Source organism: Dioscorea cayenensis, chromosome 6 (genome assembly GCF_009730915.1).
Source record: "Dioscorea cayenensis subsp. rotundata cultivar TDr96_F1 chromosome 6, TDr96_F1_v2_PseudoChromosome.rev07_lg8_w22 25.fasta, whole genome shotgun sequence".
Lineage (NCBI taxonomy): Eukaryota > Viridiplantae > Streptophyta > Magnoliopsida > Dioscoreales > Dioscoreaceae > Dioscorea > Dioscorea cayenensis.
In genome coordinates, this window is record NC_052476.1 from 2,483,658 (window position 1) to 2,547,648 (window position 63,991).

At 32.0% G+C, this 63,991-nt stretch overlaps 4 protein-coding genes across 6 annotated transcripts; 2 read left to right on the top strand and 2 right to left on the bottom strand.

The window, feature by feature from the left end:
- Window positions 1–7,128: 7,128 nt before the first annotated feature.
- LOC120263490 (transcription factor bHLH143-like) lies at window positions 7,129–9,394 on the bottom strand. 2 transcript variants are annotated; one of them, XM_039271411.1, is made up of 4 exons: window positions 9,358–9,394; window positions 8,596–9,179; window positions 8,375–8,513; window positions 7,129–8,287 (listed from the first exon to the last, which is right to left on the bottom strand). In XM_039271411.1, exon 4 carries the CDS (start codon window positions 8,270–8,272, stop codon window positions 7,589–7,591), a length of 684 nt encoding a protein of 227 aa, XP_039127345.1. In that variant the 5' UTR covers window positions 8,273–8,287; window positions 8,375–8,513; window positions 8,596–9,179; window positions 9,358–9,394; the 3' UTR covers window positions 7,129–7,588. The 2 variants fall into 2 exon arrangements, with proteins under 2 accessions (XP_039127345.1, XP_039127344.1); XM_039271410.1 differs by having other exon boundaries at window positions 8,596–9,379.
- Window positions 9,395–27,675: 18,281 nt separating this feature from the next.
- On the bottom strand, window positions 27,676–30,003 carry LOC120262958 (cyclin-D4-1-like). Its single transcript, XM_039270877.1, has 6 exons — window positions 29,533–30,003; window positions 29,126–29,212; window positions 28,929–29,027; window positions 28,612–28,813; window positions 28,395–28,516; window positions 27,676–28,323 (listed from the first exon to the last, which is right to left on the bottom strand). Exons 1-6 carry the CDS (start codon window positions 29,848–29,850, stop codon window positions 28,111–28,113), a joined length of 1,041 nt encoding a protein of 346 aa, XP_039126811.1. The 5' UTR covers window positions 29,851–30,003; the 3' UTR covers window positions 27,676–28,110.
- Window positions 30,004–44,885: 14,882 nt separating this feature from the next.
- Window positions 44,886–47,965, top strand: LOC120262978 (protein CURVATURE THYLAKOID 1D, chloroplastic). 2 transcript variants are annotated; one of them, XM_039270903.1, is made up of 6 exons: window positions 44,886–45,058; window positions 45,136–45,341; window positions 47,062–47,166; window positions 47,267–47,338; window positions 47,438–47,552; window positions 47,740–47,965. In XM_039270903.1, exons 1-5 carry the CDS (start codon window positions 44,926–44,928, stop codon window positions 47,507–47,509), a joined length of 588 nt encoding a protein of 195 aa, XP_039126837.1. In that variant the 5' UTR covers window positions 44,886–44,925; the 3' UTR covers window positions 47,510–47,552; window positions 47,740–47,965. The 2 variants fall into 2 exon arrangements, with proteins under 2 accessions (XP_039126837.1, XP_039126838.1); XM_039270904.1 differs by having other exon boundaries at window positions 45,157–45,341.
- Window positions 47,966–52,183: 4,218 nt separating this feature from the next.
- On the top strand, window positions 52,184–60,144 carry LOC120263390. Its single transcript, XM_039271272.1, has 20 exons — window positions 52,184–52,350; window positions 52,465–52,548; window positions 52,697–52,831; window positions 54,453–54,571; window positions 54,812–55,114; window positions 55,180–55,267; window positions 55,439–55,544; window positions 55,613–55,723; window positions 55,848–56,011; window positions 56,088–56,208; window positions 56,628–56,852; window positions 56,940–57,133; window positions 57,876–58,043; window positions 58,128–58,233; window positions 58,600–58,737; window positions 58,809–58,973; window positions 59,052–59,252; window positions 59,333–59,527; window positions 59,606–59,677; window positions 59,772–60,144. Exons 1-20 carry the CDS (start codon window positions 52,331–52,333, stop codon window positions 59,922–59,924), a joined length of 2,868 nt encoding a protein of 955 aa, XP_039127206.1. The 5' UTR covers window positions 52,184–52,330; the 3' UTR covers window positions 59,925–60,144.
- The last annotated feature ends 3,847 nt before the right edge of the window (window positions 60,145–63,991 follow it).

Here is a 63,991-nt window from a genome sequence, read left to right on the forward strand (position 1 = left end):
TCAGTAGTTAAAGATGACCAACAATCAGAAATCAAACAAATTCTTCCAGGTGATAATATCTAGCATACTTTTAATATTTTGTTTTTCCCTTTTAAACATCTTAAGATAATCAGCCTTACAAGTATTTATGGTAATAATATGCAAATCAGGCTTCAAATATGTCAAAATAGCTCTAATTCCTTCAAACTCCATAAATTGAAAAGGCAAATCATGCATAATAATTGCACCAGTCAACAAATCTCTAAATGTTCAGCATCATACTTATTACCAGACAATGACATAGATGTAGAGCCAATAAGTAAGTGACCTACATAACGGATATCTTTTTAAACATGAGTGAAGATGTGCGGCTTCATGTTTCTTGTCCCATATTTTGAGTCAGCGAGATAAGTTATTCCACAGTGTTTGTATTTGCACCTCCTCTTTTTATCTGATTGCTCTGGTAGGATATCAAAATGGTTCCACACTATTGAAGTAAACTTTCTTTTACGAGCCTGCTTCTCCAGGAGGAGGCATTTCCTCCAAGTCAATTAAATAATCATTCTTCTCAATATTTATATGGGAACCATCAGTTTCACCAACATATGGACTTGAAGATATATTTTCTACAAAATTAAAACAATTTAAAGACGAAATTTATAAGCTATTCAAGAATAATAACAATTAAAAATATAACAACAAGAATTATAAAATTGATCTAAAAAGAAAGGAGGAAAAAGAGACTTGATGTCAATGTTGAAGCTCTTAAGGAGATCCTGGTTGGTGAAGAGGAAGCAAAGGCAAGGGAGTTCATTCTTCACCACCTAGGGCATGAGCTTTTAGGTCTGCAGCACGTCACCGGTGGTCTATCAGTTCTGTTAAGGTTTGCCGCATAGGGCATGAGCTTGGTGAAGGAGTCTAGCTCTACGTAGTGGTCGACGCTGACAGCATCACCGTGAGGAGCGCTATCGCCACAAAGCTCGCCACTGGGATTGAAAGAAGAAAGCTTTATGAAGGGAGAGTTGAAATGGCGGTGGAGAAAAGTTAGGGTTTGGGGAAAAACATAGAAAGGATGCTGCTGGAGACTTCGAATGGAGTAGATTAATGGATTGATGGATTCTTGTGTGATTTGAATCAAGGGTAGAGATGATTTTGGAGAAGAATCATATGACTGAAAGTAAAATGAATAGTTTATATTTGAAAGTAAGTTAATAATATTTATTTATATTAATTTTTACATTAACTTAATGGATTGATGGATTCTCATGTGATTTGAATCAAGGGTAAAGATGATTTTGGAGAATAATCAAATGGCTAAAAGTAAAGTCAAAAGTTTATATTTGAAAGTAACTTAAGAATATTTATTTATATCAAATTATTTACAAAAATAAAATTAATGTAAACATTAATATAGTCTAGGGCTAGCAAAATCAAGGCTAGCAAACTCAATGAGTTATAATGATCATTGAGTGTATTTGTAATATTAAAAATTATTATTTAATAATTAGTAAAAATAATTTTTGTGATAAATTTCATACATAAACAAAACCATGTAATTTTATTGGTTGATATGATATTTTAATTATATAAATAATACATATATATATATAATACTATAACAATTGCATAGTCAATTATTTATATGTTTACTAAAAACAGGTTAAACGTGTCATAAACGGGTGACACTTTTATGACACGAATTCGTTTAATTTTGACGTGTCATAAACGTGTCGACCTGTTTATGACACGAACCTGTTTAACCCAAACCCAAACCCTCCTAAGGACATGTCGTGTCGTGCCGTGTCATGTAAACGTGTCGTGTCAAAAATTGCCACCCCTAATTGTGACACAATTAAAAACTCTAAAGGTAAAGTTTGATGAAGAGGTATTATACTTGCTACTTTAATTTGAGCACTTTACCTCCAAGTTGGGTTACTAGTGTTACTGTTGTGGCGAATACAATGAAGAACAAGTTCAAATTGAATGATGTTGTTTCTTCATTGAGTAGTGAGGAGACTAGTAGGGTTTTTTCACAAATGTTTAGTAACTCAAGTCAAGAACTAGTGGCCGGTGAAAGAGGAAGGTCTCAACAAAAGGATAATGGTTCTGCTAGTAAGGGCAAGTCACAAGGAAATGGAATATCAAAGTCATGGGGAAGGGTTATTACATGTTGGTATTGCAAGAAGCAAGGTCATGTGAGGAATAATTGTAATCTCTTGAAAAGCAAGCAAAAGGGGAAACAAGTTGATGGTGAAGCAAACATAGCATCTCAAAGTGATGATGGAGTCACATTAAGCATAGCTTGTATGGTATCTTCTTCCACGGATACTTGGGTGTTAAGACTCCGGTGCTTCATTTCATATATGTCAGGATCGATCATTTTTTCCACCCACAAAGAGGTTGATTGTGATAATGTTTACCTCAATAATGATCATGTTTGTAAAATTTTGGGCCTTGGTGATGTGATTATTATTCAAGTAAATGGGAAGAATAATGTGAGGCATGTTCCTGAGATAACAAAAACCTTATTTCGGCGGGGCAACTTGATGAGGCTGGTTATATAGTCACTTTTGGCAATGGATCGTTGGAAGAATTTCAATGGTTGTATGATAATATGCACTAAATTATATAGGCTTTATTTAACTCATGGTGCATGAAATATGAATTATTTTTAACCAAACTACTTCTAATCTTATTGTTGTTCCATTGTAGGAAAGAAAGAGAATGATTTGAAGGAAAAACATATAAAAAGCACAGAATTGGAGAAAATAAGAGCAAAGTTTCAACAAAGAAGGACCAAGCAAAATAAAAAATCTAACGCTTAGGCGCTAGCATGCAGCGCTTAGTTCTACAACATTAAGAGGTGCAAAACAGAAAGTGTAGCACCTAGGCGCTACAGTCTTTGAAGCCTAGGCGATACCCCAATTTCAAGCTATAAAAAAGGCTAGGGTTTGAGACAAAAGGAGGAGGAGAATTTCAGAGATTAAAAGGCCGAGAGAGAAGATTCGGCGCAAATTCATTATCGAGCTTTAGTTTTCAGTTTTCTTTGTTTATTTGATTATAAACCTTGTTAATATGTAAAGCTTTGCATATGTGCTAAATACTTTTTTCTAGGGCTACGATGTAGCCAGACTATGAAAACTTAGATTCATGTTTGTTAATTTAATTGATGCTTGTTTCAAGACTATGTTGGATATTTTAATCTATGCTTAATGCTTGTGATAGCTTGATCACCAATTGCATGATTAGTAATTTGATTTGTGATTGAAAGGTGATAATTGAATTAGGTCTTGGTTGAAATATTGTACAATCATCATAAGATAGAGATATTTATGAGATTGTACGCATCATTATAATTTTCCAGAGCTTAATGAGTTCCATAGGTTCATAGTTATCTCAGAGATGATGTTAGCTTATCTAATGGAATATCCTATTGATGCTTGAGAAAGATCAATATATAATTTATGGAAATTTGATGACAACATAAGTAACAAACATTGATTGAATGAACTAGATGATCTAGGTAGAATTAGTCTAGGTGAACTCGGAAACCCTAGATACTCTTGACATTGATTTCTTCTCATCTAACTATCTTTCTCTAATCTTTGAATTAGATTTTCTAATTAAATCTCTTCAATCTTATTAATCAAGTAGAATTAGGGTTAGTAATTTTAGTAATTAATAAACTCAATTCTCGTGGGACGACACTCTCTTATCATTATATTACTTGCTTACGATAGCGTATATTTGCGTTATAAAAATCACCCAACAAAGGTGCAAAAGGATGGGAGTTTGTATAGTTTTCTTGGCTAGCCTCAATGATGTATGTCAACAAGTGGGCATGATGATGTACATGTTTAGCATAGTCGACTTGGTCATCTTATTAACCATGGAATGAATGTATTGCACGATAAAAATCTTATTCCTTTATTTGAGAATTCATCTCTTGAATTATTTGTGCATTGCATCATGGGAAAGCAACATAGAGTAAATTTTAAGAGGCATGAATCTCATGGAAAGTTGAATGCATTGGCATTTGTTTAATCTAGTCTAAAGGATGTTTGGTCCTATTGTGAGAGTCAAGACAAAGAGAAAATTGTTTTTCTATTATGTCTCGTTGATCGATCTCGGGTGCTTTCGATTCAAACCGAGAAACAAGTGTTGTTTCTCGAGGTACTAGCATACCTGCTTGATTCCCAGAGGCGTTTATATGTACGTGATTGTAGAGGGGAGTCGCAATTCGCAATCCCTTTCAATTTCGGTGAAACAAGGGCACGTTTAGAATCAGAATCAAAAGAAAGGTAAAACTTTTAATTATCTATTTGTTTAGAATTTAATACTAGTTCTACCATGTGTTAGGGTTTTGTTATGTTTACTTGTTGTTAAAGTTTTTTTTTTTATCCGCTGCGTATCGGCATGTACTTTTCTCATGAACCGCATTTTCACTTGCACATCATTATCATATTTTTTTTTATTATATGCAAAATTAATGATATGCTAATTGCATGGATTAATGCAACTCCAATGGCTAAAAAATCCAAGCTTGAAGAAGCTATTCTGTTGATCAGATGAAGCCTCAGATTTACTAGTCCCCTTGCACTGAGTCGGAAAGCCCTCCCAATGCTAACATGGATCATGACAATCTTTGATGTGCAAGTCTAAGGGCTTGTCACTCTATCATCCTCTTTGTTTTGCTTTCATGCAATTTCCTTCTGTTAGTGCAACTACACTATAATTGGCATGATTTGACACCGAGTCAAGATGAAGTGGCAACCTTTCTGACGTGGCATAAATAACGACATGACAAGGCATGGTTACATGGCAAGGAGTCTTGGCTTGGAGAAAAATATCTTAAAAATCTTGGAGAAGCTATTTTTGGTAATGTGTTACAACTTCAAGACAAGATCATATCAAAACCATATTTACGTGATTTAATTAAATATTAAAAATGGATGGAGCTTAATTGAAGAAATATCTATTAATGGTATGAATGGAGGCTATTGATGGTATGATTGAAGGCTATTAAGAGTATGATTGAAGGCATGCCTATTGTTTGCATGATTGAGATGATTAATTGAAGATCTTTCTTTGGAATATTTGAAGACCAAAGTTGGATGAATTGAAGATCAAATTTGGAAAGTTTTATGAAGACGCACAAGAACATGCGCCCCTTGCGAGGTGACTGTGTGGCGAGGAACTGAGGAGGTAGGCTAGTGGCCGGTAGTCAGGATCGGGAGATCGGGCTGCACCGACTCGGACTAAACATGACCAGGAAGTTGATGGGTCTTGTGGTTGTTCGCAACATAACCAGAACTCAGTTAAGTCAGCAGTTAGGGCTATATTGCAATTCATGTTACAACAAGAGTTGCAACAGTTAATTTCGGAAGTTTTTTAAATTAGTAGCCGCGGAGATTGTAAAAGAGGTATGTGCTATATTTGGGATGTTACTCTGAGATTGTGTGTCTCTTATGAAAGAGAATGTGTGAGTACTAGACAATTTAGAGATGGTAGTGATATTTATTTTTGGGAGAGTGAGTGACAAGTGTTTGTACTCATCTATTTTCACCTCTTTTAGTGAATTGTTTATCTGCGGGCTTGGCCCTCCAGACGTAGGCGAGTGGACGCCGAAATGGGTTACCAATCTTGTGTGTCTTCTTGTTTAGTTTGTGTGAACTTTCTATGAGTGTTTGAGTGCCTTCTAAACCACAAACCACATCGGCGGACTAACACCTTCCTTTATTTCCATTGCTAACGGATGTTTTGCTTTTTTTTTTAATAATTTATTTATCACTCAAAACTAATTGAGTATTAATATATATATATATATTACAATTATAAAAATAATAATTTCATAAAAATAATTATAATTGTTTTCGTGTTATTTACACATTTATAATTTTACCCTTTAATGGTTTATTCGGAAGTAGTTGATTAAATGAGAATAGGCTTTAAAAAAAAAAAAACTTAAATTGATTTCTTAACTTTATGAAGTATTTTTATTCTATTTATTAATGATATGTTTTAGATAGACAATAGGAAACTGAATAAAGAAAATTGTTTTCTTGGGCTTTATTTTAATTTTGAACATAGATATTATAATTGGGGCTTACATTTACAGGCCTTTCAATGAATGGCATATATATATATATATATATATATATTAATTATTTTACTTGTGAACTCCAAGAAAGTACTTGGTTCCATTAATTATTCTTTTGGTTGATTATATTATTTAAGTTTTAAAAACTAATTTTGATTCCATAAATAATTAAGTTTTTTTTTAAAATTATCACCACTTTTCTCATATCTGTCTATTTTGATTCTAGATTTAGCAGTGTTTGCAAATAGCCTTCTCTGACACTAACAGCTCAAAGATTCCTTATGTTTATAAATAATGGACTAAATTACATTCTCTTGTATATATATATATATATATAAATTTTACTTATTCAGAGATACATAACATTGTAAACATAAAAAATATCCTTGGCAAACACAAAAGATACTACTTGACACATTATTAAATAACATGAGATGTTTTATTAAATTTTTAAAAGAAAAAAAAATACATGTTGCTGCAATACACACTGAGTTTTTTCTTTAATAAAATAAACCAACCGAAGTGTATTAGAATTAAAAAAAAAACAGATAAGAGAATACATCGAAAAAAAAAAGAGCAAAGAGGTTGGATACACACCAAAACTTTGACACTTGGAGGTCCTAACATTAAAAAACATAAAAAGAGTAAAATATAGTTTTCAAGAAATGATAATCTTTAGAAAGTAGAATAAGGTAAGATTGCTATTGATTGTTGTTACAGTATAATCTATTTAAATCTCTTCTTGTCTTGGATCACAAAGACCATAAAAAAAATAAATTATGAGCGTATTTTTATCATGAATGAAATAAATAAGAAAAAAAACAAACTAATTAATTATGAACCTCTTTAGATGTACAAGAAAAATACTTCAATTATAATTTTTTTCATAGACACTCAATTCATACATAGTACTTTTTTTATCTTTAAAAAACATGTTTTCCCCCCAAATATAACTTTACTGATTTCTTAAAAAAAAAAATCAAAACTTATTTTTTGAATAAATAAATTCAAACATGAACATTCAGAAAAATAAAATGTTCAAAAGAGGCTTTGCACACAGCAAATAGGTTCACCATACAAAAAAACACTGAAGCAACAACAACAAAGAGTACAAATCAACATCAAAACAGAACACAAACTCCACTGTTTCTCATCTCTCACCACATCAAACCAGACAAGTCCTATCACCACCACCCCAAACACTGGTCCCCCAACACTCTTACCACCCATTCCATTCCCACATAATAATAAAATATATATAATACTAACAACAATAATAATAATAATAATAATAACAACAACAACAACAACAACAACACTGACACATCATTTTAATCATACAACAACAGATAAGTCTCTCTGCTCAGACAGAGTCCCCACCAATCCTCAGTCTCTCAGTCCTGAAGAATAATCCACTCCTCTGCCTCCTCTCCTTGTCAAAAGATCCTCAGAGTACATCATCAGAGCTTAAATTGAAGCTTTAAATTCACTGTGTTCTTGTTTTGATCTTCATTGATGCATTATATCCACACCTTCAATCAATGGCTTCTTGAACCTTAACTTGAGAGACCTTAGATAATTTATAGCTTCATCAAGCACTGCTGCAGTGTCCTTCCCTTTCCCTCCAGGAATGATCCTTCTAAGCATGCTAACAGTCTCTTGAATTCTCTTTCTTTTCAGCTTCTTGTTAGCTTCTAATCCTTCTCTTGAGCTTGTTGAGCTTGCAGTGTCTAACAGTGATGTATCATAGAACTCCCTGTTGATGTCTAGCCTTCTCTTCTTTGTTGGTGTAGAAGAGCAGTCGAAATTTAAGTCCTCTGGAGAATGTCCAGTGCTCATCACTTCATCATCATCATCATCATCATGGTCTTCAATGTGGTTTGATTCAGAGTAGAGAAGTGCATCTATTTCTTCAGTGTTTTCATGCATCTCTTCACTCTCATGACCATTCTCCACATTGGTTACAACATTGGCATGAAAACTTGGGTGTTGTGTTCCTGCTACTGAACTATAAATCAAACTTGTTTGATCTCTAGAATGATCAAACACCATGAAATTCCTTTGTTCTCCACTTCCAAGCATAGCATTGGCATAAGAAGGGAACATTGGAGGCATTACAAGATTAAAACTTCCATTGTTCAAGCTAGTGTATTCCCACCATGAAGAATTCTTTGGATCAATGTTCCCTTCCATTGATCTAACAACAATCTGATCCACAAACATATAACTATCAACTCTCAATAACTTAATTTTAAAAAATAGACAACCAAAACCACTCAGAAATCAATCACATACCTGTGAACTAAAAACTAGAGCTTTGATTGCAAATGCTTCCTTTAATTTGAAGAAGAAGAAGAAGAAGAAGAAGATAGATAGATGATTGCTAACAAGTGAACTACGTGACAGGCTTAAGCAATTGACGAAAGTACTCAGCCTGAAACACAGGAAACAAAGAATGAATTTTTATATTATGAAAACAAAGAACAAAAACAGAGATTAAAAGATTCAATATATACCTGGCAATCTTGGAGAGGTTGGAAACAAGCTATGATCTTAACAATGATGGTGGCATTCCCAGCAATCCCATTCTCATGTTTCAGTGCTCTGAATCTCGTCTGGCTCGCTGCTTGGCACACCATTACTACTCTCCTTTCCCTCAGAAACCCAACCACTCCACCACAAATCCAAACAGATCAATTGAAAACCCCCAAAGGTGAAATCTTTTTTAACTTTAACTCAATGAAATTGGAGAACAGAAACAAGAAATTGAATGAAGAAAAGGTGAGATTTTGAGATCAAAGATGAGAGCTTTTTGATACCAAACTTCAGATAATTCTACGGATGAAGAGCCTGGAAGCCATGGAATCAAGAAAAGGATCAACAACAAGAGAAAGAGGAAGAGAAATCAGAAACTGAGAAATATGGAAAACAAGTTACAGGATAACCCTGCAGTACAAATTCAAGGGAATCACTTTCCGGAAAACATCAACAGATAAGCTCAACCAACGCATGCTGTTTTTCTTCTCTATTTCCCTTCTGTTTTCCTGATTGGAAGTCCACTTCCAAATCCCACTTCCCTTTTGAAAGTCAATCAGATCCTCTGCAACAACTAATTTCCTTAAAAAAAAAACCTTAAAATTGGAAGAAAATTAAGAAAATCAAGGAAAACCAGGAAAAGAAAACGGAAAAAAAAAGAAAAAAAAAGAGCTCTTCGATCTTCAATTCTGCAGGAAAACACAAGTTCAATAATTCGGAAGTGGAGATGGAAAAGCACTTACAGCGGAAGTAGAAATCCAGAATGAAGACATCTCTCGGCCACCAACCCACGCCCAGTTTATATCTACATTTGATGACGAAAATACCCTTGCAAGTTAAACAGATTTACAATGAATGCAGTAAATATCACACGTTATATACTTATATGCAGTGAAAACTGTTGTCCTGATGTGGAAAATTAAGAAAATTATGACTCTTCGTCAAATAAGTGGTTGACTGAGTCTGAAACTCTGCTTTGTTATCCCCAATATGCCCCTAATTACTGTAGTAATATGGAAAATGGCATTTATTAATGCTTGAGGTTTTTTTTTTCAATGCGATGAGATTAGAGGTGAACAAATTAACATAATAAATTAAAACAAATTAAAAAGAGTATATAAATATATATGGCTCTAAAGATTTACATTTAATATATTTAAAAAAATTATTTAATATATATATACATTTATTAGTTTGCAGATGACCTCTTAGTCTTTTGATATGAGGTTCTCTATGTAAAGTGCTCACGTTTTTGCTAGAGAAACGGATTTGAATTTTAACTCATATAAAATAAAAATACAAATTTGTTGTTGAGGTATTGACTTTATGTATGCGCATGTTCATTATATAGTTTTTCCATATTTTATTAATATATATTAAACATACCAATTGTAAAAAAAAAGCCAGAAATTGAGAGTGCTATTATAGAAAAAACTTTATCAGCAAACTTCTTTTGCATGCATACTAAATCTCTTGTTATTTAAGTGATCGAAGTCTCTATCAAATAAACAAATCTATTTTCGATAAAAAGTGGATGAAACCATACAATTTTTATTAGAAAAGGAAAAACAAAGAGAGACAACAACGCAAAAGCAGACAAACAAGTAAAAATGAAAATCGAAGCAAGGAACTCCAGATAGAAAAAAGAGAAAATAAAAATGGACAATGAGGAGATGATATCACGAAAGTATCAACAATCAGCTCCATTACTTCGAAAAGTGCCGATCCGCGTGGTAGCAGGGTGCTACAGATGTTTGCTCCACTTTCAGGCGCGAAAGTGGAATTCAGAAAATGTAGGGAGCGCTTAATGCTTCAAAAATATTGTTGCTCTTTAAAATATATTTTTATCAATAAACAAATCTATTGATAAAAATATATTTTAAAATATTATTATTTAGATCTCTAATTAGGGTAAAAATGGAAAACAAATTCTCTAAAAGAGGGTTTTAATTATATTTGTTAAAAAAAAAATCATTTTGTGTATAAATGCACTCCAATGGACTTCTCTCTAGATTGCTCTGATGTAAAATGCAAAAATAATAAAAATGAAAATACTATGCATGTAATTTTAGGGGATTTATAGGGGTATATATGTAAAAGTATAAATAAATTAAAATCGAAGAAAATAAAAATAAATAGAAATGGAAGAGAAGAAGGATGGGGAAGAAAGGTAATGAGTGAGGTTGATAAAAATGAGTGGGGAGAAAAGCTTGACTTGTGACCAGTGAATTAATGAGCACCCACCATCCTATCTGCTGCTTTCTTCAGATAAACTTGCTTCTTCTCACTGTCTTCTTCTGCTTCTTGTTTCGATGCTCTCTTTCCTTTTTTATTTTTATTTATTTATTTATTACTCTCTCTCTCTCTCTCTCTCTCTCTCTCTCTCATAGATTAAATAATAATTAATATAAAAAAATTGTTCATTTTAGCACTCTCTATGGAACCTATTTAGCTATCATATTGAATAGAGGAGTCAAAATGATTAAATTAAAGTTTAATTGTTGTACAAATCCTTATAATTGTGTATTTTTTTAGACTTTTTAATATTTTTAAGTATAATTAAGTACTCATATTTAGTCGAATTAGATTATTTTAGTCTACAATAATATTTTTAAGTATAATTAAGTCCTTACAATTTATATTTACTCAGTTGTATAAAATGATCTAATTGACTAAATATAAGGACTTAATTATATAAACATGTACAGTAATTAAACCTTAAATTTATATAGTAAAACGATTAAAATGAATAATATATTTTTTTAATCCACTTATTCTAAAGAGCCATGGACTTTAAATTAGTCTTGGGACAAGATACTGGAGTTCTTTGTTCTTAAAATGGCAAACCTCTTTCAATGGTTTTTTTTTAAAAAAATTTTTTAGTTGCATATAAGAGGATTTAAATTTGAAACTATTTGTTAGTACCAACTCTTTTACTACATAGTGGTAATAATTTTTTTTTTACTTTTAAATTTAACTTATTGTGTTTATATCTATTTAAAGATTCAATTTTTTTTTTTTACATATATATGTTTTTGGCAAACAGGGGACAAGCACCCACTTATTTAAAGATAATCAAGAGCATGCACAGATGTGGAATTAGTACATCCACCCCTCTGTGTCGTCACCCCACGGGATCGATCCCTCGTCAACTACCAAAAAACCTCACAGGGCACCCAAGTGCCAATTAACATTTAAAAATATATTTTAATAGGTTGTCTAAACATAGAGGTAATTATTTTTCGAAAGGTAAAAATAATATTAAATTTTATTAATATGACCCATTATCTAGAACTTCCATAATAGCCATTGGATTGTTATCCAACGGCTACAATCCATTTATAAACAATTTTAAACAGTGACAAAATAGTGTTATACAGTAATACACATTATTATAAAAATAACTTTACATAGTATCTATAAAAATAATAGCCATTGGATTACTATCTAACCGCTGTAAATAAGCATCTTTTATGAACGGTAATCTACGTAGGTAGATAGATGCCTTAAACCCTATATATATATATATATATATAGTCAAATTTTCAAAGATATACCGACAAAAAAAATGCACGTAAAGAAAAACCTAATTTTAATTAAACCATAAGGGCCGTTAGATGAAAGACAAGTAGCCATTAATTTGGCTTTATCCAAAAGCCATGCTCAAATGAACCATATTAATCTATTGCACCTCTCCTTAAACAAAGTACACATTGTGCAGAGTGAGCAAGATTTTGGGGATTTGATTCCCCCAAAAGGCAATGGAATACGCAAAAGAAAAAAAGACTATATATAAAAAAAAAAGATAAGAAAAAGGAAAGGACCATACCTATTTAAAGTTCAAAAAAAATATTTATCTAATATAAAGATAAAGATCATTTCCAAATGAAAAATTTTTAAAGATGAAGATAAGCATGGTTTATGATGCCCTAAACCTGCCCAAATCTTTCATTGTTCCGGAAAAGAAGATTTGTTCTCAATTTGTTTAAGTTCTTGTGATTTGTTAGCACTGTTGGATTAGCTTTGCTTTTAAGGGTAACCCTAACTTTGTTTAGGGTGGGGGGAACAAGGCATTTGTTTAGGGTTGAGACTTTAGGGTTCATGTTTTGAGGGTTTTATTAAATTTTAGTTTATTTTTTATTCTATCTCTTTATATTTTAATTTTTTTTGTTAAACTTTCAAATTAAGTTGATATTTTTATTTTTTATTTTAATATATATATATATATATATTGCTTGCATCCACTGTAAAAATGGTATTCGTTTATATATCTCTCTAACAAAAAAAAATCAATTAAAAAATTTAAAAAAAAACACTACCAGCATTATTTATCCTTTTTTATTCATTCATCTCGGAAACAGACAAAAAAATGTATAAAACTTGTAAGTTTGTTTTCATTCCTGAAGATATATAAATAAATAAAAATGCTTTTGTAAAAGCATAATAGAAAATATGATTTTTATGAACATATATATCAGGCTTTCACCAATCAATCATTTTTATTAGGGCATGCAAACAAGTTTTTTTCCTTTTTTTAATAAAATTAGAGTTAGGTAAAAAACGACTCAACTTGTGTTTGCTTGAATTTTCAATATATATATATATAAAATTGGTTTTGAGTAGTATATTTTCATAAATAAATGCAATGTTTAGAATACCAATGTTGATTATTCTTTTCTTTCAAAGAGAGACAAATATCACCGGCATGCCTTGACTTAAGGACCTTGTTTCATGCTGTATTATGTACAATGAAATTATTAAAATGCTCCTCTGACATTTTAACATATCAATGATAAAAATATTAATAGGTTAACTTCCAAGTAAGAATGAAAATAAACAAAAATAGATAAATTAGTAAAAGAAATTTAAAATTTAAATAAATAAATTTATTTATTAATATTAAAATTTTATTCATTATTTATAAAAATATTTATTTATATAATATTAATGAAATTAAAATTTACTTAACTTCAATTAAAAATTTTCTCATCTGGTGTTAGTCTAAAACTAAGAGGTAGATATTTTAGGTCATTTAAATAAGCGATTTCAAATTTGAATATTTATGTATAAAAAAAAGAAAACACATAGAGAGAAATCCACCCCTATAAAGCTCCTAATATTTTGCCACGGATTATTTTAAAGCTAGTGGTTCTTATAAAATTGATGGGTAAAATTCTATATAAATAAATATTTTTGAAAAACAAATTCAAGCAACCAAAGCCTAAATATAAATTAATAAAACACAAAATTTAAGGGTAGGACCTAAAAGTTTAGGACATACATCCAATAGATAAGTGACACCAAACCACACTAGTCCAATGGAATAAGGGCTAAAAGAATTAGGCACTTTGAGAAAGAATCAAAGAATGAATGAATTCATTGGTTAGGCTCTCCCAACACACTAACACTTGCTCCCATGCTTGGAAAGCCCTAAAAGACCACACACTACCAAAACATTGCATGACATGCCATCACTTTAGAAAACCCTAAAAGAAGCTTAGAAAGTAAACAAAGGTCATACACCCTTCACCCACTTTCAATGGCTTTTAAAGCTCATTGTCATCACCACCACCATTTGTAAAATATAAAATATAAAATATAAAATATAATAAATATAAATATAAACATAAACCCCACACTAAAGTGTCAACCCTTCTCTGTTATTTACTTTTTATATTTGTTTTAATTATTGATTAGGGGCTATTAGACTTTGTATTTATTTATATGTATATGGTCAACTAGTAAACCTCCATTGATTAGGGGCTTAATTATTGATTAGCAAGCTAACAACTTATTGCACAAGTTTGGAGCATCATGGATGAAAGATTCCTTGTCTTAATAGTTAATAGTGTGTTTGGTAGCCTAATCCAATTTTATTGTAGGTACATGAGAATAAGATTTTGAAAATTTTTTATTTTGAAAAAAAAAATTTACTAATCATCTCCTTACTTTCAGAAATAACTCGTAATTGTATTTTATATAGCTTTTTATAGAGTAGTTTCTTATACTTTAACTTGGATTACAATGTAATGGTACTTAATGCCCTATATTTTTAAATAAAAAAAAATCTATGATTTCATTATTATAACCAATTATATATTCTTCTAGTTTTAATTTAAGAAAAACACATAATATATTTGTTAAAACTAGTTATGTATCAAATATATTATAAAGTGAAAACACTAAATTTGCAAAGATGATTAGAAAACATCAAGCATCATCATCAAGGAAATTATGCATAGTAAATTTGAGAAATTTGAGCTATTAAATTAGCAATTACCTCAAATTAAAACCCAAACCATGTCATCACAATTCACAAACATAGCACATGCATGCTACTAATTAAATGAATAAAAAACTTTGGATTTCCCTCCCAAAATCCAATAAGATTATGCCTTTAATGTAATGCGTGCTTATAAAACTTTAATCTTTAAAATATCAATTAGGTCTTAATTAATCGTGCCGCATGACAAAATAAACTAATGAACATACAAAAAAAAATTAATTAAAAAAATGAAGGTGCTCATAAACCTTAATGATCATGCACACGTGCGAAGAGTTTCTTAATTAACATAGCATGCTTTTGCTTTGGTTGAGGGTTAAGTAGGCACGGAAACATGATCAATTAGGGTTAGAGGATTTATGGCAAACCATTGCCTCCAAAGTGAAGCACAAGAGTGAACTTTGGTGCCAATAATTGGTATTAGTTACCACAATCAGTACTAGAAGAGAGAGATCATTCTTGGGAAGGCTTAACTCTTAGTTGTAAAGCAACAAAAAGATGGTAATTTTAACAAGGGCTTATTTGTAAAAATGTCTCACAAATAAGAGGTAGCAAAGACAAAAAATGAAACCATTTGTATATTTTTCTTGAATTATAAGTGCACTTTCGATGAAGCACAATGTCATTTTGAAAAAGCAAAAATAAAGAAACTGAAAAAAAAACTGTAATAAACAAATAAAAATAAAATAAAAACATACAAATTTATGTAAAACCCAAAATAGAAAAAGAAAAAACTACTTGCAAAGACTCTACTATATTAAAAAAATTAAATATAATAGTCACATTTCAGTTTGCAAAAATCATAATAAAACCTAAAATATTTCTAAATAGATCTCTTAAGTAGATTACATGTTTGATTATCTTAGGTTCAATTTGATATGTTGCTTTACTTTATCACTCCTTAGTTGTAGTTTGATTACCCAAATTATCTCAATAGGTCAATATTGGGGGATTCCTCTGGTAACTCTAATCCCCAAAATTTTTTCATACCTTTAAAAATCACAAAATCATACTCAAAGCTTTTGAAATTTGTCAAACAGAAATTCGCTTTATAAACTCTATTAAAAACATATACCATTAATACTATGGACTTAAAAAACATTAGTGAAGACTCAACATTAATAAGTTATAATCTTAATATTTATTTTAATTGTAATGGATCAATGTTATGACTTATGGGGATGATCACAAGAGAGGATCCCGACCCATTATTTTCCTGTTTTCCAGTTTATTTGCCATGGATCTACAGCTCTGTGAGCTTGTTATTTTCATCTGGTGATTGTATGAAGTTTACTCTCTTGTTCTATTACTTAATTGAGAACTTGGGTATGGATTGTTGTTTGGTTGATAAATTAATTTGATTATTGAATTTCTGGAGAATTAGATTTACAATTCATCTATGAAGACAGTTTGAAGATGATAATCTTGTATTGAATTCACTGTTCTATTGATTTTCTCATTTTTGTTTAGTAATTCATTACATTTTGGTGTTTTCATTGATATATATATATATATATATATATATATATCTCCTTACTTCCATCATGGATGAAATGGATAGCAGTCTTGATGATCTCTCTAAAAAAGTAGATAGAATTCTTGCACGCCTAGTTCAAGAAGAGGAATGGATCACGAGGTTGAATCAAGATGAACAATACAACAAGATGGAACAAACAATAGAAGCCATTTACAAGTATTTTGAAGCCCAAAGCTTTGCAAACAATGTTCAAGTTATTCCATCACCAACCTCCAGCTTCCTATCAGATTCGTATAAGAAATCTACCTATAAATTGTATGAATTCAAGGTTGTTGAAGTTACTCTTGAGTTGTTTGATGAAATGCATGAGAGAGATCTGGGTTCCTGCAATGCTGAGACTAGGGTTCTACCACATGTAGAGTCAATGGCAAATCCTTCTTCTAGCAGCAATTCATTTGTCAATGGCTCTAATGATGTGGGAGATGGTGGAACTTCAAATGATGTGGAGTATTGTGAAACTTTTCAGATTCTTTCTATTGGTGATCAAGGAATTGATATGACAAAGGAGAACTTGATCAAGAATTTGGGAACTATCACCACTTTGGCTTTTGTGGAGAAGATACAGATAGGTGCAAGGACAGAACCAAGGGGGCCGAGAGGGGACTTCAACTCCCTGGCTCTGGCACCCGCAAGTTTATCATCAAGTAGTCATAAAAAAAAAAAATCCATGGTTGTTCAGTTAAATAAATCCATAATATCTTTTTGCATGGACATTGTATGGAGAAATACGGGTGTGATAGAGTGATTAGTGGGCTTTGATTGAAAGTCATGTGAATTTTACTGACCCATGTTGGAATCCTGCCACTTTCAATAGGCTAATATTTTTTAAAATTCAATTTTTTATTTTAAACAAATTATAGGAATTTTCAAATTTTAATAAAAATTTATAAATCTTAAAAAAAATGTTATTTTATTAAAGTAAATGAGCGATAGTTTTGTTGTTTATATCATGAGTGATTCATTCTATACTATTTTAAAAAAAATGGAAACTAGTGAGATGCACTGTCTTCTCTTAGTTACATACCTCACTTGACCAGAACCGACAATAGCAATAGTTCAAATTAAAATTTATGCTTTTTTTAAGTATATTTTTCATTTAAGATAATTGGTTTGTGTGGGTGATTTTTTTTTATGCTTTTTCTTCAACCCCTATTATCATGGCGTCCTGGTTCCGTCACTGGATAGGGGGTAACTTGAATATTACTGGGCAACTTGGTAAGAATCCATTGCATCATGGACAGATCTTTGCTAAGAGGGCGCTGAGCTGGTTGATCTCGCACTTGTATCAGGAAAAATATATGACGGTAGAGGTTTCAAGTTTATCAAAGAATGTTTTGATGAAGGTACTTTACATCTCATTGTATTATTTAGTGATGGAGATTTTCACTCTCACAGCTAGAACAATGGCAGTTTCTACTGAAAAGGTGCATGTGAGCTTGCTACCAATAGGATCCATATACATATTCTTACATATGATTTTGTTAAAACACTTGACAATGATCTTGCAAATCTGCGAGCGAAATGTGTTAATGCACAGATTGCTTCTAATGGGGGTCGAAGGCATGTCACCATAGATCATTATGAGACAAATTGTGGTGTTGTTAAATGCAATAGGGTTGCTCAAGTTCTTGGTAAGTACCATATAAGTTCAGAAATGCAGTTGAAGCTATGAAGAAGCTCAGGGATGGTGGTGGTCTTTCAGAGTTTGATTTGAAACTTCTATGCATAATTGCAAATTGTTTTGTTGTTGTTTTGAACCCAATTTGTGCACTATTTGATGGTATTATGGGGAAATAGTTGGTAAATGCATGTTCAAAAAAATTTCATCTTCTCTATCATTTTTTTTTATTTTGATTCTATTAAATCTTTTCATGTGGAATGCTTGGAGCCTAGTGATTTGGAGTCAATGAGCAATCAGTATGATGGACAAATCATAGTATTTGGACGCAACCTTCAAAAGAAATTGAATGAGACCAAAGCATTAATTTATTATGCATGCTAGTGCACTTGGATGTGAGATCTTAAAGATTTGGGCACAGATTGCAATTTGTTGTAGTTCAAAGGAAAGCTCATAATAATGGATGATGTTGTTATTGAGAAGTGTAATCTCAACCATCAGTTTCTCTTCTGTGACTGGAATATTAGGCATTATAAATCTACTTTTGCAACAGCTGCAGTATATGTTATCAATCCAAGCATGCATATAGATGCTCTTCAAAACCAGGGAAGTTCTGAGAAAAAAAGTTAGTGCTTCATGGATTGCTTTTGCATCTAAGTTCACAATATACAACTTTGATGTTCAAAAGTCAGTGAAGAATTGCGAGTTGGTTTTTTGTATTAGTTTTGGTCTATGGGTTGGCCATATCATAAGTTTTGTAACTGATTACCTTTTTAGGAACATATACAGTCTGGTGCGAGATGTTGTGGACTTGTGCAGAACTGGTGTTGCCACTATTATCACTTTTGAACTTGTTTTGGTATACAAGTTTGTTATTGTTCCAAGCTTAGCCGTTGTTGTTAGCATTTATGACAGCTTTAGTTTTAAGGCAATAATACATATAGACAAACAAAATAGTTAATCATTCAAATTATAACATCATACATAAAATGGCTAAAAAAAAAGAGCAAACCAACTACAAGCAAATGAATCAAAATAATAATAATAATAATAATAATAATAATAATAATAATTAAAAAAGGTATTCAAAAAAGAAACGATAAGGCAAAGTAAATTTAATTACATGTTAATAACTTTGATAACCTCTTCGACAACTCATTGAAAGAACTGAAACCATTGCTATTTGTGTTTTGTGCTCTAAATCTCGAACAACAAATTTTCCCTAAGTTATTTTTTTTTTTTTAATTAAATTTTGTCAATACTACTAATTTTTAAAAGCTGATTCTTCCAACATCTCCTATCTCTTAATTTTCCATATTTTGATCTCTTCAATTATTGCTTTGCCAAGAGTGGAAATAAAAAAATATATATATAAAAAACAAACAAACAAAAACAAAGCCACAAAATTTCACAATCTCACTTTGTTTATATGTCATGAAATTACAACCTTCCTAATATAATGAACTTTTCTCATTTATAAATATCTATGTCCACTTCCTATAAAATAATCCCTATATATTATCAATAAAAACATGGAGTCACATGGCTTACTTTTTCCTATGAAATAAGTTTTTCCAATGGCTATAATGATTTTTAAAAGGTTTTACGGAACATTTAATCCAAAAACAAATAAATATAAATACAATTAATTTTTTTTTTTTACATTAGTAATACTACATTTAATATAAGGAAAGACTTAAGTACAATTTTAATTATTTTTTTAAAAGATTTAAATTTGTTCCTTGAAGCTTTGTAAATATAGATTATGCAACTACTAAAAAAAAAATCCACTCGATCTATATTAGAGTTTTTATAATTTTAAAGGCTTAAGGCAATATTGTATAATGACATAAAATTAAAATTTTAATGGTATACCCTACACGAAAATTGGAAACTACTGACATAGCTTAATTTTGAAAGATCTTATAAACATTTATTATAAAAATAAATAAAAATTAAAAAAAATTTCAATTATCAATGTTATATTTTATATTTAAAAAATTAAATATAATAAAAAAAATTATTTAAATTTATTCCTTGAAACACTCTGCGAGCAGGGATATTATATATCTGTTTTAATATTATATATTGATACTAGGCAAATTCCCTCGCTCCGTGTATGTAATTTATACAATTTTAAATGTTTTGAGACAATATTGTATATAGACAAGTGATAGAAACATAACACAATGATTAAATAACTCCTTATAATGAAACTTGTTGGCATTGCTCAAACAAATAAATGCGGTTATTTTTTTTTCAATTATTAATACTATATTTGATATATAGATAATTACTTAAATATAATAAAAATTATTTAAATTTATTCCTTGAAACACGGTGTGGAGATTATACATCTACTATGGATAGATATAGATTATAAATCTAGCTAATTAAACAAATCTTGAATTTCTAAACTAAATTATTATCTACTCAATTCGTAAAATTCATATAAAAACATTGTTAATTACAAAAGGGTTTTTTGTTGGCCCAATCCACATGGATGCGGCCCAAAACGTTATTTCAATCAATTTTATCGTACGTTTTAATATTTAAAAGTTTAGATTTAATACTTATCATAAATTAGCTTGTAGTTTACTAATCTAAAAGCAATCTATGCATGTATGATATAAATATCCTCCTAAAATTTTAGTAAAAAATAAATTTATATTTTTGCCCTTTTACTTGGCTTTTCTCTCGTCTAGGTTTCACCGAATCCCTCCTTATTTCAATCGTTGCCTGAAGCTTGGATTGAAAGGCATGAGATAGGTAAAATAATAATAATAATAATAACAATAATAATAATAATAATAATAACAAATCTATTTAATATATATATATAACTATATCATAATGGATTATTTTGTCTAAGCATCGAACTAAACTTGTCCATGAGGCGATTCGGGCAAGGTTCAAGCCGGGCTAAGCCTATAATTAATGAAATTCAAGCTTGCCCAAGTCCGGCACGGCCCAATAATACAGACCTTAATTTTTGCTAAAACCTATCCGAGTTTTATCACCTTTAACCAAGGTCCGCTCAGGCCTGTCCAAAAAAGTTTTTTTCATTAAATAATAAATAAGTCATAAAAATGTTAACAATAATATTATAACCAATAATCAATAATGAGGTCAAGTAGACCATCTATTCACAGTTAATCAATCCAAAATAGTACTACATGCCTTAAATATATACACATACAATAAATAAATATTTGATTTTATTAATATCTGAATTATATATAATTAATAAATATATTATATACTTCGATCTTGGTCGGGCCGGGCCCGGGATTTAACAATAAATCCCAAACCCGGCTAGTTTTTTAAAACGGACTCTATATTTTGTCCAAGACCCAGTCATCAGGCCTCGTAGATTTGTTCAAGCCCTCCCAATTTTCGGGTGCGCCTTCAAGTTTGGGCAGGTAACCTGGTTTTTTGACATATCTACATCAAACACATGATAGGATATGAACTTATCAGTCTCGTATTCTTTACTATTTTTATCCAGTACTCATATTTTATCTGCATGTCAAAATATCAAAAGGTCCCTCTATTTTGCGTTTTCGGCCCTTTTAGTTCCTCTAATATAAAATCTGTCTTTTTGGTCCTCGTATTTTTCCATTTTTATCTTTTTGGTCCCTCTAATTGACGGATCTGTCATTTTGGTCCTTCTAGTTGATGAATTAGAGGGATCAAAAAGGATGAAAATGTGTAAATACGAGGACCAAAATGGCGGATTTTATAGCTAAAGGACGAAAATGTGCAAATACAAGGACCAAAAGGGCGGATTTTATATTAAAGAGATTAAAAGGGCGGAAAACGAAAAATAAAGGGACCATTTTGATATTTATGCCTTTATCTTATTTTGTTCATCAAACGGAACCTTATAATACTATACTATATTTTGAATAAATTAAACTATTTCAAGCTTGGTAGAACCATCTTCTTATAATAAATTATGCTTGATTTTTGTGTATTTTATATGTCTTCTTAAAAGTTTCTTTTAAAATTTTATGAAAGCTCTAAAATTAAAGCAAAGGCTCCCCTAGCCACTCTCATTGTAATGAAGTTGTTTGATAAAAGAAAACAACATTTTTGGGGTGGAACTAGTTTACTGCATGGAATTATTTATTTGAATTCTTTGATAATAAGTAATTAAATAATTTTTTATGTTTTTATTTAGAAAAATTAAAAAAAAACTTGTGATGTCATAAATTTGCCAAAAAAAAAATCTGCTTTTATTTTTGTGTTTTATTCAGTTAACAAAAAAAACCTGTTAACAATGTTAATCCCTAGTAATGTCGTAAGGGCATTTTCACCAATTCACTTAAAACCATATTAAACATAAAAATTCTACTTGATATAAAAAAAAGGAGAAATTGATGTTCACCCCTCGTCATTTTCAAAACTTCCCAAAAACCCCTCCAACTTTTGCACACCCTGGACAGCCCTCCGTTATATTTTACATTCCCTTTAACCCCCCGCCGGTAAGTTGAAGTGGGTCCATGATATGAAATTCTTTTTTTGCCCTTGCAAAAGGAGAGAAAAATGGCGCACAATCATATCATGTCCGAACTTTATGCATAGTTTTCCAATTTTGTTTGCCTCCTGCTTGCTTTTTCTCAAACGAAGTTTAGAAGGCTCATATCTTGTTCTTCTTGTTCTTCTTTTTCTTCTTCTCATTTGGTGTACTCAATTTTAGCTCTTCCGATTAAATTATGGAGAGTTTTTGTGCTATTGCTAGATACAACGGGGAGGGTCAAGTGCTAATGTTCACGACGCTGACTTCTTGGGAATCAGTGTTAGCTGAAATATGTGCGCGATGGGGTCTCGATATTGCCCGTGTCAGGGTGAAGTTTATCACACCCTATGGACATAAAACGGTTTGTCTCATGCATCACGTGCACTCCATCTTCAAATGTACTGTTGTTGATCTTGTTGTTGAGACAGATGATGTGGCATCATAGCCTACTGAAAACGAGTTCTGCTCGTTGTAAGTTTCTTCTCGTTTATGTTTATATAGTTGTAGAAGCTAATTATTGTTTAATTATCCCTGTCTATGTTTAAATTTATCAAGTTTCCATTTAAACAATATTATCTCCGTTTAACTTATTAACTTATTGTTTAACTTCTCACGTCGAATACAGTGTCGTCGACAAGGAGACTGATGATGTGGCATCGTATCATATTGGAAATAACGGTTTTTTCCATGTCGCCTTCGGTGTCATCGACAATGAGACCGATGCCTGTGACGAGAAGGCAACCTTGGCGTCCTAGACGAAAGAGGATCGAGTCGTAAGCGTCCGAGGACCAAAGTTGCATTGTAGCCATTGCCACACTTCTGGTCACAATCGCAGATCATGCAATGAATCTGTTGCCGAGTAGGTATTGTGTATATACTTCTTAGTATTGTTTAAATATTAAACTTTATATTTAAATACATCTGTTACCGTTTAAATATTGGCTTCTCTGTTTAAATTTGTTTTTTTATCGTTTAAACTATATTTTTATCCGCTTAAAATATACAACGCGATGGTACCAGCGGTTCCCAAGCGTAATTAATGCACGCTCGGTTACCCAAGCGTTTCCACTCCCGTCGCACATAAAAATCGGAAGCCGAAGCGGCAGCAGGCTGTTGGATTTCGCAGTATAAATGGGAAGGAAGAACCATTTCGTTGAACATACTCTATTGGCGCAACCACTCCTCTTCCTCTTCCTCTTCTTCTTGTGTGATGGTCATCCTGTCGAGTCGAACATTTGGTGTTCACGACATTCGCTCCATTCAAACCACATTTTTTAGATCATAGACTTTTTACAAGAAAAGAACTTGATCTATAAAAAAAATGTGGTCTGACTGGAGCGAGTGTTGTGGACACCCTATTCAAAGGTGTACTTTGACAATTCCGAGGTCTGTGATGGTTGCGTCGTGCGTTAAACGGAGAGTTTGAAGATTAAACAGAGAATTTTTGAATTGTCTTACATTCTATTTTTATCAGAGATTTGTATTTTAAGTAAAGGTCATTGTAATTACGCTGATATTTAATAATAAAATGAATGTTGTATTGTATTGTATTAAATATATTTTTATCAGAGATTTGTATTTTAAGTACATTTTATTGTAATTACGTTGATACTTCATAAGAAAATGTTAAACTGAGAAAATGAAATTTAAACAGAGCAAAATAAAGTTAAAGGGAATGAATGTTATCAGATATTTGTATTTTAAGTAAGTTGATATTGAATAAGAAAATGAATGTTGTATTGTATTGTCTTAAGTGAACATTCTATTTTTATTAGAGATTTGTATTTTAGGTACATTACATTGTAATTAAGTTGATATAATACAATAAGAAAATGTTAAACTGAGAAAATGAAATTTAAACAGAGAAAAATCAAGTTAAAGGGAGAAACTGATGCTTAAACCGTATTTTAAACAGAAACTTTGTTCTTTTAAATAGAGACTTTGTTATTTTAAATAGAGAGTTTCAATACCTTAGACTGGGAGCTGATGAAATGCCGAATGCTTCAGCGGGAAATATAAGTTGTTAAACGATAAACTCTCAATTCTTAAACATTGATATCATTTGTTAAACAGAGACCTATATTATTAAACAGAGATACAAATAGTTAAACGGAGACAACAAAACTTAAACGGTAAGAGCTCATTATTTAAACGGAGACCTCATTTTTACAAATGCAACCATATCAACTGAAAGGGTAAGCGTAGATTATAAACATTACACAAATCACAACAATAAAAAAACCATTTCGATCGTGTACACAGACGAAAATGTAAAACAAAACAAAAACCATAGCCGAGAGATCTCCCTGCAGACTAACAAAATCCCAGCCGATAAATCCCCATGCAGGCTTCAATGTCTTCCAAGAAAAACAAAATCACAAAATCACAGAATAGTTAACAAAAAACCATAATCAATACCTTAAATTGCAAAGTGATGAAATGCTTGCGCGAGACTTCTCTTTCGAGACGCCGGTGGAAAGGGAAGAGCTTGAGATGTGAGTTGAGAGAAGACAAATGGTTGGAGACGCAAGTTGAGAGAAGACAAATGGCTGGAGACGCGAGTTGAGAGAAGACAAGCAGCTGTAGCCCTAAGAAAAACCCACCCACTTCCTCTCACACCGCCGAAATGGGTGCAGCCACGGCTTCCCGTGCAAGGGCATTTTCGTCCATAAAATTTAAAAAACACTCCGTTTAATGCCGTTATGTACTTTGGGGGTTTGAAAATCATGGAGCGTAAAAGGAAGGGGTTTTTGGGGATTGCAAAACTATGGAGGTTTTTTTGGCAATATGGCAAAGTTTGGGGGTTTTTTTGGCAATTCTATCAAAAAAAAAAAAACCAATTATCTTCTAAATCATGGGGTTTAATTGAATTGATGAAATTGTGTTGTTACTATGTAAGTAAAGATTAACAGAGTGGCAACTCTTTGAAACCATGAGTTTTTTTTTTAATTCCCTAATATTTATGGCAAATTGAATCAAACAGTTGGTTTCGATTCGGAAGAACAAATTTTTAGGAAAACAATTTATAAGACTTTGCATGCATTAGTTAGACTAATAAGCCCACAATGTTCAATTTTAACTCTCATGACACTCAAATGATCAATCTTAAGTATTCCTTTGGTCAGGGTAATATATACAATAGTTATCAAAAAGTTCATGTATGTAGCATAAACAAGTAAAACAACTCCGAAGTTTCAAAGACAGTTAATTCGGGTAAATCTGCCGATGAATTGGATGAACTTATAAATTTGCTAGTGTAAACTTCAAAATTAATCTGATTCTAACATACATAATTATAAGTAGAATGACTACGAAAGATATTGCTTGTTAAAAGACTTAATTTCATTTCAAACACTTAAAACTCAACTAGATTGAACACTGCATTATTATCATATGATATACATCGCAGCAACGACATGAAACAAATTCAAACTATGCCAAAAAGTCCAACAAATAATCATTTCGACAATCAGTCAAGTATTTCTGTTAGTGTTCATTCACATGATTCTGATCAACAAATAATCGATGATACAGTTTTTCATAATCTATAAAATTTTCTATGTTGATACAATATTTCAGAAATAATCTGCATTTAAATCAATGAAGAATCAGGAAAACAATGGATAAGCAAATAATGATTTAATAAAGAATTTGTTAGTTTCTGTCGTACATATTCGAACCAGAAGAGTTACAGTTTGTTTTCTATCACAAGAAGGCAATAATTCAAGATCTGGCATATTGATGAATGATGCACTGGATGCAGCAGCAAAACTCTTGTCTTATGTTCAGTACTATTCCTCTGTCCTTTCACAGTATGCATAAAGCATTTCAGTGCATTGTTTGTAAGTTTTTTTCCTGACAGTCATAACATGTCATTCATAGAGATTCAAGCAATTTAATCAGTTCTCTCTGATCTTATCTGCATTTCAATACAATTCAACCTCATCAATTGCTAGATCTACATTGACTAAACTATGACATGTAAAGTTTCAACAGATCCAATAGAATGGGGATCAAATGGGGGCAGTGTATTGGATAATATTGTTTTTACCATCTAGTCATAGTTCGTCAACAGACAGCAATGGGAGCCATGAGAATTTATCCTAGTGGTCCATAGATTGAAAAAGAAAAGAACATGGTGGAAAATATAGGTTGTTCTGTCTGCATGCTCATGAATGGTGGATCTCTTTTTGGCACCTGACAGTGAAGCAAGGCCTTGTTTTGAGTGCAGTTATTTCCAAGCATTCAGTTCCCGCGCAAACAGAAAAAACTAAATCAAGCTCAGTATGATAAAGTGTTTATCATGTGTATGCAGTTTTGATTCAGAAGTCTTGAATCAAAACAATGTTTGTTCATTGATGTGCATGGATGGGCATAAATATTACTAAATGCTGGGAGTTTCTGACAAACTGTTTTTAAAGGATGGCTTTATTTATGATTCCTCAATTTAATGGACAGATCTGATGCATAGATTCCAAAATGTGACTGTACTATTGGATTTTTAATAGAGATTAATGAAGGATTATAACAACAACTAGTTCTTTTTTTCTGCAGTTCATAAATGGAATGAGTAATGAATTAAAGGATGACAAGTGTTCCATTTCTAAGGTCCCTCTCATGCCTGCCAGATCACATGAAAGTTCAACGTTTTTGGAGAACAGATAAAAAAGAAGTTGGTCAAACAAACACTGCAAATCAATTCAAAAAGATAACACTGAGAAACAAAATCAATGTATTATTAGACACTCATTCAAATGTTTAGCTGCAAATGCACAGCAGTAAAAGTGGTCCCTTGTGTTTCATGTGATAAACTTTTGGTGGAGTGGATCTCAGTGAGTACTTGGTCCTTCTACTGCTGTTTATCTAGCTAGCATTAAGAATTCACATGCATAGACACAACAAAGTCCAATGGACACACAGTACCTTGGCAATTTCTTTAAAGAGATTAGATCTTAAGGAAGTGCAGTACATTTGAGCAATTGATGTTTTTCTTATGATAAACATAGTTGCTAAACAAAGGAAAAGCAGAAACAAGTGCAGAAGAATAATTCCCTTGCTCAATTGTTTATCAAAATCAACAGATTAAACTAAACACTGAAACTTCCAACTAACACTTGTATATAAGCTTCCTTCATAGTCCAAGGAGACAAGTAGTCAAACAATTGGTTGCACAGATACAAGGACTACAGAAAAAGAAGTGATTAATATATAATGTTTCTTTTTTTTTTTGTGTTAAGGTGGTCACCTTTCCGATCCCTAGAGGGATGGTTTCCTCTTTGTTTTCTTGGCAAAATTTTTGTTTTGTAGAACATGAACTCAAACAATTAACAACAACGATGACAACATGAAGAAAAATAGTGAAATACTCAACTCAATCAGCTTCTCACTGCTTGCTCATGTCTTTTTTGTCGACCATTGCTCCAAGCATGAGCTGCTCATTCATTCATTCATTCATTCATTCATGCATTCATTCATTCACCACCTTTAGTTATTCGCCTTTTTTTTTTGGTGTCTAGTTTCTTTGATTCATCATCTTTCATGAGATAGAGCACAGTTTTCGCCTCTTTGAATTGTTAGATTCATGCCGTGTAGTCGTTAGCTCATCACTTTTATAACTTAGGCACGCAGCATCGAGCACTCCAATCGGGCTCTGTGGTACAGAGGAAACCAAAGGGCTTGCATTATCAAAAAAACTATTAATCATCACTGCATTATCTTGAATCACTGCATAACATCTAATCACCCTCTCCTGCAAACAAACACCGAATCAATATATAATAACAAACACGAAGGCGTTGTCAATTTCCTGCGGTAATTCACCTTTTGTACATGGATGCAACCAGCTAAAGCTTTGTCGATCTCCAAAATTTGGGTTTCTCCCAACACCGAAAATGCAACAGCAGCAGCAATCTCAGAAGGTCTAAATGCTAAGAACTCAATCCCTGCATTCAATTCAATACAACCACACACTCAGCAATGCAACTTGATAAGTCAGTACTTTCCGCGAGACTTCAACAAGATGTATAAATAAATATACCTCTAATCATGCTCAATATTAACTCGATAGACTGAGAAACTGAAGACTTTCTCGGAGGACTACCACCATTGAATTTATGAAGGAAGTAATCAATGTAAGAGAAAGGAGTCACAGCTTGCATCCTCCATTTGAGAGTGCTCAGCACCAGAAGCTCCATTCTCTGTATAGTTCTAGCCTCAAAGACATACTTAGATTCCCCGGCCTGATGAAATCCACAACAACTTGAAAATTAAGTAAAAATTATATATATATATATATATATATATATATATATATATATATATATTGTATAGAAAAACAAATGATTTTCACTTCACCTGCAAATCAAGTGATAAAGGAACCTCAGTTTCTTCCATTTTGGCAGCCAAAGATAAGCAAGCAACTGATAGCAACTGAGTCATCCATGCCTTCCCTTGCTAAAAGATTCAGAAATTACATAAATGTAAGAATTGAAAGAAAATAAAACAGAGAAAAAAAAAATCACTATATATTATTGAATGAACAGGATTCTTACAGGGAGCTCATAGGCAGAGAGAAAGCGATCCAAATAATTTACAGATAAATAAGCACTCAATGGACCAAAACTATAGTGAGCATGAACCTGCCAATATAACACACAGTCACCATAAATTACAAAGGATAAGAGTAAAAGTAGAAAACAAAAGAATTAAGAGGCAAAGTTAATGTCACAAAAAAGTAAAACAAGCCTATATCATGACAAACAACAAAAGCAATGTGGGATCAAGTGTTGAAACCCTAATTACAGTCAAAACAGAACAGTAAAAACACACACACACACACACACAAACACACACTAAATCCCTAACAAAATTAACATATTAATTAACAACCAAAGGAATCATCAGGCATTTGGAATAAAAAAAAATCTCATTTTGCTGAAAAAATCTCATGAAAACTGACCTTGCTAATCCAATCAATAGCATTTCTCCTAATCTCCAAGTCCAAGTCCCCATTGAGCAACCTCTCAGCATAATCCCCTCTAGGCAAATGGTCCAACTCCTTCTCCACCAACACCTCCAAGCACTCATCTGATTGAATGGGCAAAACCTTGAAGAAATCCCCATAAAAATCACATCTTTCCTCCAAAAGCTCACTCCTTTCCACCTCCCCCTCCACACCAACCTCAACATCCACTTCCTCATCCTCAAAACCCAAGACACTGTTGTTATCCTCAGCACAGAGGAGGATAGATGCTGCAGAATCATAACTGAACCCCATTGCCAACTTCCTCTTCTCTCTTGACCTTTTCTTGTTCTTCTCCAACACTTGATGCTTCTCCTCTTCTTCTCCTCCTCAAAGGCAGTGGCTTTCCATCATATCAGAGCTCAATGAAGAGAGAGAGAGAGAGAGAGAGAGAGAGAGAGAGAGAAGGTGGGGCCTTATTGAAGCAGAGCAGAGAGGAGAGAGAGAGAGAGAGAGAGAGAGGAAGAGGAGGATAAAAAACATGCATGATGGTGTGATTATTGAAGAAGGATTTTGATTAATGAGATTTGAAATAGTACAAAGATTAATGATTTATATATATATATATTATATTATATTTAAAAAAAGGAATTTCAGAGAGCTTTATAAATGATTTTTTTTATTAATTTGCTATTTTTGGTTGTAAATAATTTTTTATTGGTGATCATTATTATCATTTGGGATTTTTTTAATGTATAATTACAGCAATTATGTAGGTTTGCTTTATGTATACCTTTCACATGGGTGTATGTGTATAAAACAAATACCATAATGAATTTGTGCTATAATAGAATGTTATTGGTGTTTTTTTTTTAATTAATGTAAATGAAAAGGAAGAAATTATTAGTTTGATTAATGTGTTCTTGGCCTAGTGATACCGTATCTCTTAGCGTAAAATGTTTGTTATAAATCTGAGGTCGAATCTCAAAACTCATATAAAGTGAAAGTATGTATCTTTGTTAAACTTCCTCCATGCCTGATTTCTGTCATTTTAGAAAAAAAATATTAATTAAAATTAAGACGCATAGAGTAATAAATAATGTCATATTTAAGCTCATTTGTAATATTATTAATAGCACTTTTTAATAGTTATTGTTGTACTATTTCCAGATAAATCACCTTATTTTGAATTTAATTATTATCCAAGGAAGAAAAAACTCAAGTTGCCTATTACTTCCATTTTGATTTTATATGTTATAATATTGTTATTTTATATCAACTTATATTTGATTGATATATATCATAAAGTTTTAAAAAAAAAAAATAAAATTTTAAATTACAACTAGTGAAAAATGACTGTTTTTGTTATATACACAAGCAAAGATGTAGTTTACACATTATATAGATTGAATTTTATTAATATAAAACTAATAAAATATGCATTCATGATCTTGTTTCATTAGTCATAGATCATTAACAACTATGATATATTTATTTGATGTGAAATATTTGTATCATTTATGAACAAACAGAACCAATATTAAGGTTAATATCACACACAACAATCTACTAAAGATTAGCATGATGGTAATGGAATATTCATGTGACTGTTATGGTTAATAAACTCAGTCTAGATTTACACATAATATTAAATAAAACAATAAAACTTAATAAAAGTGGTTAATGATCATGATCACATAATAGGAAATATTCTCCCCATTATTTCTCTAAAGCAAAAAAACTTAACTTTATGTATAATTTTCAACATATATTTGAAATAAAGTAGTAGGTAGTGCAAAGAGATATGAGAATCTGAGAGTGATCAATGAAAGGAGAAGGTTAAGATACTTTGTGTGTGTATGTGGGATGGTTGAAGGCAAAAGAGATGAACTCTTTCTCTTCGTTTGATATGTCCTTAAGAGAAAATGCTCCTTTACTTCTTTTAACTCTATATTTGTGCCTTTCCTTCGTCTTTATAGTGACCCGGATTCCTATTAAGGGCCCAAATGCTCAACCCTTTTAAGCATTTTGAGGCACATGCCCACTTATTCCTATGAACTCTTATCTTCTCTTTAAGATAAGATAACATATATATATGAGTGCTCTTTATGTACATATATATATGTATATGTATATATATATATATGTATACAAGGACAAATACATATTGGGGCAGTGGAGGAGTAGTAGAGACAATTGCCTCACTGAAATTTGAATGGTCCATAGAGATATACTTTGTCTATATATATATCTGTGTGTGGCAGCACGGCTAGCTACCTCATTAAAATTTGAAAAGTCCACAAAGATATGCTGTGTACATAGTTAAAAAAAATTTAAGTAATTTAGCCTCATTAAAATTGAAAAATAAAATATAATTAAAAAGTTTTTTAATTTATCCCAAGTAAACAAAATTCGAGATTTGTCCATGTATATATATATGAGTGTGTGAGAACACGTTTTATAGGGAAGGATTTCAAATCCAGGGACATCCTAGCATTCTAAAAAAAAGAATATCCCACAATGGCCATCTAACTAGTATTTTCAATTCATGTACAATACTTAATAATATCTAACAATATTTAATAATACCTACTTATGATGAAATATAATAACTAACAGTAATTTTGTACACCATTTTTACAAATAACTAACAGTCATTACACCTCCCTAATTTTTTAAAAATTAACATATTTAGAAACCTTATTCTATATATATATATATATATATATATATATCATATATATCTCTATGTATCATATCTTTAAGTATTGTTAATCAGTTATACACTTTTAGTGGGATTAAAAGGAGAGGACAAAAGAGTATTGGTAGGGTATTCAAGTAGTACAATAAAGATACATGCATCTCTTTTATGAAAAAGGTCCATACATGCGCTCAAGTTGTACACTAACATGTGCATGTTCTCTCTTTTATGTGTATTAGTTTTGATAAATATGAATAAATCATTAGTTAATTTATAATAAATTACATAATATCAATAAATGTACAAAGGAAATATATGGAAGATATCACAATAGATTTCGATGCTCTTACTGTACTAGACTTGCATTTATAAGTAGATTGGACTACAATTATAAACATGGATGTTTATGAATAATATTATCAAATTTAGAACAATGTGATTAAAAATAGGTTTTGTTAATATATCAAGATATTTAAGAGAAATAAAAAATCAATAATCACTGTAAATCAAATTTAATGATATCTCAATTCATATCAATAATAAAATCAAAATACAAAAAATTCACAACAATGATTTTTTTAGATCATCAAATTCAATTTTCTGCATAATATAAAATATTGCCCTTCTCTTTTTTTGTTATAAATAATATTACAATAACTTAAGCAATTAAATATATGATCCGACAAGTAGATGTGATTAAAGATTAATTAAAATAAAAAATAAATAAAACACCATACCCTTTTAAGCACGGATGATATCGTAAATAAGACTTCACATAGAGATCACCAATACTTTATGATAATTATTTTTTTAATGAAATATGAAGAAGCATGTGCACCACCCTTCAATGCCAAGCTCCCCACCTTCAAATGAATCCACAACATCCGCCATTGCTTTTGCCTTTATATGGATGTCTCCATAATCTTTGCTGACCACCCTCACCAACTCTATTCTTCTTTAATTTCCTCACTTGTATGAATAAATCTATTATTTTACCATTAAGTTCAATTATTTCATATTAAAACTATATTTAAATCTTGGTTTACTTTTAACATCAATCTATTAGGGTTATTTTTAGATATTAAATTTTATATAAGTTTGAAATCAAACATATTAAGTTTGTCTTCTTTTTTAAAACGAGCTCCTATATAGATACTAATTATGAATTCAAAGTAATGGAACAAATGATTCTATCTAGTTTTTGTACTCATAAAAACAAGTTATCAAAACCAATACAAAAAAAAACCTTGTTAATTTTTGAAGTTTATTGTGTCATTTGTTTTCACCATTATGATTTATAGAAAGAAGTTGATAGATGCATAGTTTGCCATTATTAAATTGAATTGCATCTATTTAATTTCTATGTATCTTAACATACTAGTAAAAATTAAAAAATTATACACTTCAAAATTGATTTATAGATCTGAAAGAATCCTCATGTCATTAAAAAAATTGACTAAAGTCTTGTTAGTCCATGTTTATAATTTTTTTCATTGAAGCATCATCGTTCTTATCATAGATAATAAACTCACACATGCACTATTTAAATAAATATTTATTTAAGATAATTCTAACTAGTTTAGTTCTCAACAATCAAAATAAACCATTAAAAAAAATTGACAAGACCCATTTTAGTCAATGTTTATAAACTACTTAAAAAAATTTATTTTATAAAATACACTGGATTTGACCAGGTATGTTTCCACAAATTTGCATACTCGGTGAGCTCTCTTAGGGCGTCTAGCTCTACTAATGAGGAGCACGCTCAACAGTCACATATTCTCACCTTTCTTAAAACCAAGAATTCAAACTTGTGTCTCACTCGAACAAAGAGGACCCAAGTATTGATGTATCAAGAGACCTTTAGCGATTTATATGAATATCATTTGCCTTAATCGAATATACAAAATGTAATAAAAAAAAATTATAATTCAAATTCATGTCAAGATTATAAAAAAAAAAAATAGATCCATCTCTAGAATGACCCTTTTTACTAACCATAAAACGTAATAAAAAAATAATAATTCAAATTCATGTCAAGATTATAAAAACAAATTTAGATCCAACTATAGAATGACCTAGTTTACTAACCCTAGATGTCATAGAGATTTGAAAAAAAAAAAAAGTTAGTACAATATTAGAATAAATAAAAATGATTTCAATAAGATTTTAAGTTTGCCAGTGAGTGCTTAGGAGTGTGTACCATAGGGACAAAGACTCAGAGAAGCCTTTTCTAAGTCTTAGAACTAACTATTTGGAGCCTTGCAAAATTTAGCACTCTCTCTTGGAATTGTTTGTACATTTCTTAGATTTAAGAGATTCTCTTTGTTTAATCTTTGCTAATTATATTTAACTCACTCTTCATTAGTCCTTTCATTCAATGAGTGGCGAGTACTATTTTTAATTAGTTACTAGACATTGAGTGATTTATTTTATTTGGAAGCACATTTTTAATATAAATTATTGGTGTTTTGTTTTATCATCCTCGTGTTATCATTGACTAATTTATTTTATTTGTAAGCGCGTTATTTGTTTTATTTTTATTGTAAATAAAATTTAGCTAGAAATTGATTTATGAAATTACTAAAATAATTGATGTACTTCTATGAAAGCATAATTTTTTTTATTGCATCATTGATTGCTAAACTTGAGATCCATTGAGTTTTATATTTTTATATAAAAAAGATAACATAGTGATTTATAAAAAAAAAAATGCTCTAATATTGTGAAAAGTAAATATAATTGGCAAAAGAAGAAAGGGTTACTTACCCTTAAAAAAATTAAGAAATAACAAAAAAATAATTAAAAAAAGACTTAAATGTATATTTGGTCGATATATTTTCTTCTAATGTTTATTTCAATTTTTATTTTTCAAATTATAAAATATTTTATATTTCTTTTCACTTTAAAAATGTTCTATGTCCATATTACTTAACAAGCAAATATATTATTAGTTTATTTTTTTCTCGATTTATGTGAAAATTTATGATAAAGGTAAGTGATAATATGCTTATTAAATTTTTTTTATATATAAATATGGACAAACAACAACATTCAGTCAATCATTACTGTGAGAGAAAGCTGAACTCTCAATCTCTCTAATGAGAGAGAAATGATTAATATGTCAAAATAATTAGATTTTGTCACTAAATCATATATATATACACACTCACACATATTATTAAAATATATTATTACATATTAAATGATAAAAAAAACATGTGCATACATATCTTTAAAAATTTCTCATACTCATTAAATTAATTATATATACATACATCCTTTAAAATTTAAACTAGTTTTATTTATTATACGCAAGTAAAAAAAATATATATTACTAGAGGTAGTTTAGGAATTAAAATAAATTTTTATTTTTATTACTATCAAGCATCAACTTTTATATTTATAATATATTTTAATGGTCTATATAAAGTAGATAAGTGCATATATATATATATATATTAATAAATTAAATTTTAATGAATATATATATATGGTATTTAATTTTAACGAGGAGTATTACTAATTTTTGAGTCTTTGTGGAGTCGTGGACATTCTAGAGTGTGTGTGTGTGTGTCTATATATAAAATCAAGTGGCCTTTGTTTCAAAGGTTCTCTTTGGTCAAATGCACGCAAACAATGAATATTTTTTGTGGCGCATTAAAGAAACAAGCCTCCGTGCTCAAACATGCACGGTACTCTTATTCTTTCTCATACACACACACACACACACACACACATATTGATATATATAAAGTCTCATTCACACACACACACATATATTTTGATATATATATAAGTCTCATTCACACACACACACACACACATATTTTGATATGTATAAGTCTTATTCACGCACACACACACATATATTTTGATATATATAAGTTTCTCTGGGTAAAAAATTAAACTCAATTATATATATATATATATATAGGGTTTAAGTTATCTATATAGATCCACATGTTATTATTTACTAGATATATTTATTTACAGTCGTTAGATGATAATCCAATGACTATTATTTATATAGATATATACTGTAAGATTTACTGTTTATGATCGTTGTGCATCATTGTATAATAGTGTTTAGTACTCTGTTTAGCACTATTTATAAATGGATTTTAACCGTTGGATGATGATCCAACGGCTATTGTAGGAGTCCCTACATGATGGATCCTCATATGTATATATTATTTTTATATTTATATTAGGGTAAACAACCTAAGTGGTCTTTTATTTTTTTGTGTGCTTTTATTTTGATCACCTAGGTTTAGGAAGTTATGATTTTGTCCCCTGTTATTAATTTTTGTTACAATTTAGCACTTGAACATTCGACATTAATAGCGATCACATGTGGTATATTGAGATGTTAGTTCTAAAAAATGATGTGTCATGTAGTATGTCACATGTGATTGCCGTTACCAATATATGCTCATATGACTAAATTGTAACATAAAGTAAAGGCATAAGACTAAATTTTGGTTCCTTTGTTTTTCGGGCTGGGGGTTGGGGGCCTGTTTGGATGGCACTAAATTCCATAGGAATTGTGTTCATTCCTATGGAATTCAGTATTACATAGGATATTGTAGGATTGGGTGTTTGGCAACTCTTTTTATAGGGTAAAATTACTATGGAAACATAGGATTCCATAGTAATTTTTTAAAGTGGTAGGAACCAAAATATTTTGGTTCCTTTGTTTTTCAGGGCTGGGGGTTGGGGGGCTGCGATCGTGTGTTTGTGCCATCGGAGAAAGGAAGGGGTAGAGCGCTTGAGGGCTGGCCGCCACGCTTTCCGGTCACCACGCCCGCTCTTAGTGCTCCAATCTCTCACGCTCCATAAGCGCTCCCGGAACGCTTCCCATCTTGTCGTTCCTCTCAAGAAATCTCCGGATCTGGCCTCTCTGCTCGGCATTCTTTTATTAAAGTATGCCTCCCTTTGCTTACTCAGTCCAATTTAATGTAAGAATTATTTGTTTAATGCGTTGATGCTTTTTCGGAGTTGTAGTTTGTGTTTTTAGGGTTTGTATAAACCGATAACAGTGAGCGTGTTCTCTTGTTTTTGTTGGAACACTTTCTAGATAATTGAACAAGAGAGATGTTTTCAATTTCGAGTGCCATTTAAAAATCCACTCAAAAGTTCTAATCTTTTTGTTAATCATTGAAATCGAGACACGCTAGCTTTTAATCTTTTGTGCTTGTTTGGTTGTTTCTCATCTAGTGTCATTAATTGTGATCTATCTCAAAAAAATTGTAATCTTTGTGCTTTGTATGAGTGAAATCAAACACAAACTCTTCATCTTTTGTTCTTGTTGTGTTTTTTTGTTTCTCTATTTGTTGACATGGTTCCCATCTTGTTTCATGGCTATCGAACTTCAAAGATATCCTCTTGTATTACTCGAATTCAAAACACAAACTCATGATCTTTTTGCTTCTTTTTGTTTCATGAATAAAAAAAGTTTTTTTGCTGAAATAGTAATATATATACATATATGAAAGTTTGTTCTTAACTTGAACATGATATATATATATATATAATTATCTCTCATTTTAACTCAAATGTTTACTTAATTTATATATATATATATATATATGGAAGCAATGAAGAGAAGTGATTATGTGAGATCCTTCTGATGTGTTAACACAATTGCAACTCACAAGGAATTAAAACTAATTATCAAACAGCTGGCACAATAAAAATTGAAAATAATCACTCTAAAAGATTTTTATCTTTTAGTTTATGGGATATTTCTTAATGTATCCAAAGTTGTTTGCACGATAATGTCATTGAAACATGAATAAGTGAGATATCACAGAATGTTTGTATTTGTTCTGATAATAGTTAAAACTACAATGTTTTCTTTCAAAAACAGTACTCTAAACACATGCACCAAATGATACTCATTTATGGTATGGTCTTCATTGTTGTTCACAACATCCTCCTCTGCTCCTTCATTCAAACTCCCTGTATTACTGCATGTAAAGAGCCAGTTTGATACTTCAGTCTCATGTATACAATTCTAGAGACATTGAGATTTATTAGTGCAAGTAGTTGGTTAAAAATTGTTTGTTTTCTCAGATTTTCTGGTAAACTGTTGGATTGCAAAATTGCGGGCCAAGCTGCATCTTCAACTCCAGAACTATCTGTTGAAGCAGCAAAAGTTTGTTATTCTTAAATTTATTAATGATTCCAATTTATAAGAACCTGTATTTTGCAATATCAAACAGTATTTTGCAGTCTGCTAGTTTGCCAAGAATTATACATCAATTATATACATATGTTAGTAGAATGCTAGTCTTTTCTCTATTGATTGGGTTGACTAAATCAGGGCACAAGTTTTTAGTTGTTGATATGTTATGTCTTTGTCATAAATAATGACTCATCAACAACATCAAAGATAAATATACATACATATATTACGGAAAGGCTAGTTAGGTTTCTGAAATGTATGATTTGGTGAGTATTTAATGCTTATTGTGTAACTCACCAAGAGTGACCACAGTTTATTAATTATTATTTCTTTCAATATAAGATGAATCAAAACATATAATTTATTGGATAAGCTTGGCCTGACCATTACATGTAGTATTTATAAATATATATGAGACCTAAATAACTCCATGTGTCTAAACTAACTAACAAATTCAAAAAGCAACAACAACAAACGTGACAAAAAGAATAGCACAAAGTTATTGAAAAAGAAATGAAATTTTGCTTACCTTTTGGTAATTTAATTAATTAATGCGTTCAACATGATTTCTCAGTATGCAAGACACATGCGGCAACTACTATATCAGTTTGGGAATCTATTGGATGAAAGGTTGCAACTTTAAGTATAGGAAATCTCATCTTCAAGACACCAATAATGCGTTCAACATGATTTCTCAATGAAGCATGTCGCAAATTAAATAGTTCTTTGTAATTACTTTGTCTACATCCTGCCCGTCCTTGCTCCTGTAAGTGATAACGCACACCTCGGTATGGAGCAATAAAATTTGGAGTATTTGCATATCCTGCATCCACTAGGTAATATTTATTTGGGGGGACATGGAAGCCTTGGTCGATTGAATACTGAAGTACTCTAGCATCAGAAGCAGAACCTTCCCAACCAGCCCGAACATATACAAAACGTAGGTTAAAATCGCATGCGACCATGACATTCTGGGATAATGTTTGTTTCCTATTTCTGTAAGGATCTTGCAAGGCCAAAGAAATAGTGATTGGAACATGTGTTCCATCAATAGCACCAATACAATCCTAAAATAAAAAACCCATAAGATTTGTTAAGAGAATATATAAAAAAAGCAAATACTAAATAAAAAGTATGTATAAAGATTTCTAACCTTGAAATATGGAGAAAAATGTCTATTATTCTGGATAACTGGTGATGTAGTTGTTGGTGGCAATTCTATATATGTAGTTGCAAGAGTAGTAATAGCTTCAAGCACTTTTTTAAAATAACGGCTAACCGTTTCTGCTGAATGTTGAAAACGTTCTTGCACGTCACGATTACTAGCGTTGTGCGCAAGAGTGTACATGAACATTCCTAGTTGTTCCACGATTGTAACCCTTTTTGAGCTTCGAAGAAGAAATCTTTCTCTTAAACAATTAGCAAGTGCTTGAAATATACGAGGCTCCATACGAAATTCACGCTTACAACGTGTGTCATGACCTTGAAGAATTTCTTGAACATATGCATCGCCCGTTAATATTGATGTATGACAAGGCCTAGTTTCTGAACTTACAGGAAATAAACTTGGTAAAATGGTGAACATGAATTCGTCATCATCTTCATTAAGCTTTCTCCATTGATCCAGATCCATATTGAAACAAAAGAGTTTGAGATGTAAAAATTTAAGATGAAGAGAGATAAGTTTACAAATGGCATAAGAGTGTTGGCTTTAAATAGAGAGATTGGTAACGGCTAGTTTTTAAAAAACTCCAACGGCTAGTTTTTTTTAAAACTCTAACGGCTAGTTTCATTTTCAAAATTAAAAATTCCTATAGAAAAATTCATGCGCACATCCAAACACTGATTCTGTAGGAATTTTTCCTGTAGTAAATTACGTAGGAATCATTTCTGAATCCTATGGAATAAAATTCCTACAGAAAAATTTACTATGCATCCAAACAGGCCCTAAAAATTGTAACTTTTTAAATATGTGTGACCAAAATAGAAATAAATGAAAAGATATGGGACCATTTAAATTGTTTATCCTTTTACTTATTTTCATGCAAACTACCTCTTGATTTAATAGCACTTTGTCCCCCTGCATAGAATGTTCGCGCCTTTACCAAATAAGTGAATTGGAACCTCAATTCATATATAATGAGGGTATATATGCGTTAAAATATTAACACCGCACATGTGCATATTCCTGAATTAGCTTGTCCACCGATAGAGGTGGGCACGGGCCCGACCACGGGAGTCCGGGTTCACCTACCCATCGACCGGACCCTTGGCATGGGCGTAGAACCCAGCCGGGCCGGGTTGGCCCGGCTGACCCGGGGGTCCAGAGCCCACGAAGCCGGGCCGCGAACCCCGCCTCGGCTTCAAGTTGGCCCGGTTGGCCCACCTCAAAAAGAAATTTTAAAAAATTCAAAAAAATACAGAAAATTCATAAAAAAAATTCGAAAAAAATACAAAAAATTTGCGAAAATTCAGAAAAATTTCTTTAAAAAAAAAATGAATCAATTAAGACCCCAAACATGAAGACCACAAGTTTCCAAAAAATAAGAGATGTCCCACGTATTACACTAAATTTGAAAATAATTGGCTTGGACTTAATTCGTTTACATGCCAAATCAAGTTGCCTACGTATCCTCCTGGGTGTGAGAGGAATCAAAGCCCACGTAATTCTGTTACACAGTGTAATCGATCACCCACTTACTTAATCAGTACCATCTAGGTCTTGGTCGGACTCAATGACTGTTGAGCCAGGTGTGCTCATGATGTTAACCATTATTCAAAGATATTCTTTTTTTACTTATATATTTTTTTATAAATTAATATACATAATTTAAAAACAATTGTTTGTAATTTTATTTTTTATTTTATAAATTGAAACAAAATAATCTAATATATATGTGACAAATAGGAGTACCCCTATTTAAGAGAATTTAAGAGTGTGCATGTGTAGGGACTTAGTGCTTATGAGCCAAAAGACAATTGACAAAATAATTATTTTTAAAGAAAAATATTTATAAAAATTTATTGTTTGATACTTTGATATTTTACAGATTGATTTGTATAGTTTTTTAATTTATTATATGGTCTCTTACTTTTTTATAAATTAAATATATATGTAAAATATTTTGATCAATATCCTACATCAATCTATATATAATTTTCTAATAAATGTCAAAAATAAATTGTAGCTCAAGTAGTTTGTTTTTGTTGTCCAAGTTTAAGGTCATGGGTTCAAATCTCATGACCAACCTGCATTTACTACAAAATAATAATAACAATAAACCCATGTTGCACTTAGTTAAAAAATAATAATTAACAATAATATTTAAAAAAACCCAACCCGGTTAGGCCCGGCCCGCCGGGTCCAACCCAGTTCCGACCGCGCGGATCACGGGTTGGGAAAATCCCAACCCGTAACCGGCCCGTACACGGGGCGGTTCAGTGATGATTCCGGGCCGGGGCGGCTTTCCGGACAGCCCGCGCCTATGTCTATCCACCGATAGCTCTATTCATACGTAAATGTGGTTATCCGTTTGATCTTCTCGTTTATTCTTTCAAGCAAGTCATTGTAAAAACTAAATAATTTCAATTTTATTTTATAAAGAAAACCCAAATCAGACTCAGTCAGTTCAATTTAGTTTTTCTAATTAATGCAGTTCATTTAAATAAACCAATAAATTGAACATTCAACACTTAAATTGGGAGAAATTCGAACTTTGGATCTTTGACTTGGGAGAGAAATGACATGCCAACACTCTTACCATAATTATAGTCACAATTAACATTTATGTCTACCAATCACATCTATATTTATATTTCAACATTCATTATACAGTCATATATATATAAAAGAATTATTTAAAATTAATTTAAATTATATATAGACTAACATCAGTGATTCTTGATCATTCTTATGAATACCCAACCTATTGAGAAAGAACAAGATAGATTCGAATTATACAAAAGAAAGAAAAAAAAACCATTTTATGCTTGTTTTAGCTAGAGTTAATATAGATTATTATCAATCATTGTTTTTGTGAATACTCTACCTATCAAGGAAAAACAACATAAATTGAAATTACTTTTGTGGTCTAAGTGTTAATATATTAGTCTATCATGATAATTATCAGATTAGATATCTAATGTCCTATTTATTAAAATTACTATAACCCGAAGCATGCATTGCTTGTTCCCTCCATAGATTACTATAAATATATATAATATATTATTTATTTTCTTTACAGTTGTATAATGTCCTTAGAGCAAGGGAGGTGCACAAACCAAGGCCAACTTTGAACAGTGTAACTTTGGTTGGATGTCACCATGCAGCCATGCAGCTTGCCACCTTTAGCTTGGGCGCCCCTTGTTTTCACTATTCCTCTCAGAATCAAAGCTACCCTAGTTTCTTGTCCCTACTTTAGAGAAACATGTAGGAAATTTCTCCCTCCTCACTGCCACTGGATTCCTTTCATTTTATTTACCATCATCTTGTTATATTCATGCATATATGCATGATAACTCAGATCTAGTCTATTCTTGCTTTTGTTTTTTTAGGCTGACCACTGTTTTGTATTATTTTGTTCTTATTTATTTATTTATTTCATCATGATGATTGCAGTTGACTCTTCTTACAACTTAAAGATTTGTTTATTGTTTTTTAACTGATTTGTTTTATTTTTACAACCAGTACTGGCCTAAGCAGTGATTTTTTTTTTTGGCACTTTAATAGATTATTTATATCTTGTGTATTTAAATTTAAATTTAATTAGCGGGAGTTGATTCAAATATTTGATTAGGAAACACACGTTGGGGAAAGTATAACGTTTTTATAAGGTTTTTAGTATCTCGCTCTGAGAACAAATGGACTGAAAATCCAAAACAGAATAAATTTAAACTAAATTAGTAATCCAAAATTAAATTATTTTATTTAATTTTATAATAAATCTGTGAATAAAATAGGTCGTAAACTAATTTATTTGATTAAATGAACCCACTTTAAGTAGTCATATTTTCTAAACATTACATGGGCTAATCCATGGTTCTATGGGCAAGCAATGGGCTTTAATCGGGCTCGGTCCACTTTGGGTGTCATAAAAACACCTAAATTTTAAAATTCAAGAAATATAAATAAAAATATATTTTCTAAACATTGCACGGGCTAATCCATGGTTTATGGTGCAGTGCTGGGCTTTAATGGGCCTCGGGCCTCTATGGGAGCCCATAAATTTTTTTTTAATATATACAAATAAACAACAAACACCTCTATTTTTAAAGAAATTCAAAGATATGCACAGAATATAGAGTTAATATCTCAACACACTTATATTCTCGTCTTCTGTAAACTTTGGGGGTTATATATAATGTTTTCAATTTCTTTGGTCATTAAACCAACGCACGTGAAGGACGGCGTGGACGAATCACAGAATCTTGAAGACCAATCTTATCAAGTGAGAGCCGAATTTGACGAATCACTGTTCAAGGAGATGCAATAAAGACGACTAATGTGGAACTGCCATCTTGAAGAAATTTAAAAGAAAGGAGAATGAACATAAGGCTGAAGGGGTATCATACCGTAAGCTAGAGAGGTATAAAAGGCGGGAAAGAAGAAGGGGACATTGAGATCTGAGAGTGCGTGGGCTAGCTCTAGAGTGAGGCAAAAATGATGCACATAACGTGGGATCTACAATCCCAAAAGACCGCTCTAATAGGGTGGAATTGCCCATGTATGTATGCAAATGGATTCTCCTTCAATTAGACGATGTGAGAGTAAACTGGGCTTGCAACATTAGATCTTGGATGAGTATTTCTCAAAACAAACACTCTACCCAAGAGACACCCTAAATTTTAAAATTGAAGAAATATAAATATAAATAAAAAAAATTCAATCAGATTTTTTAAACACCGCATGGCTAATCCAGGGTTCTATGGGCATGTAATGGGCTGTAATTAAACCATAAGAACCCATGAAAATACCTAAATTTAAAATTTGAAGAAATATATTATATATATATATATATTTAATTAATGGGCCTCAGGCCTCTACCTAGCTCATAAAACACTTATTTATTTATTTTTGACAAATAAACAATAAGCACCTTATTTAAGGAAATTCAAAGACGTACACAAATATAGAATTAATATCTTAATACACTTATATTCTCACTTTGTGTGAATTTTTAAGGTTAGATCTCAAGTTTTTCGCAAAACAAACAGTCTACCCAAAAGACACAGTACAAATAGACCAAGATGCTGGTGTCTAAAAACATCTAAATTTTAAAATTCAAGATATATAAATATACATATAAATATAAATAAAAAAATCCAATCAGATTTTCTAAACTGCATGGCTAATCCAGGTTTTATGGGCCTGTAAATGGGCTTTAATGGCACCATAAGAGCCCATAAAAATACCTAAATTTAAAATTTGAAAAAATATATATATATATCTCCACACTGTGTGGTGTGTACTTGATGGTCTTCAGCTTCGAAAAGGGGAAAAATGGCGCTCCATTGCTCTCTCTCCTCGCTTCCATCCCTTCTCCATGGCGGCAAGCTCTTCACCCCCAATCCCTCTCTTCTCCTCCCTCTCCCTCACCATCGGGCCTCCTTCTCGCCGAATGCTTGCCATTCAGGTAAGAGTGGATCTTCCTCTCTCTCTCTCCCTCTCTCTCTCCATGCGTCGAAACCCTAGTTTGATGTCTGTGTTTAGTATTCTCTTCGTTGATGTTAGTTCGTCGTGATTTTCAATGGATGAGAACTATGGCGTATGAGGAGACATCGTCGGTTTCTGTGGTTTCTGAGACGGTGGATGCTCAACGGGATGAGGTGGAACCGAAGAGTGTGGGGGAAGTTCTTGAGAGTAGCGAGGTTGAAGAGAGTGAGGCTGTGGCTTTCCTGGATAAGCTTAATCTCAAGGTATTTGGTTTTTTTATGCTATTTATGAGCTCTGGATTGTTTTGCTAATATGTCTAGGGTTTATGGTTTGTTGAATTTTTGTCTTCCTGTTGTTTCAATTTTGGGTTTTTTATACGGTTTTGAGCGCCAAATGCTGCTGTCCTTCTGTGATTAACAATTAGGAATGATATTGTATCAGTTTTTGTCTTCAGTGTTTGTCTCAAAGTGTAATACTTGTTTTGCAATTGCAGTACTTATGTTGGTCCTTGCTAAATGCTCCACATTAAGTCCTTTTACATGATTTTAGGTATGTTGCTTCATCAGAGAGCTCTAGTTGATGGAGATGACTAGAACATTTTGTCTCTTCTTAGTAATTCAAATTGAAATCATCCATCTTGTTGTTCTAAAAGAAATTGGCTTTCAGTGGAAGCTTAGTTTTCAAAAGTCCTTTATCAGATCAAAGCAACATTTCCTATTTATGAGTTTCAAGGATGAGTGTAAATTGGGATGGAGCCGTATTCTTGGTTGACAGCCTCAGGGGAATTGCTTAACGCATTTAGTGTTACCCTTGGATTAGGTTTAATTCATAAATTACATAAAAGTCTTGCGTACCGGTGCTTGTATGATTTGAATTCCCTCTATTTTTAGATGCTCAGTTCAACATGCTTCAGTTTCCCAAGTGCACTAGATATTGCATTGATTTACCTTTTATAGGTGAAGACATAAGCAGGCATCAGCTGTGTTAAAAATCCGAATGCTGAAGCAGAAGTGTACATGATTGATGCATATGTATTGATTTACCTTTTTTGGTGAAGACATAATCAGGTATCAGCCGTGTTTAAAAATACAAACACATGGCTGAAGCAGACCAGTGAACATGATTGATACATAAGAGTTCTATTATTAAGCTTCCTTATTTTAAAACCTTGAAGGAGATCCTAGCATGTGATATAATGATGCGACCAATCACGTGAATTGGTTGCTGGATGCAATGTGCAGATTACAGTAATCATACCAATTCAATTATCATAGGCATCTTCTCTTTTACTTCTCATTTCAATTCTGAGGGTCATGCAAGTGGCCTGAACATAGAAGATAAATTCCAATGACAACAATAATAACAATAATAAGCCATTAGTCCCAACTATTTTGGATTGGTTACCTGAATCATTCTCTTCCACGTTGCTCTATCAAGGGCCAAAGTATTAGAACATGCAAGATTAACTCTAGTAAAGCATAATTGTTTCCTTGTAAATGATATGCAAAGTTATTCAAGGATTACTGTAGCGCACTAGCTGGTAAACCTATTCTCTTTTGGGACATTGTTTGTGAGAGAAGAAAAATTGATGGTAAGTGATCCTTTTCTAAGGTCAATTCTTATCCATTATGTATATGCCTGATTGCTTGAAACCAGTGAGAGCTCTATTATTCTGAAAGTGTTGCACATCTTCTCACTTGGATAATTGATGTGGTAGATGGTCGTCATTTTCCATGACTGGTCGGTTCCATCTCTTGAGGAACAACAGTGAGCCTTGTAGAGATGGTATGTAAGTGCAAGCATATTTTACAGCATGCCAGCCATGTTCTTCTGCGTGGTGTCCTTTTAATTTATTTGCTTTTACACCTGTCCTGTAACATTTATGTGCAATGTATTGTTGGTTGTAATTCTAGTATTCCCTTGATGATGCTTATAATGCACCTTAGTCCATCGCTAATTTGCTTTTTTGCATATTTGATTTAGTTGGACACTGAAGACACATACAGCATTGTCATTTATGGAGTTGGTGCTATAGCTGCTTTGTGGATATCATCAGGAATTGTTAGGGCCCTGGATGCTGTGCCTTTGGTTTGTTCTTTTAATATTATTGAGCTCCATGAAGCTTTTTAGGACAAATTATCCTTATTGTTTTTTCTGAATATCTGATTGCTGTAAATTTCTGAACCAGTTCCCAAAAATCATGGAAATTGTTGGACTTGGCTTCACAATCTGGTTTAGCTATCGGTATCTGATATTCAAGGTTTGATAGACCTAGTGTGCTCAATAGTTGATCTTGTTCATCCTTTTATGGTTTGTATACTTTTTTTTTTTAAATCATATATGCTTGTTGCATTTGCAGAAAAACAGAGATGAGTTGTTTGCAAAAATTGATGATCTCAAGGGACAGATTGTAGGGTCTGATGATGATTGACGTAAGAGATATCTAGAATTATCCCGCAATTATCTTTAATGAGGTCAGTGTGGGTGTTCTGCATTCAAGTTTAGTGAGCTGAGTTCCTTGATTAACCATGTTGCAATCAGTCTTTATGTTGGATAACATTTCCAACCTTCAAAAAACTATTGATCATGTAGCGAAGGGTTTGTTTATGGTAGTTGTTTTCAGAGCAAATATCTGAGCCCATCCTCTTTCCTGGTTTGCAGAATACATCTATGCAAATTCAACCAATGCTGGAATTCTGTTATACAAACTCAGTTTGAGAGCTGGCGGTACATTTGAGCAATCTGCACATGAAAGGTATAGCTTTGGAAAGTCTCCAGTTTGCTGTAAAAGGTTGCGTCTATGCTCTTATGAATCATATGATTGTATGCTGTTATGCTGTCACTTGATTAATCCTTTACCAGAGAATGGGACTTATTCATTACTTCATTGTCCTGATGCTATCTTTGATAAATTGACGAAATAGATGCTAGAATTAATAAAATTCCTATGTGATCCTAGAAAATAGCAAAATCACTAATTAGCCCCTCTTTTAATTTTATTTAACATTGTACAACCAGTTTTAAATTTTTAGATATTTTACCTTGGATTAAAATGATGTTTTCATTATTCTTTTATTTATATAAACATTTTCTTTTTTTAATGCATATTATTGCACCAGAGATGAATACTCAGGTGCATGTTAGTGCAATTGTATAATAACGAATATATCCACCTCTTGCATTACTAAGCATGCATGTGATTGGAATACAAACAAGAGCCATCTGCCTCTTCACTTGCTTTCTCTTTTTCACCTTTATCTTCACAGAAATAGTAGTATCATAGCACATGACATAACTTATAGTGACTTAATAAACAGCATTAACCTAACTAATGACTTCAAAAGAAGTGTTGTCTAGTGTGAAAATAGAGGACTTTGCTTTGGACTTCATATGCATATCACATGGTTAGGGTTTGAGAAGCCTTCTAGACAAGTAAAGCTTTATGATGGTGCATGAGCAAAACAACTACAAATATATGAATTATTAGTCAAACTGTTGTACAAATTGCCAACAAGACTCAGTGGAATCCCAGGCCTTTGTCATGAGGCTGGCATTGTGTCTCCCTTTTAAAATTATGATCCCCCTTCATCAATTCTATACTCACACATGACACATTTATAAATATTTTATAGAATGAATATCTTTGGTGTTATTTCACAATTCAGAAATTTTGTGCTTCTGGCATGTTAAAAACATTTATAAAAAAAATATAAATGGATTGTTTATTTTCATATGGACATTTGTTTTATTTTTTGCTAGGTCAAGTTCATGTGTTTCACTACTAGTATTGTTAGTTTTGTGTTAGTTTTTGTATCCGCTTTAGTTTAATGTAACCTTTTTTTTTTTTGTTTTTTTAATGAAGTAATGGTTGATCTAACTTTTATAAAAAAAAAAAGATTGTTTATATTCATGTGGACAACCAAATGAATCTTGTTAATATTATCATTTTATAACCATTTTATTATATAATATTGTTCATTTACACCTTAATTTATATTATATTTATTTCAAATTTGTGAAAATTATTAAGATTGCAAAATTTCCGTATCCTTATGGGTTGTTTCATCACATGAACTCATTCATGTCAAACTATCATATTTATTTATATCCTTTATTTTTAAGTTTTATATGCAGCATTAATTTCACTAGTTTTGTACTTTTGTTTGCACGGAAAGGCCTTTAAAACATTTTAATTAAAAGATTTAATTATCTTGAATGTTTTCATACTATGCAAACCTATAGTAAAATAATATAGTTCATATGTTATTTTAAAAAAATCTTTATGGGTCAATGATTTTAGACAATTGCTATCAGTTCACATGTGATTTGGATGTTTTTGTCAAAGTATATATAATTAAAAAAAAAACCCTTAAAATTTGAAGATTGCTACAAGCAACCAAAAGGTTATATAATGCAATTACTTGTGGGACTTGTTCATTAAATAATTAAAAAATTACCAATAATTAACAACTCAAATCTACTTGTCCACTTGTTAATAGAAAATAAACACAATAAACTATAATTTGATTGAATAAAACAAAACCAAGGAATAAACAAGTGAATGTTCACTGTTGGGGAAATTGTGAAACAAATAGCTCAGTGATGCTCAGAAAACTAGTTATTTATTTAGAAATATATTTAGTTTTGTTACACTGGTTTTGCTTTCTAGAGACTAAACTGTTATACGTCCATTTTTTTAATATATAATTATTTATTTAAATAATTGAATATAATAATTAAAATTTAAAAACATTAATATCAATAGAGAAACCTAAATTAGAATAATAAGAAATTATTATTATTATTATTATTATAAGACAATGTTAACAACTGTCATATTTAATATTAGAGAATTATTAATATTTTTCAAAATTTCTAGATTTAACATTTTCCTTATTTAATTAATTGCTTTCCTTTTATAGAAAAATTAAATATCTCATTTATTAACATGCTGAGATCTCTTCCATTCCCTATTGCTTAACGCCTAAGAAAACATTAACCCACAATGAAAACAATCATCACCGTCGGTTGATCTCTTCTAACCCAATCAACGGCCCTGATTCTCCATTTTAATGATGCTTAGTAAAGCGATGGGTCCCACTGCACCGTCAGTGGCAACCCAACGGAAATTAACAACAAATCCAAGGGTATTATTGTAATTCCACAGGATTAAAAGCAGCGACCAGTTTGAAAAATGTGAAGCTGTGGCTGGGTCCCACACGTCCACCTCACATGCAGACCACGACCCAGCATGGTCTTCAACAATCAATTTCGCTACATAACCCAACACAGCCATCACACCAAATACGAGTAATATTCTTCCACGTGTCTTTGTAATCCATTAAAGCTCAACGTGGCCTAAAACCGAGACAATTGCATGATAAAGTTTACAATGAACAAAGCATACAGTGATCCGGAGGAGCGTTTAGCGTTCCCACCACTCCCACTAACGTTCGACCGTGCCACGTCATCATCCTCCCGTTAGAGTCTCACCGCAACGCCGTCCCAATCCGTGCCTTTTTTCAAATAAATAAAACTTGAAACTTTTGCATTGCTTTAAAAGACACCAAATCAAATTAAAACACGTCATTATGTCGTGTTTCTGGTTGCTTTTTGAGGTTTCATTATGTTTAAAGAAACATGCCGTTTTCACTCTAAACACTCATCACTCTCTCTCTCTCTCTCTCTCTCTCTCTCAAATGCTTCGCTTTTTTAATTTCCAAAATTATTCGGCAAATCGAGGGAAAAAACTCTCTTGATTCTTGATTTGGAATTGATCGGTGGGGGAAGAGATCCTTTGAAGCTCCTCTCAATCTCTTCTCCCGATTTTTTTGTGGTTTTTTTCTGATTTTTTTTGGGGTGCTTCGTGGTAAATGAGTTTAAGCGTTGCTCTGTTTCACTGAATTTGCGGTTTTTTTGTGAGATTTTTGAGTATTTTGTCTGGATTTTGGTTGTGTTTAGGAAGCGATAATGTTCACGGAGGGGCTTGATCCGCACGCGTTGCGATGGGTTCAGGAGGTGAGTATTGATTTAAATCCTTTGTTTTTTTGGTGAAAAATTTGTCCTTTTGGGATTTTGTTGTTGATTTTGGGATGATTATGATAGGGGCATGCTTATGCTTCGAGCCATCAGAAGGGTAGTGATCCGCTGCGCGGGCACCGGAATGGTGGCCGGGCGTTTGGAATCCCGCCGGCGGAGAAGTTCCGGAGCGGGCACTTGCCGCGCGGAGCCATCCCTGTGTCAATGCCGGCGCAGAACGAGAGTGATTCAGGGACGGACATGGATGAGTCATCGGACACGGAGGAGATTTACAATGGGAGGTACTCCCTTGATTCGTCACCGCAGGATGATGTTTCAGAGAGGAGAATGCCGAATGGGAACTCAGCAGCAGCAGCTGCTGCTGCTGCTGCTGCTAAGAGATATGCAAATGCGCCGCCTCGGCAGCATTACTATACAAGTGATGGGTATGGGTATTCGGATGTTAGTTCGTCGAGGGATACTGATCATCAGCTGTCACAGCAACAGAGGATGCAGGGCAGGGCAAATGGGTATGTGGAGGAGGAGTCTTCTGATTCTGGGGGAAGCTTGGAATTTAGCAGGTCTGCAGGGTGGAGCACTGGCAGTGTTGGAGTGAATTCTAGAGGGACCTATCCTGTTGAGAACTTCTCCCGCAATGTGCCATACCAAGAAGTGAAAGCTGAACCTGAAAAGGTTTGCGGATCTGTATATTGGTCAAATTTGTCTGCTTTGTTGCAGTGCTCGTTTGTTGTTCGCCAGCTATAGCAGTAGATAGTTTGAGTATTAAAAGTTTACTTAAAATGACATCCAAAGTGACAATGTGAATCCTCCGCCATTTGACATAACTGTTGTTAGTTAGGAACTTCTGAAATGTATTTGATTATTTTTCTGTGTTATGAACCTTGTCTACAACAATTGCTATTAAAGTGCTTGCAGTTATTGTAACAATTGTTCATGAAATTCTCTTTATAAAAATTGCAATTTGGTATTTGTTGATTTCCTGTGTTATTGTAAGTATGTGATTTGTTCATTTAATGCTCACTTTCACTGGTTGAACGTGACTGCAGGAAAAGCGGCCTAGTGCACCAAGTGCGCCACCTTTCAAGCTTGCAGTAAGGAAATCAGCCAAGCTTCTGATCAAGTGATACGACCATCTGTCACTCCCTGTGCAGTAGGTTTAGATGGTTCTTTTGCCAAAGAACAGTCGAGTTTACATGGCAATGTAGGAAGCAGTATGCCTGAACAGCCCACAAGGTCTGTGCTGTTTGGTTAGCTTGAATTTTTTTTCTTTTATAACAAGGGAAATTTCTAAATTCTGTTGAATTCTAAATTAGTAAATTCAGACAAAATGTCTTTTTGCCTCTGTAGGAGTGCCACAAGGCCCACGACAAGTGTTGAAGCCTCTGCATCTTCTGGTTCCTTACCTATTCGGGTTCCCACTTTCCATGCAAGGTTTAATTTAAACCTTCTATTGAATCACAATCTTGCTTGACAAAATTTAATTATTGTGAAGTCTCCTGTACTGTGATATATTAATCCGTGGTATTTTTTTTAATTGCATATTGATGAATACTTTTATTTTATTTGTTTTCTTTTCTAGTGCACAAGGGCCTTGGCATTGTGTGGTTGCCTATGACGCATGTGTGCGGCTATGCCTTCATTCATGGGCTAGAGGCTGTATGGAAGCTCCGATTTTCTTGGAAAATGAATGTGCATTGTTGCGAAGTGCATTTGGGTGAGTATTATGTGTTCAATTTTTCTTGTGCATTGTGATGAAGTAAATTGTGGATTAATGCTTTAACTGGAGAAAATCCTTCTAGTGGTTCGTTTAAGCTTACATGGATATATTGTTTAATGTATTTGATCAGTTCACTTTTGTAAGCCTTTCATATTTTCCTCAACCCTTGCATTTTCTAGAGCAAATCAGCATCATGGTGTTAGGTATCCTACACGAGTTTAAACTATTTATTACTAAATGAAGCTTTCGGCTGCATGCATGGAATGTATTTGAAAGTTTCAGTAAACCTCATGTATTCACTTTATGTTTAGATGTAATTGTACAGATATCAAAATGGATATGTAAATAATGTTTGGTTCAGATTTGTTCTAAGTATGCCATGGTTGCCAATTAATGTCTGAATCTTAGTAATTCTTTTCTTGTATGAGCAGCATTAGATCTCGTCTCAGTTTAGGCCTTGTTCTTATGTCAAAATTTTGAGTTAGAACTCATTACTGATGACAGAAACAGCAGGCAACCTGAAATAGGGAAGTATATTGAAGTGGTTCAATAAATACATGACAGATAAGGCTTGCTAAAGTAGTGAAGCGTTATTGGAACAATCTATTAAATATAGGAAAGTTAACCTAGATGTAATAATTTTCATTAATCTATAACTTGGCTTACTCAGCTAGTCTGACTAACGGGTGTTCTTTCACCCAGTGTCAGGAATTGTTAAGATGCAATTTGTTTTAATGAAAGTACATCATGCCAACCTTGTTAAAAATTCTGCATTTTCATAATTGCCCCAAGATTGGCTGAAATGTGAACTATTTTTATTTTGATCATTTTGTTTGTGTTATCAATTCAAGGCTAGAGTTAATGAATGACCTCCTGTTTTCAAGAATGGATATTGTAAACTGCTAGGGTATTCATGCCAAATTGCTTGGTTTTCACTGTCATAATATTATCTTGCATTGACTTGACTAAACATTCACCTGTATAATATTATCTAGTTTTAAATGAGATTCAAGAATCATTTTTTGAAAAATGAGTGGGCCAAATAGCTATCGCTATTGTAATGTAGAGCTAAGGAACCTATCTTATACATGTGCCATATTAATCTCGCGAGTGCCTGGTACCTTAACAACATATACGATATGTTCTTGATAGCAGACAGTAACCTTTTAATAAAATTGGTTTCTATTGAGATGTAACTTTATTCACTTACTAAGCTGCCATTCTTGATTTTGATATGGATATGACATTTTTCATCTTGTATTTTCCTTTATCGCGTTCATGTTGATGGTACTTGCAAACTGTGTTTTATCTGCGCAGCAATTTGCAGAAAGTTTAGCAATCATCTTGATGGAATTCCATGCAACAAGGAAATAAGTATTGTGACATATCCTGACATGTCTCACTGCTTTTGTTGATTTGAGGTGCACAGTAAAAGATCTAAAAATATTTATATTGATATAACTCTTCACCCCTTGGGAATTAATAGCTAAAAGATTTTGTTTTTATTACATGTTTACTGAAGCAATAATTTTTGGTTTGGTTTTGGATCATGTGATCTCTTACAAACTTATCATAAAGTTATGATTTAATTCTATTTTGTTTTCATTTTTCGATGTAGTTTGAAACAAATATTGTTGCAATCTGAGGAGGAGCTTCTTGCCAAGCAATCTTCAGAGCTTACCAGTGAAGGGGCTGCCCCAAAGCCCAAAAAAACCATTGGCAAGCTTAAAGTTCAAGGTAAGGTAACCTTTGAATATGTTGTTTTTGTGTGTGTGCGCCTACCGCATGTGTAAAAAGTATGTGCTGCATGTGGTGTCTTTTCTTTCATTTTCAAAGGGTACTCATTAAGGTTGAAACAAGCAATTCTACAATATGACATTTAATACAAGATACAATATAACACATTTTATGCAGTAATTATATGCGAATTTTGTGTGTTTTCATGTATCATTTGCCTAACATATGCTTGTGGTGCAGTACGTAAAGTAAGAATGTCTCTAGACATGCCTTCAGGATGCAGTTTATCATCCTGCAAATCTCCATCAGTAAATTTAGAATCCCTGCGCTACCGTATGTCAAATTTCCAATCAACTTTATCGTCTGGATGGGAGTCGCTGCGGAAAATTCGTGTTCTACATCGGCTACCTGCAAACAGTTCCTTTTCTCGTCACAGTTTGGCGTATGTGCGTGCAAGCACGCAGTATATCAAGCAAGTGTCTGCACTCCTTAAAACTGGTGTGACAGCTTTGCGGAATAGTTCATCATATGAGATTGTGCAAGGTACCTCTTTAGCTTTGCATCATTGCAATTTTGATTCAAATCTGATAATATAATGGTTGTTTCAGAGACATACTCTTGTTTGTTGCGATTGAAAAGTTTAACTGAGGAGGGTGCAGTTAAGATGCAGCCTGGATCTGGTGAATCGCATCTTTTGTACGTAAATTACTTTCTTGCTTTTGGCTTTCAATCCATTCTGATCTTTTTTGTGTTTATTGTCCCATTTTCTTACCTTACCAGATGTTTTGCTTTCATACTTCAAGATTGATTTCTCATAATAATTTGCACCTAACCTCTAGATGTTTCACTTTTCTTTGTAAATCACAGCTTCCCAGATAGTCTTGGAGATGATTTGATCATTGAAGTCTATGATTCCAAGGGGAAGTTGCATGGCCGTGTTATTGCTCAGTTAGCTAGTATTGCTGAAAATCCTGTAAGGATGTCTCTTATTATTTGATAAGAATATCAAATGTGCATGCGCCCTTAAATTCTCTCTTACAGAATGATAAATTACGCTGGTGGTCCATTTACCGAGAGCCAGACCATGAACTTATAGGCAGAATTCAACTGTATGCAAATTATACAACCTGCCTAGATGAGAACAATTTGAAGGTGTGGTATTTATTGCATGCTGCACATACTTAATTGCCACTCGGGCTATAAATTTATGCCTATTTAATTTTTTTTTTTAAAGATTATCATGGCCACATTATTGACACCTCTCTTTTGTTGACAGTGTGGATCTGTTGCTGAGACTGTTGCATATGATATTGCCCTGGAAGTTGCAATGAAAGTTCAACAATTTCAACAACGGCATCTGTTATTGCACGGAGAGTGGAAATGGTTATTGACAGAATTTGCATCCTATTTTGGGGTTTCGGATGCATACACCAAACTTAGGTATTATGAATATTGCTTGTTTTGATGTATTCCCATTTAAAAACCTTATGCTCACATTATGCTTTGGCATTTCTAGATACCTTTCATATGTAATGGATGTGGCAACCCCTACAGCTGACTGTCTCATACTGGTCCATGATTTGCTTTTACCAGTTATAATGAAAAGTCGTGGCAAAAACACTTTGAGCCATCAAGAGGTACATCTCTTCTTCAATACGGAATGGGTGGATTTTATGCTTTCCGATTTTTAATTTTGAACTCTTCACCTTTAGAATTTATGAGTGATTGGAAGATATACTGTTCCTCTGCAGTTTGACACAGGTGTATGATATAATCTGGAACTTTAAATGTGGTACTTGTTAAGCACTGATCCTCAACTTATGAATTCTAGTGTTATTAAGCTTGTCCCCTGAACTAGAAGCAATTTTCAAACTTTAGGTAGCATACTTGATCTACTACTTTTCTTCATGTAGTTGAGATCTCCGTATCTTATGCCTGTTATGCATCTTGAATATAAGAAAATATTTGCTCACAAAATAAGCTTTTTTTCTTCGAATTATTATTAAATTATTCTTGCTGTGTTTTCCTATAACATGATTTCGTGTTTCTTGGCCAGAACCGCATTCTTGGAGAGATTGAAGAGCAAATCGAACAAATTTTAGCATTGGTCTTTGAAAACTACAAGTCACTAGATGAGTCGTTGCCTTCAGGGATGGTTGAAGTTTTTAGGCCTGCTTCTGGATCTCCAGCTCCTGCGTTGGCACCTGCTGTGAAGCTGTATACCCTACTTCATGATATACTATCTCCGGAGGCTCAATTAAAGCTATGTGGTTATTTCCAGGTTCATAACTGTCAACATTGCCTGTACGAGGCTTCTTTCAATCTATTAGGTATTGTTTTTTATTCCTATGTTTCTTTGCGTATGCAGTCTGCCGTTAAGAAAAGATCGAGGAGGCACTTGGTTGAAACTGATGAGTTTGTTGCTAGCAGCAACACGGAAGGCAGTTTGATGGATGTTGTTACTCTCTCTACTGCTTATCAGAAGATGAAAACCTTGTGCTTCAACATCAGGAATGAAATATTTACAGATATTGAAATTCACAACCAGCATGTGCTTCCTAGGTTGGTACACTTTTCTTATGAAAGCAGCTTTGATTCAGGCTTTTATGGACTGACCTGCAATTATGTGTTGTAACCTAAATTTTTTACTGTAAGTAATTTGTCCGTGTATTAGTTCTTTTCTTTCAAAGGTGCTTGTGAGACATAAGATGAAAAAGTGATGTTTTTAATAACTATAGTAAAAATACAAAAGTTGAAATCCAATTACCTATTGTTTGTGTATGGGAAATGACTTTTAGTTCCATAGGATCTGAAATTCTTTGTTTATCAAGAGTCCATATGCCTGTCATTATATGCTGTGCTACTGTATCTTGCAACACAAAAATTGCTTGTACTCTCTTTCTTCACAAGCAGGAACTTAGTACAATAACTTCAATTCTGAATTTTCCTGTTATAAATATATATGTGTGTGTGTATAAGGAGCTTGGTACAATAACTTCAATTATGAATTTTCCTGTTTTATATATATATATATGTTGTGGGAAATTTCTTTAGTGTTGTGCTGTTTATCAATCGAGGTTGTCTTTTTGTTAAGGTTGTCACTGTCTTTGCTAATGAACAATTAGTGGTTCTGTTGATTAAGGCCTAGCTTCGTTTGCAATTGCTATATCTTGAATGCTTGTCAGTATATAAGAATCTTTTTCATGGTAACTTGATGTGATTATCCTAATACTCTCTTGCACCTAGAGTACTGCACATCATATTTAATCTCATTACAGATGATCTTTGTAATTATTTAATGCAGTTTCATAGACCTTCCAAATCTAGCAGCTTCCATCTACAGTGTTGAACTTTGTAGTAGATTGCGTGCCTTCCTTGTTTCATGTCCTCCTTCTGGTCCTTCCCCACCAGTAGCAGAGCTTGTAATTGCTACTGCTGATTTTCAGAAGGACCTTACTAACTGGAACATCAGGTAATATATTTTTAAAAAGCATCAGCTTTTATTTTATGAGTTAACTGTTCCCTATTTCTCTGACTCTTTGACTGAACCTTGCAGTCCGGTCAAAGGATGTGTTGATGCAAAAGAGTTGTTTCACTTGTATATTGTCTTATGGATCCAAGACAAGCGGCTGTCACTATTGGAATCGTGTAGATTAGATAAGGTATGATATTTTCTGAGAGTGCATTATTGATTATTCAGAGTCAAGATTTATTATGTTGTGGCATTTGAGTTGCCATTTTAATGAATTTGAAAAGCAAGTGGAAAATTATTCAGATTGTAGAAAATTAGCTCCTAATTTTCAATTTTCTCTTCTGGTTTATTTGTTAATTTTGGTTTGAGTTATAAAATCCACTTGGATCCAGTGTTATTGGTTTGGCTGGTTTTATTTTTCTACCAATGAAACATATTTCACTTTAGTTTAGACATCAGGAGTTCCTTCCTGTTTGTTTATCAACATTATTTATTGCTAGTATTATGATGTCAGTTTGCTTCTTTCATATGTTTAATAATATGATCTTTTAAGCAGGTGAAATGGTCAGGTGTGCGGACACAACATCTAACGACTCCATTTGTTGATGAAATGTATGATCGATTGAAAGAAACCTTAAGCGAATATGAAGTTATCATCTGCCGTTGGCCAGAGTACACTTTTGTTTTGGAAAATGTATGCATACTCTACCATTTCTTATAATTTATTCATCTCATTTCATTTACTAATGATAAAAATAAAAAAAGGCAATTGCTGATATTGAGAAGGCAGTGGTAGAGACATTGGAGAAGCAATATGCAGACGTGTTGACACCCCTGAAAGATAGCATGACACCAAAGAAATTCGGACTCAAGTATGTCCAAAAACTTGCCAAACGCAACTCACTGTGCCCTTATACTGCATCTGATGAGGTTAGTCTTTCTCTTGGTACATTTTCAGTATCTTTCTTTAAACTACTATTACACTGAGTATTCTGCTTCAATTTTCAGCTTGGAATTGTTCTGAATTCTATGAAAAGATTATTGGATGTGTTGTGGCCGAAAATTGACATGCAACTCAAATCTTGGGGTTCATGTATCCCTGATGGTGGGAGTAACGTAGCCGGAGAACGACTTAGTGAAGTAACTGTGACATTGAGAGCTAAGTTCAGAAACTATCTACAGGCAGTGGTTGAGAAACTGGCAGAAAATGTAAGTAATACCAAATTTTCGTACTTTTCATTTCATTTGAGTTGTGATGTATACGAATCAAATGTTTTTGTGTCATCCAGACTCGATTACAGAATGGCACGAAGCTGAAGAAGATAATCCAAGATTCAAAGGATGTCATTGCGGAGTCTGATATTAGAAGCCGAATGCAACCATTGAGAGAGCTACTCACTCAAACAATCAACCAACTCCACACAGTTTTTGAAGTACATGTCTTTGTCATGGTTTGCCGTGGTTATTGGGACCGGATGGGTCAGGTATGCAATTACACTAGCAATCACAACTCCCCTGCAGTTTTTATACAAAGTTGAGCTTGGACGACATATTTGTTGCAGGATGTTCTTAATTTCTTGGAAAACCGAAAAGAAAATCGGTCATGGTACAAAGCTTCCAGAGTCACAGTAGCTGTGAGCATCATGCATTATTCTCTGTTGTAATATTTTTTTTTTACTTTTGTTTTCTTTTAACTAAATCTGTGAGCAAATTTGTTGGTTTGTTCAGGTACTGGATGACACATTTGCATCACAGATGCAGCAATTGCTTGGAAATGCACTCCAAGAGAAAGATTTGGAGCCGCCGAGATCGATCATGGAAGTACGATCGGTGCTCTGCAAGGACGCGCCTAGTCACAAGGATTCGAGTTTTTATTACTAGCCAGTGCAAATGTGAATATTGAGCACTTAATGCGGCAAAAGTTTTGCGCGATAAACCCGAAGAATCAGCCCTAAGGCTATTGTGTATATGATGAAGCAGAAAAGCCGAAAAATAGCTGGTGAAGGAAAGCTAAAGCCTGAACAACAGCATGAGCTCCAATTCATTCTGAGATTACCCTTTCTCTTATGTCTCCATATGTTTTTATTATATATATATATATGGATAGATATAGATTTTTTTTTTTTTCACTTATTATTAAGGTATTAAGTATTCTATCTTTGATAGAGTGTATGTTTATAGTTAAACTGATTTTCTCTATGATTCTTATATCTTATTAAGTTACAACAAAGTTCTTGAAGGTTTGGAGACAAGAACAAGGCAATAATTATATAATTGTATTCTTTATGAAAGATCTTATAATATATATATATATATATATATATATGTGTGTGTGTGTGTGTTTGGACAGGCGTGCGCATTATATCCTCAAGTTTCTATTTTATGAGCTTTTAGTGTATTTACAAAATAATATAGAATGTGTAATATACCCTATGAAAATGTGAACTTAAATATATATATATATATATATATATATATATATATATATATATATATATATATATATATAGATATATATATATATAGACTTCTGCATTACTGCGCGTCGGGTGCATCTGATGGACGTTTAACTGTCTGATCAGACGTCGATTATCGAACGTCATATGATTTCTTATCTATCATATATATATATGAATTTACGATCGGGTGGACGTTCGATTATCACCGTCAGTTGTCGTGATCCATGCGCGTTGACATCAGATAACGGCGACATGTTTATTATCTTTTCAAACGAGATTACTCGATTATATTATCGTAGTATTTACTTGTTTTATCGATAGTCAGCGTTGGATGCGAGTATCCACGGCCGGTGATACCCGACATCCATAGATTTTATCGATGGACGTCGATAAGGGACGGTCCCCTCTATATATATATATATATCTAATGAATGTCATTTAAGGATGTTGAATAATCATTATTAGATATAAATTTAATGGTTATTTGTGTCTTTTAACTGTATTTGACAATGTAGTGGCATAATATTTAATGATAAATTTTATATATCATCTTCAAAATAGTAACGGCTTAATAATGATTTAACAACTGTCATCAAATGTTAATTTTCTAAACTTGCATAATACTTTTGTATTTGCCCCTATAAATTGACATTGAGAAATGTATAAATCATTTGGTAATTTTATTAAGAGGACAGTTTTACCCCTTTATATAAATAAATTTGAAGTTTTTAAAATATCAAATAATTAATGTTTAATTAAGTGTTTAAATATAAATATACGGATAACTATATCTTACAAATATAAATTATATATATATATAGAGATAAAAAGAGCTTTTGACTAGAAATAAAGCTTGACGAAAGTCTTGGGAAGACAAATTCCATTCAATTTAGGCTTCAAAGTCAAACATTGTAGAAATTATGTCCAAATTGTCGGATGCGATGCATGAGATGCAAGTTCTTAGATATTTTTTTTTTAAATTTTCGAATTTATTTTAATAATAATTTTAGATATAACCTGAACATTAACTTATGTCTCAAAAAATTAATCCAAATTAATATAACCTTATGTTATATTCATTATACATAAACATAAAGCGATTGGAGCGCCATTAGATTTTTTTAAAAAAAAAAATTCTTATCTACATTTATTAATTAATTAATAAACGTATTATGATTTAAATAAATTCGTTTATGTAAATAAATAAAATCACAAAATATAATATCACTGTCAATAAGTCAAAACAAATGTATCTTTTCCAAATCAGCATTAAATTTAATGACTAGAAATGAAGACTTTGATCATCAATTTCTTTGCATTCAAACAAAGAGGATTGACGAGGACTTTGATACATTTGAGTCCGGAAATGAAGACCTTGAATATCAATTTCTTTGCATTCAAACGAAGTGGGTTGACGAGGACTTTGATACACATATGAGTCCAAAGTCCAACGATTGATTTTTTTTTTTTTTTAATTAATTAATTTTACCGTGGACAAGTCCCATAACAGCAAATACATAAATGTAAAATTAGTATCGATAATGCGAATGTGTTTTTATTTATATAAACTGAGATTCAAATATGTACATGATTATGGTCATTGTACTGTATATGAAACCGTTGCTCTCTCTCCACTGTATAATGTCGGTTTCTTTTTAATTTTTTCTCTTTTTAATTTTTTTAATCTGTGAAGGTTTACAAATTACATTTCATTATATATATATATATATATATATGAAATTAAAAAATTATAATAAAACTAGATTCTGAAAATACAAATTTATTTGACCGGAAAAATTATTTAAAATTATAATAATTTTTTTTTGTTGTATAGTTAATTTTTTCTTCAAAAACTTTCAATTAATTCATTTACATAGTCATGTATCACATATAAAAAGAAAATTAAGAGGCGATGGGTAAATATTATGAAAATTACCTCAACTCCACCCCCTAAATTTTTTTACTAAATAATATATTTAGAAATATCAAAAACTCTGGATCAAATGGTTTTTCTATTAATTTTTACAACTCATCATATTAAAATAAAAATTAATAATTTTATATTCTTCCATTCAAAATATGTATTTTTATAAAATATAATAAAATAATAACCTCTTGAACTCTTCTATGCTAGATATTTAGGTCTATTAATTAATGAAGTGATTTTGAACAAAATTAAAACAAAAAAATATATTTATGATTGTTCTAAGTCAAAACTAATGCATTTTTCCAAGTCAGCATTAATTAAATCAAATTTGAAGACCATGAAATTGTGCATCAATTTACTTTAGAAACAAATAAAGAAGTTGAACCTTTGAATATCAATTTCGCATTCAAACGGAGTAGGTTGACGAGGACTTTGATACACCTATGAGTCCAAAGTCCAACGATTGATTTTTTAATTAATTTTACGGTGGACAAGTCCCATAACATTAAATACATAAATGTAAATTTAAGTGTCGATAAGTGCGGATTGTTTTATTTATATAACTGAGATTCAAATATGTTACATGATTATGGTCATTGTCTGTATATGAAACTTTTGCTTGCTCTTCCACTGTATAATGTCGGTTTCTTTTTACTTTTTCTCTTTTTAATTTTTTAATCTGCGAAGGTTTATAAATTATATTTCATTATATATATATATATATATATGAAATTAAAATTATAATAAAAATAGATTATGAAAATATAGTTTATTTGACTGGAAAATTATTTGAAATTATAATATTTTTTGTTGTATAGTGTTTTTCTTCAAAACTTTCAATTAATTCATTTACATAGTCATGAATCACATGTAGAAAGAAAATTAAGAGGCGATGGGTAAATATTGAAAATTACCTCAACTCCACCCCTAAATTTTTTACTAAATAATATATCTAGAAATATCGAAAACTCTGGATCAAATGGTTTTCTATTAATTTTACACTCATCATATTAAAATAAAAATTAATAATTTTGATATTCTTCATTTTAAATATGTTTTTTATATATAATGACAATATTCTCTTGAACTTTTCTATGCTAGATTTTAGGTTCATTTAATTATCGAGTGATTTTTGAACAAATTAAAACAAAAATTATATTTATGATTGTTCGTCAAATCTAGTTTTTTCGGGTAGCATTGAGTAAATCGGGTTTGAAGACCATGAAGTTGTGCATTAATTTGCTTTAGAGTCAGTTAGGTTGACAGTCACTTTTTCATCATATCTTTTGAAGTGCTGTAGACGCTATGTGTTTTGAAAGGTCAAATAAAAACTTTTCTTCTTTTTCAATTGAATTTGAATAAATTTTAGTTTAAAAATATTTAATTTATTTAATTTTATGTTGAACTACTTAAATAGTTTCATCTTTTTCTTCATAAAAAAATATATAGGCAATAACAAAACCTTAAAATCCAATTAATATAATTTTTTTAAAATTAAAAACAAATGTATCAATTTTTAATAAAACACCTTTAAAATAATTAAATGTAAAATGATCTCATAA

What these genes read in the sequence shown, in the direction of transcription:
- LOC120263490 (XM_039271411.1), bottom strand. Translation starts at nt 8,272, where the DNA reads ATGGAAGGGAACATTGATCCAAAGAATTCTTCATGGTGGGAATACACT.
- LOC120262958 (XM_039270877.1), bottom strand. Translation starts at nt 29,850, where the DNA reads ATGGGGTTCAGTTATGATTCTGCAGCATCTATCCTCCTCTGTGCTGAG. An exon ending in CTATTGATTGGATTAGCAAG is followed by an intron (nt 29,213 to 29,532) that starts GTCAGTTTTCAT and finishes TTATATTGGCAG; the next exon opens with GTTCATGCTCACTATAGTTT. An exon ending in GTTGCATCCATGTACAAAAG is followed by an intron (nt 28,324 to 28,394) that starts GTGAATTACCGC and finishes GTTTGTTTGCAG; the next exon opens with GAGAGGGTGATTAGATGTTA.
- LOC120262978 (XM_039270903.1), top strand. Translation starts at nt 44,926, where the DNA reads ATGGCGCTCCATTGCTCTCTCTCCTCGCTTCCATCCCTTCTCCATGGC. An exon ending in GCCGAATGCTTGCCATTCAG is followed by an intron (nt 45,059 to 45,135) that starts GTAAGAGTGGAT and finishes GTCTGTGTTTAG; the next exon opens with TATTCTCTTCGTTGATGTTA. An exon ending in ATCGGTATCTGATATTCAAG is followed by an intron (nt 47,339 to 47,437) that starts GTTTGATAGACC and finishes TTGCATTTGCAG; the next exon opens with AAAAACAGAGATGAGTTGTT.
- LOC120263390 (XM_039271272.1), top strand. Translation starts at nt 52,331, where the DNA reads ATGCCTGAACAGCCCACAAG. An exon ending in TCTGGTGAATCGCATCTTTT is followed by an intron (nt 55,268 to 55,438) that starts GTACGTAAATTA and finishes TGTAAATCACAG; the next exon opens with CTTCCCAGATAGTCTTGGAG. An exon ending in ACACTTTTGTTTTGGAAAAT is followed by an intron (nt 58,738 to 58,808) that starts GTATGCATACTC and finishes AAATAAAAAAAG; the next exon opens with GCAATTGCTGATATTGAGAA.